Source organism: Muscardinus avellanarius (genome assembly GCF_963383645.1).
Source record: "Muscardinus avellanarius genome assembly, chromosome: 1".
Taxonomy (NCBI): Eukaryota; Metazoa; Chordata; class Mammalia; order Rodentia; family Gliridae; genus Muscardinus; species Muscardinus avellanarius.
In genome coordinates this window covers 125,288,082-125,359,624 of record NC_137786.1, presented here as the reverse complement: position 1 = coordinate 125,359,624, position 71,543 = coordinate 125,288,082, and the positions used below count along the sequence as shown (strand labels likewise).

Below are 71,543 nucleotides of genomic sequence, written 5' to 3'. Positions count from 1 at the left end.
TAAGTTGCTGAGGCTGGCCTTGAACCTGGGACCCTCCAGTCTCAGCCTCCCAAGTACTGGGGTTGTAGGTGTGCACCTCCATGCTTGACTATTGTTATGTTTAGGTGTAGAATGGCCCCCTGAAGAGCTCATAAATTGGTGTTTGAAGTTGATATAATCTAGTCATGAGGGTTGTCATCCCAGATGTGGATCAATTCATTGTAATGGATTCACCTGTGTGGTACCTGGTAGGTCCATAGGGTGTGGCTGGAGGAGGTGGCCCCTGGAGGTGTGGCCTTGGAGATTATATATATGGTTTCTCCCCCTGATGTCATTCTTGCTTCCAGCCTCCATGATGTCAAGAGCACAGCCCATGTGCTCTCCCTTTCCTTCCCACCACCATGCCCTGAGATCCACGGTCCTCAGCCTCACATGGACTGAATCCGAAACTAAATAAGAAATAAAATAAAATATTCTTTCCTCTAAGTTACATGGTCAATCTTGAGATTATAGCTGTGAGAATGCTGACAGATATAGCTACCCTCATTCTTATAGTTTAACTAAAGTAAGTTTGATCATTAGAAGTATAAGGAGCTTAACTCTCAATCTCAAGCCTTTGATCCTTTCCCCAAAACATGAAGGGCTCAGAACTGGTTCTGACCAATTGGGCTACATATTATTTTCCGCCATTTGTCTCCATGTTATTGTACAAATATTCAGTGCTCATTCTTAACCTCTTTGTTTAAACTACTTTCTCTTCCTGGATCATCTTCCCATAACTCCCCATATGCTAGAGCCCAGCATAGCATCTTTCTTGCTCCACCATGAAGACATCTACATTCCCACCAACCAAAACAAAATGTTTTTGACACAATACAAGGATAATAATACAATAATACAAAATTGCAAACTGCTCTGAAATTTTAGTACCGTTTGGAGCAATTAACCATTAAGTTAGGTTTGACTCATTGGTATATCTTGCTTTAAAGTGTTTCCTAGTGTTTTCCTGTGTTGTTTATCTAACACTATAAAGCCATCCAAAGTTCATTAACACAAGAGTAACTCATATTTCTTGTGTATCTTCACAGTCTGTAGCAGTGCATAGCTACGGTTAACACTCAATTCCAATGAATTAATCAAAATAACGTTTTCTTAACCACAGCTCCTTGATGGGCCAAGTAAGGATAAGTTTATATTTTTATTTTTATTTATTTATCTTCTTTTGTGGGTCTGGGGATGGAACCCAGGGGCATTCTACCACCGAGCTACAACACCTGCCCTATTTTTTATTCTTTATTTTGAAACCAGGTCTCACTGAGTTGCAGAGGGCCTCACTAAGTAGTTGAGGCTGTCGGCGAACCGCAATCCTTCAGGTCTCAGCCTCCCAAATGCTGGGATTACAAGCGTGCGCCACCACGCCTGGCTAGGATAAGTTTTTAAACACATAAGAAATCACTTATTAATTTGTGGGACCACAAATGAAGTCTTGACAGTAGAATGAACTTGATATTTGTAATAAGTGAAATTCAATCATATTCTTTCATTTCATTCATAATGTTATAATTCAGAAATCAGAAATTCACATTGACTAGTTTGCTTCATGATGTTTCCATATTATCTGAACCCACTAGAGACAAGGGTTCAGATAATACAGCCCCCAAATTTGATGTTGTTTTGGTTGTTGTCTGTTTTTCCTTTCCCATTCCGTAGTGGAGCACAAAGCCTTTGTCCTGCTTCCTTTGGTTGGCTTGATGGATGGGTCTTTCACAAAATCTTGGCAAATTTTGGTTAGCAGTTAGGTAACAGCAGTTTCCGGAAGTGTGGCCTTGTGTGGGTTCCAGCTGCCTGGAGGTGTGGCTGCAGAGGCTATTCTTCATTGAACCTGGGCGTCTTCCCCAGTCTGTCCCTTGGGTAAAATGATGCTTGCCTCAGTCTACTTTGAAGAAAAAGGGAATAATAAGGCGAGGTAAGGATAAATGGAACATGATTTTATTACAACTGGTGCTTTGGATTCAGTTCCCTCCAAGAGGGTTATTAGGGATCCTTCATGACTGAGTCTGGACTGACTTGTCCCCCCACACCCTCGCCCCACTCGAGCCAGTTTGTGGAAGACTGAGATGTTTATCAGACCACAGGACTGGCACTGATGTCTAGATCGCTGTACAGGTCTCGGGACTTCGAGATGGAGACTGGACAAGCTGCTTCTCCCGGGCGCTGGGTCGTCTCCATGGTGACAGCGAGAGACGCAAGCAGAGGCCACACTCTTGTCCAACACCCGCCCTCAGGCTACAGACAGAGAAAAACATTGTGTGATTGACAGTGAGACGGGGCGTGGGGAGGCGCCACTATCCAATCGAAATTGAAGCCAGTCCCAAGAACGACCAGTGATAACCAATCGGAACGTAGAACGGGTCTCGATGCGCCCGCCCACCACACTCCGCGTCGCGGCCAGCGCAAGCTAATAAGAGAGAAGCTGGACGTTGAAAGAGTGGCGCTGATTAGTGAATCCGAAATCGTCTAAATAAAAGCCCACTTGTGATTCGCTCTAAGTAGACCAAAGCCACGGCGGCTGGAAATGGTCGGAGGGCGAAGTGCGGGTCTGGACCCGAGGAAGGGGTAGCAGGGGAGTCAGGTGAGGGGGCGGAGGTGAGGAAAGCGGGTGGCTGCAGACTAGGGAGGAAGGTGGTGGCTCCGGCAGCCGAAGCTGACAAAGGTATGAACAGGGGGTGAGCAGACCCCAAAGACCACGCTACCGCGGGTCTGGACCCAAGGCCCGGCTGGGAAAGAAGGGCTGTTTTGTTTTCTGCTCTTAAGAAAGTAAACTGTCAGCGCCTGATCCAAACACCTTTTGTCTGGGACCCTAATCTCCCTCCAACTAGTGGGGGGCAGCCGGGTGACCATTCTCATGATGAGACCTGGGCGCGGTGTTTTCCTCCCTCCAGTTTGAACCTGCCACCGCGCTGGGGCGGGAAGCCGAAGGCCTGTTGCCTGGTCGCCTGGTTGCCGGCGCTGCCGGGCTGGCGGAGTGGCCGACCTGAGCGCTGCCACTGTCTGATCGCAACCTTGGCCAGGAAACGTCAGCATCCACGGAGCCTCCTTTTCTGTCAGCGAGTTCAAGTTCCGTAGCTTGGCAACTGATTTTCTCCCAGATCTGCCTGTGACTTAAATAACAAAGGTGGAGAAGTTATTTCAATATTTTAAAATTCAAATGATAGTGAAGTATTTAAAGTTGAAAAACAGAAGTGTGGAAATCTCTCCCCAATTATTTTCGAAGGGTTGCAACAGGCTATAAAGCAATTTGAGACGGATTCCTTCAGACAGGTCATTCACTCTTGTAATCCGTTGTTTTCTTCCGTTGCTTTCAAGGGCTTGAGTCCAAGTGAAAACCAGCGCTTAAGGCACGTATCCTCCACGGAGTACACATTTGCCTTGGAGAGTAAGTCGACTTAGAGTGGCTCTAGTATTCTCACTCACGAGCATCAGCGCGGGGGTGAGCATTGTATTTTTAGTAGGCTCCAGGTGCAGGGGTCACTTGCCTATCATTTTTCCGAGAGCTGGATGAAAGGCGTGGAGAACCGACCTTAGATGAAGAATGCGATACTCATATCCAAAAGGATTTGAAGAAAGTCTTTCCAAAAAAAGACCTTGCAGCTTTGAACATGGAGGGAAAAAAATTAGCCCGTAGCTGGTCTTGTTGCCACCTGCTAAAGAGAGTGTTCAAATTTAGACAGATTGTTTTTTCTTTTTCCTACTCTAGTCTGTGCTTTAAAAGCTACCACATATTGCCAGCCATGGTGGTAAGTGCCTGTAATTCCAGTTATTAAGGAGGCTAAGGCAGGAAGACTGTAAGTTCAAGACCAACTTGGTCAACTTAGCAAGACCCTAACTCAAAAATAGATAAATAAGGGCTGGGGATGTTGCTCAGAGGTAGACCACTTATCAAGTACGTACATGGCCTTGGGGTCAGTACACAGTATTGCGAAATAAATGCCACAGATATTAAGTAAATGGATTTATTCTTGAAATCAGGTTAGCTAAACCATCAGTTCACAGTAGGTTTGAGCCAGATGCAGTAGCGCACACCTGTAATTCCAGTACTTGGGAAGCTGAGACAAGAAGATTGCAGGTTCAAGGCAACTTAGGGAGACTTTATTTCAAAATAAAAAAGGGCCGGAGGTGTAGATCAGAGGTAGAATGCCCTGGGTTCAGTCCTAGTACAAAAAAAAAAAAGGTTTGAAAAAGTCCTGAACATTCAATAAAAATAGTTTTTATTTTTATCACATGTAACTAAAAATGATAGCTTTTCAAATAGGATGAATAGTCACAAGTTTTATTCTCACACCGACCGATTTAACAAAACAAAGTGACTGGATGTTCTTTCCTCTAGAGCAGCACTTTTTCTTAGCCTTTCCTTTCTACACATAGTAAGAAAATGTATGGTTTGGTTATAAAGTTATGAGCCTCATTCTTAGAAGAGCATGGGGCTATTTATCTCATCACTTTGAAGCCATATCCAGTGTCTCTGAAATTTTAAGTTTCTATAGGAGCTCAAAGGGCAATGTTTCTACTGGTATCAGCTTCAACTACCACAAGTATCCTGTATTCAAGGTGTCAGAGTTGGTCCAGGTCTTACAGGTTATTTTGTAACATAAAAAAACTTTAAATAGTTATTAACCTTAAATAATTATTTTCTTAAGGGTAGTACCATCGGCTCAGTCAGTCAAACTACGAACCTGAGTTGTGTCTAACACCTTCCCTTGACTCCTTTCCACTTCCACCTCTAAGACTGTTTCAGATCCTCATCATCTATCTGGAGGATTGTAATAGTCTACTAATTGGTTTTCCATCTCTGGTCTCTGATCCCAATTCATGTGTACCCTGTCACCAGATAACTTTTGTAAAACTAAGAGTTGTCTCAAATATTTAAGAACTAGAGAACGTTACATCTGGTAGTATGACAATTACCTCTGTCCCTCCAACCAGGTTCATAAATATTAGCATTCTAGCACATTTACTTATGCTGTGAATTTTTGAGAAAGAAAACCTCACAGATTTAGTCCAGATCCCCTCTGTTCTGTTTTTTGGCCCCATCTTTCTTCCTTCTCCTTCCCCAGAGGTAAACACTGATCCGAATTTGTTGCGGATCATTCTTGTCTATGTTGTTATATTTTTGTTGTACATAATCATGAGCAATATATATTATTTAGGGTTTCTTTTCCTTTTAAAATATAACAAGTACCATACTATGAGTTTTATTTTGCAACTCGTCTTTATCACTCAACATTGCTTTTGAGATATATTCACATCAATACATATAGATCAAGCTTACTCATTTAAAGTGTTCATTATGATATCTGATCTTGTATCCATCCCCTTGATGAACCTTTTAGCTTTTTTCTGCTTTATGAACAAAGCCACAAAGATGATCCTTCTACATGTGACTTTATACGAGAACAATGGTTCTTCCAGGCGGTGGAACTACGGGCCTTGGGAGGCATTTTGGAATTCGTGAGGACATATGTAGTTACTGTGATTGGAAGGCACCGGGGGTATTTACCACACAGGGCTGAGGACATTAGGTGTTCTGTAATCCATGGACAGTCCTCAGGTGAGGAATTGTCCTGCATCCTGTATCACTTTTGACTATTCCACAAAGATAATCACTTCTAATTCTCTGGACTGGAACTTAACTCCATTTTTCATATTAACATAATGTATTTTTTGGCATGGTTTAATATAGTAAAATTTCCAGGAATGCAACTCTAATGTAAATCAAGGGGAAATTATACTAATTTGTGGTTTGGAACTTTAACAAGAGTTGTTCCTCACTCTAGAAAAATCACATAACTGAAGGCAGCACAGCTCGTGGTATTTGAGTTGCCAGCACAACACACCTGCAGAGTCTGCATTTGTAGCTTTTGCGTTCGTGGTGATTCTAAGTTTAGGTGCAAGCATCTGACTACTGTACTTCATTATGTATTCTAGTGTAGTCAGCCTGAACGTTTGTATATTTAAACATATGCTATTTCATTATGAATTAATTCCATTTAAAATTGGCTTTGGTACCTGATACAACGTAGAGGTCTCGTTTTATTATTTTCCGGTTGGGTAATCACTTGTCCCACCACTAGCTATGAAATCCTCTACTCACTAATCACACAGCCAGCTCCTTCCTGTATGAAGTTCTCACAAATGCACCGATCTGTTTCTGGGTTCTCAGTTTCATGCCACTGGTCCATGTGTCTTTGTGCCACTATCACACTGTTTTAATTACCTTGGTTTTATAATGTGTCTTGTGGCAGTTGGTAACAAGAAAGGCAAGTTGCCATCCTACTTCTCAAAATTGGTCCGGCTATTCTTGGATTTTTACTTTTCCGTATGAATTTTGGATTCGTTTGCAAGTTTCACAAAAAAATTATTTTTAGATTTTGGTTAGAATTGCCTTGAATTTATAGATTAAGGAAGATTGAGATCTAGCAACATTTTTCTATTCAGAGCTTCTTTATTTCACTATCTAGGTATTTGTTTTTTTTTTTTAAATGTCTTTGAATAAAGTTTTATAATTTGAGCTATAAAATCCTACAAACCTTTTGTTACATTTATTCATATATATATATATATATATATATATACACACATATCTTTTTACTATGACAGTTTCAAATATATTCAAAAGCATAGAATATAGTATAGCGAACATACACACACCTGTCACCCAGGCTCAGCAACTATCTCGTGACCAGTCTTGTTAGCTCCCTTCACTTCTTCAGATACTATAGAATCCCTAGGAACCATTTTCTGTTATCTGTAATGTTACATGTGGATATGATTGTGTACACACACACACACACACACACACACACACACACACACACACACACCATAGAGTCTTCAGTACCTCTTTTTTTTTTTTTTTTTGCTGTACTGAGGATTGAACCCAGTGGCATTCTGCCTCCAAGCTACACCCCCCAGTCCTATCTTTTATTCTTTATTTTGAAACAGGGTCTCACCAAGTTGTGAAGGGCCTCACTAAGTAGCTGAGGCTGCCCACGAACCACAATCCTTCTGTCTCAGCCTCCAGAATGCTGGGATTACAAGCATGTGCTACCACACCTGGCTTCAGTACCTCTTTTTTAAAATTTTGTTTTCACTTAAAAAAATTTACTTTAGTAATTACAGAATAACACCAAATATCCAGATACTATTAAAAAATGTTCAGTTCTCTCATAAAACAATTTTTACAGTTGTGTTAGATGAATGAACCCAAACAGGGTCTGCACATTGCATTTAGCTGATAATGTCTGTTTTCACTAAATGTTAGTAAAGTGTCACACAAATTCAGAAAAGTATATAAATCCTAAATATATAGCTAGGTAGAGTTAACAAAAGAAACTAACACCCAGGTAAAGAAATCGAATTTTAGCAGTTGTAGAGGTACACACCTGTAATCCCAGTATCTGGAAGGCTGAGGCGGGAGGATCACAGATTTGATCCAGCCTCAGCAATTTGGTGAGACTCTCAGTGACCTATCAAGACCCTGTTTTATTTATTTTTATTATTATTATTATTTATTATTATTATTATTATTATTATTATTATTATTTTTACGGTACTGGAAGGGAACCCAGGGGCATTCTACCTCTGAGTGATACCCCCAGCCCTGTTCGTTCTTTCTTTCTTTCTTTCTTTCTTTCTTTCTTTCTTTCTTTCTTTTGATGGTACTGGGGTTCCTGGAAGCCCTTCTACCTCCGGGCTACACTCCCACACCTATTTTTTATATATTTTTATCTGGAAACAGGGTCTCTTAAGCCAGCGTGGTTGGCTTCGAACCTGCGTGATCCTCCTGTCTCCGCCTCCCAAGCGCGGGGATTACAAGCCACCACGCCCGGCGTTTTATTCTTTATTTTGAAACAGGGTCTCAATGAGTTGCAAAAGGCCCTCATTAAGTAGTAGCTGAGACTGGCCACAAACCACGATCCTCCTATCTCAGCATCCAAATGCTGGGATTACAAGTGTGCGCCACCATGCCTGGTTAAGACCCTGTTTTAAAATTAAAAAAATAAAACATTTTAGTTCTTCTTTATTTTTAACCCTACCAAAAATTAGTCATCATTATCATCGCAGAAATCTTTACAGCCAATAGTTGCCAGTATTTTTCTCACCATTCTTAGAGCGCACTCCTTTCTTGGTTCATCTTCCTTCTTGCTGAAGTATATCTCTAAGTATATCTTTCCATATGGATCTGTATGAGGTGAACTCTGTTTCAGTCTTTGTATGTCTGAAACCATGTTTATTTTATGTCTGATCGTGAAGGAGTCTCGTGTGCCTACCTGTGATGGCATCCCAACAGAGGTTTTAGTTTTGTCTCTGCTGGGATCCTGGAGATTTCTCACTTGGACTTTATTTTGTTTTGTTTTGTTTTGTTTTGTTTTGTTTTGTTTTGTTTTGTTTGCAGTACCGGGGATTGAACCCAGGGGCAGTCTACCTCCAAGCTATACCCCTAGCCCGATTTTTTTTTCTTTATTTTGAAACAGGGTCGCACTAAGTTGCAGAGGGCCTCACTAAGTGGCTGAGGCTGGCCGTGACCCAGATCCTCCTGTCTCAGCCCCCCAAGTACTGGGATAACAATCGTGAGCCACCATGACCGGCTTTGATTCTGATTTTTATGTTAATCTTTCTACCGGGATTCCCATCCTACTCTGATATCCTGATTTGAACCCTATTCTTTTTTTTTTTTTTTTTTTTTGTGGTACTGGGGTTCCTGGAAGCCCTTCTATCTTCAGGCTACACTCTCAGACCTATTTTATATTATTTGGAAACAGGGTCTCTTAAGGCAGCGAGGCTGACTACGAACCTGCGCGATCCTCCTGTCTCCGCCTCCCAAGCTCGGGGATTACAAGCGTGCGCCACCACGCCCGGCATTGAACCCTATTAAGTGTGTGATGGAAGGTTAGGATTCAGATTTCTCTGGGGTTAGTCTCTTTTCACCTGTGGCCTCAGGCACTTGGTCAGCTTTCTTCTAGGTGCTGAGCAAATATTTCAAAACATATTTCAAAAACAGATCAGGCCTTTGAGGGCTCAGCAAGATACTACTCTCTGCATCGTGATCCAGACCTCATCTGGCCAGGAGAGGGCCACTGTGAAGGGTATATCTAGTACCATCACCCCTGTAGGCCTTTTCAGTCAGCTCCTGTTTACCACTCGGGCTTTCAGTTAGATTTCTGTTTAGAGCACTTAAGGATTTTCCCTTATTGCTTTTTACATATTAAATTCTTAATCTGGGCACAGTGGCATAGGCCTGTAATTCCAGTCTTTGGATGGCTGAGACAGGAGGATTGAAGGTTTGAGGCCAGTGTACAGAAACATAGCGAGACTTTCCATGCTTGTAATCCCAGTATTTGGGAGGCTGAGACAGGAGGATTGCAGGTTCGAGGCCAGCCTCAGCTACTTAGTGTGGGCTTCTGCAACTTAGTGAGACCTTGTTTCAAAATAAAGAATAACAAATCAGGCTGGAGGTGTAGCTCAGAGGTAGAATGCCCCTGGGTTCTATCCCCAGTACCGATAATAATAATAACAATAATAATAGTAAAATAGCATAGGGCTGGGGTGGTAGCTCAGAGGCAAAGTACCCCTAGATTTAATCCCCATAATTACACACCCTTGCAAAAATGTTATTATTTTATTTTATTGAGCATTTCCATGTATTCACCATTGTGTGAGGTCTTTCACCATATTAGCCCTGTTCAGCATGTTGACCAGAAGTTATAGTTTTTATAAACCTTGCTATGACTCTCACTTGATTTCTTTTTTTTTTTTTTTTTTTAATGGGGATTGAACTCAGGGACAGTCTCCTTCTGGGCAACACTCCTGGCCATATCTTATTTTTATTCTGAAACAGGGTCTTTTTATATTGATGAGAGTCTCACTACTTGCTGAGGCTGTCCTCAAACCTATGATCCTCTTGCCTCAGCCTCTCAAGTACTAGAATTACAGGCGTGACTACACCTGGTTGATTTTTTTTTTAATGGGATTGGTGGTTGAGCCCAGAGAGGCTCTACTACTGAGCTACCCTCCTGCCCCTCTTTTTTTTTTTTTTTTTTTTTTTTTTTTTTTTTTTTTTTTAATCTAGAAACAGGGTTTTACTAACTTGTTGAGGCTGGCTTCATACATGCAATCCCTCTAGCTCAGCCTCAAAGGTACTGGGGTTTCAGGTATGCAACACCATGCCTGGCTTAAATGTATTTTTTAAAGTAGTTCATGTTTAAAAGCCTTTTTTCCAATAACTTTATAACAGAATGTCTTATAGATGTTTTCATGGTATTTACATCATCAGATAAAGAAAACCAGCAATCAAAGGAAGAATCTATTTGCTCAGCACTTGTCTCTGATACCAAAGAAGAAAATCAGGGAGGCACCATAGTATGGTGTCACCCTGTCGTGGGTTGAATAGTGGCCCCTCCAAAAGATACATCCACTCTCTTAACTCCCAGAATCTGCGAATATGACTCTATTTGGCTAAAGGGTCTTTGTCAGTGTAATTAACTCTCTCTCTCTCTCTCTCTCTCTCTCTCTCTTTTTTTGGTGGTTCTGGGGTTTCTAGAAACCTTCTACCTCTGGGTTACACTCCCAGACCCATTTTTATATTTTTTATTTGGAAACAGGGTCTCGTAAGCCAGCGAGGCTGGCTTCGAACCTGCTCCATCCTCCTGTCTCCCCCTCCCAAGCACGAGGATTACAAACGTGGGCCACCACGCCCAGCTTTTTCTTAAGACTCTCTTGATGAGATCAAACCAGATTAGAATTTGAGTTCAGTGAACGTGCCCTTACAACAGATAGACAAAAACAAGACAGAGACGGCCAGGGGATGACAGAGGCGAAGTTGGGGTTGTGAGTTCTGGTGCTAAAGAACACCTGGAGCATCAGAAGCTGGGAAGGGCAGGGAAGTCTCCCTAGACCCGTGAGCGCAGCGTGGCCCTCCTGACTCTAACTGTGGACTTCTCAGGAGTGGTGGGAGAACGCAGCTCTGTTGTTGTGAGCCACTGATTAGCGAGCTACACCCCCCTTGTGGTCACACTCCACTTGGCCTCTGTAAATAGGATATGAAAGTACTTCCTCAAAAGCTTATTGCCACAGCCGGGCATGGTGGCATAAGCTTGTAATCCCAGCGTTTGGGAGGCTGAGACAGGAGGATCATGGTTCACAGACAGCCTCAGCTACTTAGTGAGGCCCTTTGCAACTCATTGAGACCCTGTTTCAAAACAAAGAATAAAAAATAGGGATGGGGGTATAGCACAGAGGTGGAATGCTCCTGGGTTCAATCCCCAGACCCACGAGAAAAAAAAAAGAAAAAAAAGAAGAAAAAAAAAGCTTATTGCCATGCATAGGTGAGATGTGCTCGGAAAGTAACATGCAATAAACGTTCAAACACTGATGGCTATTCTTCTTTAAGCACTAGAAAGTTTTCCTCCTTTTGTACATAAGAGCTCAACAGTAGCAGTGGAAATTTCTGTCTTGCAATTGCCTGGTGATTCAAAGTTCATACCACGGATTTAACCCGAGGGCTTCACCTCGTGCGCTGGCCTAGAGCTGCCAGGCCTTGCTGCCTCCTAATGGTACTTAGATTTTTGTAGTGAGGGAACGCTGAGCTTTCTATGTGGGCTGTGAACTCAGAGACTGAATTTGAATTGATACACAGAGCAGAAAACAATCTCCCATTCCCCACCACAAAGAAAGGCTTTGGGTTCCAAATGTCTAGTTCTCATTAAAGGAGACCAGGACTGGACATTCCTGAAAATTAAAGACCTGTAGCAAATGATCCTTACAACACACTAGTCACCCACCCCTCCCCGTCCCCCCATAGCGAGGCCAGGCTTTGTGGATCTCTCTGAGGCAGGGAGTGGGCGCAGGCGGCCCCAGAGGGTGCAGGCTAACGGCGGCTTCCTCTCCAGGATGGCTGGCACGGTGCTCGGAGTGGGTGCTGGCGTGTTCCTTTTAGCCCTGCTCTGGGTGTTGGTGCTGCTGCTGTGTGTGCTGTTATCCAGAGCCTCCGGGATAGCAAGGTAAGGCGTTCTTTCCAGCTGGGAGTCCTAGGTAAAAGCAATTAGAGGCAAAAATCGCTGATGCTCATTAAACATTTAGAATTCAGAAGATCATTTTTGTAATTACTGGCGGTTTGAATGAGTTGCATTTTAACCTCTGATCATAAGCACTAACTGTGTTATTTATGCTCTGAGGCAAAGAGGGGAGGGGAGGGAGGTGCATCTTGCAGCTCTCACTATAGAGGAGATGGGGGGAGACGAGATGACAAGAAAATCCGCTTTCGCTGCCTATTGAATCTCTTGGGGTTGGATGTGGGAGTTTTCTTTAATTGTTCAGATTTATGGCTCATGCTCAGTCCAGTCCCTTAATGCTGTAGGCCTGAGCCCAGGGAAACTAAAGCATTCGGTGAGTTGGGCTGGGCCTTTGCATCAGAACAGAGTTGGGCCATTAACAGACTCTGAAAATAGAGTTGCATGTCAGTAGGAAACAGAGAATGTTTGAAATGTTCTGGTGTCAAATCAACCAAAGTGGATGTCGGCAGGACTGCTCGGGTTTGTCTTGGTCATGACTTCATGCGGAAGCACGAATAACACTGAATTCCTACTGCTGGGAATTTGTAATCACCCAGAATAAATAGGAAAGCACCCTGCTGCTAACCTGTCCAGGAAGGAAGGCTGTGGGGTGGTGCAGGGTTGTGGCAGCAGGTTTCTGGCCACTGTTAAGGACTGAAACAGAATTTTGGCCCCAGGGAAGGGCCAGTCTGGGCTGATTAGAGAAGAAACTGTAAACAGTGCTTTTAATGCTTTGTCTTTTCTGTCCCAGGTTCTCTGTCATTTTTGTATTCTTTGGTGCTCTGATCATCACATCAGTTCTGCTGCTTTTCCCCCGAGCCAGTGAGTCCCCAGCCCCAGAGGTGGAAACGAAGGTAAAGCTGTCGGTTCCACTTTGCCTACTGCTCCAAACTCCCGTCCTGCCCCGCACCCAAGATCTGTCACATTTGCAGTGTGCAGACGATGACTGGAGCTCTGAGGGAATTTTAAGTCCCCTGCCCCTTCACCCAGGAAAAGAATCTTCTGAGTTCCACCTGCAGCACCACCAGGCAGAGATTGGCCCGATTTGGTCTCATCTCTTGTGTCAAGTAGAGCAACTATATGTTGAAAGGCCACCTCCTCCCTGAGCACAGAGGGCGAGGAAGTGAGTTAGCAGTGGGAACAGGCTCTGAGTGAACCATTCCCATCCCTGGTGGTCTTGGCTCAGAACCTCAGGTCTTGGGCCAGAACTGATGTGGTACCCTCGGGGTGCCGAGCACCCTGACCTCCCGTCTCCACCCGTGATGTGGAAAGAAGCCTTTCCTTAGAGGAGAGCCTTAGGGAAAGATAAGGATGTCTGTGGGAAGTGGAAGGGGGGACACAGATGAACTCCACACTGACAGTTCCTTTAGCTCACATTGCAATGATGTTACCTGCCAGCCCCACCTCTATACGTGGATTTCCATGACTCGCTCATAGTCCTTTTCTGGAGATCCATCCATTCTGGCTGGGGACTCCACCCGTCCAGATTTGGGGCTCTGTCTTTACTATATTTGGGTGGCCTCAGATCCATAGGACCTTTTTTTTATGTGTACTAAGGATTGAACCTAGGAGCATTCTACCTCTGAGCTACATACACGGCCATTTTCTTTTTTAATAGAGTCTCACTAAGTTGCTGAAGGTCTTTCTAAGTTGCCTGGGCTGGTCTCAATCTTGCAATCCTCCTGTCTCAGCTTCTCATGTACTGTGGTTACAGGCATGCACCACGTGCCTGGCCTCCTAGGGTCTAGAATGACTTCTTTTCTCCCTTCCTCCTTCTCATAGCCTTTTTCCTCTCAACTTCCATTTTAATTTTTAAGTACTAATGACAACAATAGCTAACATTTATTAAAGGATTTCTGCGTACCAGGTCCTGTGCTAATTGAGCATGTTGTTTGTTTTATCTCACTTAAACCTCAGAGCAATCCTAACTAACATGAAATAGTGACTATCAATATCCCCCCTTTATAGGTAAAGTCACTTTATAGGTAAAGTAAGAGGTTAAGGGAATTTGCCCACAACCAGACATAGACAGAAAGAGGCAGAGCAAGGATTCGAGCTGTCTGCCTTCAAAATCTTCACTGTTGGGAATCCATCAGAGCATCAGGGAGCATCCCAAAGGACTCACAGCTCACCAATTTGATACCAGATAGCAGTGCACAACATTATATAACTTACATAACATTATATATCACACTGCAACGTCCACACATTTCCAGCTCTACCTAGGACCAAACCATGGCAAAAGGGACATTCATTCTGAAAACTCCAAGGGAATTAGTGCCACACAAATTCAGAGCGTTATTTTCATTGGTGCCAAGTGCAGAGGTACCATGTGAACGAAGGGTAAATTCCCTCTGTGTCCTTATCTTTTTAGGAGAGAGGGAGTACGTAGGACAGCGTATTTCTATGTTGCTGTGACTACTGGAAGAAGGCGTGCAGCAACTACTGTTATGAACTCAGTCCCTCTGTTCTCCGGTATAGGAGTTTCAGACTCTGGAGAGAACAGGCTTTGAGCAAAATATGTCTGTCAGCATGGCCAGAAGAATTGGAGTTCTCATTTTCAGGTCTTGAGAGCTGGCCCCTGTAGCAACCTGGCTCAATACTGTATCAATAATACATGGCCTGAGCCTTCTGCACCCAACGCCTGCTAATTGGCTAATTAAAAAGTGAAACAGTTGAAGGAGCAAACATGTAGCCCGCCAGAGACTTGTTCAGCAACAGAGCCAAGGTCAAAGTTATGTTAAAGCTGTTTTATCAAACTGACCTTCATTGTAAGTTGACTGTTGGGGTAATCTCTGGAGCAGCTGGGGTGTCTTGGGTCTTCTTCCCAGTGTCTTTGGATCTCAGCAGTCATACCAGAGCTTGGATTTGAGTATCAGCATTATATTAGTTTTCTATTGCTGCTGTAACAAATTACTGCAAATATAGTGCCTCACAACACATATTTATTTATTTATTTATTTATTCATTCATTCATTCATTCATTCATTCATTCATTCATTCAGTTTTGGTACTGAAGATTAAACTCAAGGCCATTCTACTTCTGAACTACACTCCCAGTTCATCCTTTTTTTTATTTTGAAACAAGGTCTCACTGAATTGCTATGGTTCTTGCTGAGTTGGTGAGGCTGGCCTTAAACCTGCATTCCTCCTGTCTCAGCCTTTCGAGTACTGGGATTATAGGTATGCACCACCATGCCCAGCCTCACAACACAAAGTTTTTTTTTTACAGTTCTGGAGACATCCAAAATCAGCTTCACCGTTCTAAAATCCAGGGTCAGGCAGGGCTGCGTTTTTTTCTGAGGTCCTAGGAGAGAATCTACTTTCTCACCTTTTTCAGCTTCTAGAGGCTGCCTCTAATCCTTGGTTCACTGCCCCTTTCTCCATCTTTAAACCAACAATGTAACATCTCTCTGACACTGCTTCCATCCTCCTCTTTCTAGGATTCTCTTTCCTGTCTCCTTTAAGTGTTAGGTACTCAGTGGTGACATTGGACCCTCTTAGACTGGAGAATCCATGCTACCTCCCTGTTTTAAGATTAGACACCTTAAGTCCTCAACTGGGCACGGTGACGTGCACTTTTAATCACAGTACTTGGGAGACTGAGAAGGAGGATCACAGGTTGAGGCTAGCCTCATCAATTTAGCAAGACCCTCAGCAACTTAGTGATACCTTGTGTCAAAATGATAAAAAAGCCAGGCATGGTGGTCCACACTTGGAATTCCCCGCGATTGGGAGGTGGAGACAGCAGGATTGGACAGGTTCAAAGCCAGCCTTGCTGGCTTACGAGACCCTGTTTCCAAATAAAAATATAAAATAGGTCTGGGAGTATAGCCCAGAGGTAGAAGGGATCCATCCCCAGTACACACACACACACACACACACACACACACACACACACACACACAAAAAAAAAAAGGAAGGAAGGAAGGAAAAGAAAAAGAAAGGGCTAGGGGTATATTTCAGAAATAGAATGCCCCTGGGTTCAATTCCAGTACCCCCCTCCAAAAAAAAGAAAAAACTATTAAGTCCTCTTGCCACGTAATCTAACATATTCATGGCTTCTGGGGATTAGTATGTGGGCATCTTTGGGCCAGATTTTGGATCTGCCTCCTCCTTCACCTCCTTCTTCTCCTCCTTCTCCTTCTTCTTCTTCCTTTTTTGGTAGTACTAGACTAGGGATTGAACCCAGGGGCATCCTACCTCCAAGATAAACCCCAGCCCTATTTTTTTTTTTTTTTTTTTTTTTTTTGTGATACTAAGGATGGAACCCAGGGGCATTTTACCTCTGAGCTACACCCCAGTCCTATGTTTTATTCTTTATTTTGAAACAGTCTCACTGAGTTGCAAAGGGCTTCACTAAGTAGCTGAGGCTGGCTGTGAACTGCAATCCTCCTGTCTCAGACTCCCAAATGCTGGGATTAAAAGTGTGCACCACCACACCCAGTGTGGATTCTTTTCTTGATGTGGGTTTTCAAAGCTTCTGTGAAGCCAGGTGTGGTGGCACACGCTTGTAATCTCAGCATTTGGGAGGCTGAGACCGTAGGATTGCGGTTCACAGCCAGCCTCAGCTACTTAGTGAGGCCTTCTGCAATTTAATTAGACCCTGTTTCAAAATAAAGAATAAAAAATAGGGCAGGGGGTGTAGCTCGGAGGTAGAATGCCCCTGGGTTCCATCCCCAGACCTGCAAATAAAAAAATAAAAATAGAAAAATAAAAACAAAGCTTCTATGAAGTCAGTCATTCACTTGGTTTATGTTGCTGCTCCATTAAGTCTGTATATTAAATTGCTTTTTTCTGCCCAAATTTCAGCACCACCATCTGGCTCTGGGAAGAATGGAGCTCTAGCAGTACACAGCAGACAAGTGGTAGAGCCAACACCAGTTATAGTTTGGGTGGTGTGCGTGTGCGTGTGCGTGTGTGTGTGTGTGTGTGTGTGTGTGTTTTTTTTTCTTGCACTACTAGGGACTGAACCCAGGGCTTTGCAAATGCTCGTTCTGTCACTGAGCTATATCCCCCCCCTAAAATATTTAACACTAAGTTGCCCGGGCTGTCCTCAGACTTTTGATCCTCCTGCCTTAGACTCCCAAGTAGCTGGAATTATAGGTGTACAACACCACACCCAGGAGTTATAGGTTTTTGGCAGCAAAGACCAATAGAAATGGCCTACAGGGACTCAGTGGTAGCTCAGTAGTAGAACACTTGCCTTGCATACACGAGGCCCTGAGTTTGATCCCTAGTACCATACGCAAATAAAAATTTAAAAAATAGTTACCTGGCAGCAAACTGTGTGCTGGAGCAAATTATCTTCTTAGTGTCTTAGTATCTCAGGCAAATGACATTTTCCCTCTCCCTTGGGATGCTGGGCAATGAATGTGAGGGTTCAGCACTACTCTGATCAAAGCTCTAAAGTCACCTTTTCATTTTGAAAATGGACCCTTCCAAACAGCAGTGGGTTGATGGTTTTTAGGGCTGGATCCTATGTACATGGGAGTTTGTTATACTATTCTATTTTAACGCATATCCGAAATTCTTCATAACAAAAGTGTTTTAACAACAACAAAAACGAGACTTCCTAGGATCAAGCCAGCTTCTCATTAACTCTTCCAGATTACAGATTTCAGAACATAAAAGAACTCGGCCAGGGACTTGAAAGGATTTATGAATCACCTAAGTTGAGCCATTCGTTCCCTGCACCTTATTAATCCTTTATTTACCTCCTATCTCCTATGCAGGGAGCTGAGAAAGAAAGTCTTCTTTATCTATTTACAGAGGGGACTCCGGGCAGGAGGTTATGGAAGTTACAAATATGGATGAACAGAGTCTTGGTGAATTCGTCACAGATTTTGATGAGCACAGCCAGGATGCCGAGTAATTTCTTTTCATGTTTTCTTCCTCCAGATCGTGGATGCCTTTTTCATTGGGCGCTATGTCCTGCTGGCTTTCCTCAGCGCTATCTTCCTTGGAGGCCTCTTCTTGGTTCTAACTCATCATGTCCTGGAGCCAATCTATGCCAAACCATTGCAGTCCTACTGAATGCTGTTGGGGAAAGCTGGGACCCTTCCCTCTCTGCATTTTTATGCCACTGATGAGCAGAAAGGTACTCTTCAGAACCTTGTTTGGACATCCTTCATATCTTAAGATCATAGGAATAGCCACTCATCACTAAGACAAATCTCTTGAGCACCAGCTTCCAGAAACAGGGTTGCAAAATTATCCCCATTGGCACAGATTCTCACCATCTTAAGAGGGATATTACTGTCTGTTGAGTACCCACACTTCTGGAATTCCATCTGTTGTGAAAGGGAAATAGTAATGGTGTCTGCTTAGAGTGGATTTCAATCACGTCATTCAGAAATGGGTTTAGGGTGAGAGGAACATTTTGGCTTCTGCTGTCTAATAGAAGAACCTGTTCCTTTTTGATAATATGTAAAATTCTTAGTTCTAAGGTTGGAATTACTTGAAAGGAAATGCACTCAAATGCAAAAGATTTTTTGTTTTTTAGTATGGTACTGAGAGTGGAACCCAGAGGCATTCTACCTCCAAGCAACAACTCTAGCCCTATTTTTTCTTTATTTTTGAAATGGTCTCACTAAATTGTGGAGGGCCTCACTAAGTAGCTGAGGCTGGCCGTGAACCGGAATCCTCCTGTCTCAGCCTCCCAAGAGCTGGGATTACAAGTGTGTGTCACCATGCCCAGCTGCAAAAGGTTATATTATTTTATTTTATTATTTTTGTGGTACTGTGGGTGGAACCCAGGGGCTTTTCTACCTCCAGGCTATACTCCCAGACCCATTTTATACTTTATTTGGAAACAGGGTCTCACTAAGTTTTTGAGAGCCTCACTAAGTAGCTGTGGCTGGCTTCGAACTGTGTGATTCTCCTGTCTCAGCCTCCTGAACACTGGGATTACAAGTGTGCACCACTGTGCCCAGCACAGAAGGTTATTTTATTGTGCTAATTTAGAAGACTGGTTTAGATGTTGATTATTAGCCACTCTATGTGTATAATTCTAGAGTGCTCTCAAAGCAACGGATCTCACTTTCCTCAGCTCTAATAAAACAATAAATAAACAACCACCAGAGGACTGACTTTCACTTCAAACTCCTGGTCACACTTTCCTGAAGGGAGTATTTTTCTATGTCAAATTCGCGAAGAAAGAAAGGGAGAGGTATGGAACTGTTGGTTGTCTGTCTTCCTGCCATGGATCTTTGAGCTCTTTTTCTTCCAGGGTCCGGTGGCCTCTGCAGGCCTTACTTAATGACTATAACAGTCCACTTGGGGTCATGCTCCTTCCATTTCATCTCTGTAGCCTTTTGTCCAAACCTAGTAAGTAATGTGTGTTCTAAGCATTTGATTTTAACTTCACATCTGTCTGGTTTCCCAGACCAAGTGAAATTTGTCACTAAGTGGAGAGGCTCGGGCTGTTTCTACTTTGGAAGTGTCCTGGCTCCTAAGAGTGTCGGAAGCAGGGTCTTCTGGCTTAAAATGAAGGACCCAGAAAACAAGTTGAAAAACTTGATTAGGTATGTGCTATCTGCCAATAGTGAGCTAATTCCTTTGATGTTTAATTTGTTTAATCTTAAAACAATCTATTAATAGATAAAAACTAAAAATAGGCCGGGCGTGGTGGCGCACGCTTGTAATCCCTGCGCTTGGGAGGCAGAGACAGGAGGATCGCGCAGGTTCGAAGCCAGCCGCGCGCGCTGGCTTAGGAGACCCTGTTTCCAAATAAAAATGTAAAAATAGGTCTGGGAGTGTAGCCGAGGTAGAAGGGCTTCCAGGAACCTCAGTACCACCAAAAGAAAAAAAAAAAAAAACTAAAAATAAAACAAGATAAAACAATCTAGCTGGGCGTGGTGGCTCACACTTGTAATCCCTGCACTTGGGAGGCTGAGAAAGGAGGATCGCACAGGTTTAGAGCCAGCCTCAGCTACTTAGTGAGGCTTTCAGCAACTTAATGAGACCCTGTACCAAATAAAATATAAAATAGGTCTGGGAGTATAGCCCGGAAGTAGAAAGCCTCTGGGATCCACCCCAATACCACCAAAAAAAAAAAAAAAAAAAAAAAAATCTACAATCATCCTCATTTTAAAGTAGAAAAAACTGAGACTTAAAGAGATTAACTGACTCTCCCAAGTTCTAAACTATAGCCAGGGTGCAAACCCAGGTGTGCTAGACTTCAGGGCCTGTCGGGCTAGAAGACCCACCAAGCTCTGTGGAACTTTGAGGGAGCTTAGGGCCACTTGTCCTTTGCTTTCTGCCTGTATCCTCTTGCCAGGGTAAAAAAGTACCCAGTCCTGCCACCCCAGAAAGGTGTCAGCCCTAAATGACGAGAGGCGAGGGGCTGGACAGGGCCAGCTGTGGCCCCTCCCCTTGAGCTCTCTGCTGTATCTTCTTTGGTTTGGGAACCTTTTGGAGATAAGCCTTTATTTAGAAGATTTTAAACGAAATTATGTCTTCATCTGGCCTAGGGCCTGTAAGTAAGAAAAGAAGAAACACCCCTCCAAGCAGACTGGAGGAGAGACTAGAGAGGACAAGATGCTGAAGGCAGAGGGTGGGCTGGGCTCACGCGGTCTTGCTCCTGTCTGGACACACTTGGAAGCGTGCAGGTGCCTGTGAGCCTCCGTGCAGGAAGCTGAGCCTGTGCCAATGCAACATCGGCTCCCAGCAAGCACAGGCTGCCATTTGCCACCTTGAGACTTGCTGAGAAAGCAACTCTGGGAAAATCCTACAGGTTCCTATCGCTCCAGCATTTTTTTTTTTTGCGGGGGGGGGTGTCTAGGGATGTAACCCAGGGGCATTCAACCTCAGAGCTACGCTCCCTGCCCTCTTTTTTAATTCTTTATTTTGAAACAGGGTCTCACTAAGTTGCAGAGGGCCTCGCTAAGCAGCTGAGGCTGTCTGCAAACCGCAATCCTCCTGTCTCAGCCTCCCGCATGCTGGGATTACAAGCGTGCACCACCATGCCCGGCTAAAATGCTCCATTTTTTTTTTTTTTTTTTGGTACCGAGGATGAAGCCAGGGGCATTCTCCCTCCAAGCTACACCTGCAGTCCCTGTTTATTCTTTATTTTGAAACAGGGTCTTACTGAGTTGCAAAAGGCCTCATTAAGTAGCTGAGGCTGGCTGCAAACCTGGATCCTCCTGTCTCACTCTCCCAAATTACAAGCTGGGATTACAAGTGTGTGCCACCACACCTGGCTTAGATCCATCTTTTTTATTTCTCCAAAAGGGTGTGTGATTAATCAATAGATAGATAGTATTTGTAATTAGCCAGCTATAATTCCAAATATTCAGGAGGCTGAGGCAGAAGGATCGCAAGTTTGAGGTCAGACTGGGTAACTTAGCAAGACCGTGTCTCCCAGTAAAATATAAAACGGGCCAGGGATGAGGAGCTGTGTGGTAAAATGCCCTGCATTCAATCCCCAGCACTGCCAGAAGAAGGAAGAGGAGGAAGAAAAGGAGGAGGAGAAGAAAATAGCTGTGAGGTTTTGGATATGTGAAGGAAAATGTGTTATGTAAGAAAAACTAAATTCCTTCTCAAACACTGTATTTAATGTATATTTTAAAAGTATAATGTAAATGATAGGCTCGTGTGTTAAGGATTGGCTTTCAGCAAATCTATACTTTGCGCAAAGTTTATTTCAACTTGGCCCCCTTCTGTAGTTCTGGAGTCTGTAATTACCAGCTGTGGTGGAAAAAGTGTTGGAGTTCTTTCTTCCTGCATAGCCAAGGTAGTCGTGTCCAACCCCAGAAAGAACCCACAGGGTTGGCCCCAGGGAGGGCTGAGTGAGCTCACAGTGACCTTGAGATACTTCAGCAGGCGGCACCCCTAATCAGTGTCTGATAGGACGCCCCTTGTGTTCATGACCTTCCAGAGACAGCACTCAGGGGTCATCCCTAAATGCCAACAGAAATCATCTTAGTGTCTTGTTAACCATTCTCTGATCAGTGGCCTTAGGGCAAGTTGTGCTAATGTGTTTTCTGTCCAGAGCCTGCCCTGATCCCCACTGCTTAGAAGGTAGAGAAGGAAAGTAAATCCAGGCTCCATATGTGAAAGCAGGTTATTCCATAGCCTTCCAGAACTGTATCCTGACTATTTAAATTAGCAGGATGCCTACAGCAGAGACGTTTGGTCTGTTAGGTGGCACTGTGTGTGATGTCTTAGACGTTTTGTAAGCCCACAAAACACTGGAGAGTGATCCCAAGGACACCCTACCACTGAGCTACATCCTCTGCCCTTTTTATTTGAGGGACAGGGTCTCCTTAAATTGCCAAGGCTGGCCCCAAACTTTCAGCCTCAGCCTCCCAAGTAGCTAGAATTACAGGCACACACCATTGTGTCCAGCACTTACTAGGTAATTTCTTGCTAAGTTCCTTAAATTCTTCACTTACAAAAATGGAAGTAGCCAGGCGTGGTGGTGCACACTTGTAACTCCCGGGCTTGGGAGGTGGAAACAGGAGGATCGCGCAGCTTCAAAGCCAGCTGCACTGGCTTAAGAGACCCTGTTTCCAAATTTTAAAAAAAAGTATAAAATAGGTCTGGGAGTATAGCCCAAGGTAGAAGGGTTTCCAGGAACCCCAGTACCACACACACACACACACACACACACACACACACACACACACACACACAAAGGAAGTAAAGCTAACATTCTTTTTTTATGCAAGGTATCTGAAATTTAACCTAAGATGGCATCAGAAATATGTATGAATGCTTGGGCAGTAGAGAACACAGCCATTCATTCATGCACCTGACACATCCGCTGTTTTATTATTATTATTATTTTTTGCTTTGATTGCATGTCTGTTGGGAATGAGGCACTTTGGGGTGTCTCAGCTGTCTTCCTAATTCCATTTGGAGATGAAGGCATCCCAGTTGCTTTTAAATATTTTTGTACTAACAGAAGGTAGTCCAGCTTTTCCCCCCAGTTCCTTAAGACACAAACTTTTCTACCAACTCTATTTCATTGCTGCTGCAGCTGAAGCATTTCTGTTTTGTTCACAATGCATAAAGATACCTACTGCCATTATCCTACAGATGAGAAACAGTCAGAGAGGAGAATGGATTTAAAAGTTCCACAGCTAGTTCGTTAGAGCACTCAAACCTGACACGCTTGCTCAGCCTCCCGCTAGATTCCTAACATCTCACTTCTCAGTTTAAAGATCATTTTTGGCTTTCAAACGACTCCTTGTTTTTATATTGTTTAGCACTATATTTGATCTATTTGAATCCACCATCTCCCTAACTCATATCCCAAAAGGTAAAAGCTTAATTAATGAATTCTAATTAACATTGAGAGCAAAAATAACAAACATTTTAGGTCCTTGGCTTAAATCTTTAAGTATTTGGCTGTTGTTACACAGAAACCAATTTCCAGATGTGAGAATCAGAACCGTATGGAAACAAATCTGGAAATGTGTTGATTATCCTCAGAGGAACACAAAACCTAAGCTGAAAGGGATTTTATAGTTCAGAGAGTTCAACCTTTAATCTCTAGGTCCATCCCCAAAACTCTGAAATAAGTACACTTGACAGGCTAAAATCAGTTTTATTACACTTAGCACACACACACGCCAGGTATTTTTCTAAGTATATTGTAAGTACCAAATTACGTTGTCACCTATCAGCCCTACAAAGTAGGGCCTCTTACTGACCCCCTGCCCAGGTGGAGAACAGGCACGAGCTGGCCCCTGATCACTCGGGGTGGGGTTGGCAGGAGGCAGGACTGGAAGGCGGGCAGTGGGACTCAGCGTTAAGCTCTTAGCTCCCTTCCATTATGCTATGTTGCTTCATAAGATGAGAGCCGGAAATGGGACTAGGGAAAGGCAGTGCAAATCCGCTTGATAGAAACACCAAAGAAAAGCAGTTAAGCCTGGTGGGAAGTCCAGAATCTTAGGAACTGGGCAGGAGTCCGGGGCAAAGCAGTCAAAAGGCTTGTGAGACCTTGGAAACAACTTCACTGATCAGCCCTGGGTTCGGGGCACACCTCTGCTCTCTTAGATTTGGCTTCCCCTTACTTAGAAATACTAGATAATTGAGAAGCTAGAAGACCAGGTCCTCAAGAAGGGCCTACAGAGTACTCTGCTTCAGCGCTGCATGGCCATTCCCCCCACTTGTGTCCAAGTTCAGGGGATTTCTTCTGTTCCCTTGTCTTTAAATTCATCGTGCCGCAGTTTTACACTGAGTATATATATATATATATATTAGTTTCCTACTGTTGCTGTAGCAGATGACCACAAACTTAGTGGTTTCGAACAATACAATTTCTTTTCTTACAGTTCTTGAGGCCTGAAGTCAGAAATGGGTTTTACGGGGCTAAAGACAAAACTCTGGGGACTCTAGGCGACAGTCTGCTTCCTCGCTTTCTCTAACGTCTGGAAGTCGCCCACATTCCCCTGGCTAATGAATTCCAAGGCCGCAGGGCAGCCTCCTCCAACCTTGAACACCCCCCCCTCCCGCATTATGATCTATGAGGAGCATTGTGGTTACTCGGGGCCCACCTGACAAGCCAGGCTGGACTCATCTTGGATCCTTAATCACGTCTGTCACTTAAGGTAGCCCATGTCCAGGCTCTGGGAATTAGGATGTGGGCATCCTTTGGATGGGGGCATTCTACCCACCACAGAATCCAGGGCCTCACAGCTGGAAGGATTGCTTCTTCCACCATTTCCCTCTCCCACACAACTTTACCTGCAAGGACTGTTGCTTTATCTACTTCTGGGGTTCTTGGCAGCAATTCTCCTGCCCCGCCTGGCCCCCCATGGCGTGTTGAGTCCCTTCCTCCCAACCGTGGTCTTGGCTGTAGCTTCATAAGCCGAGCTATGTGGGGAGCTTTTTTCCCTTTCTTTTTTCTTTTCTTTTTTTTTTGCGATACTGGGGATGGAACCCAGGGGCATTCTACCTCCGAGCTATTTTTTATTCTTTATTTTTTATTCTTTATTTTGAAACTGGGTCTCACTGAGTTGCAGAGGGCCTCACTAAGTAGCTGAGGCTGGCCATGAACTGCGATCCTCCGGGTCTCAGTCTCCCGAATGCTGGGATTACAAGCGTGCGCCACCACGCCCGGCTTTTATTCTTTATTTTGAAACAGGGTCTCATTGAGTTGTAGAGGGACACACTAAGTAGCTGAGGCTGTCCTCGAACCCGGATCCTCCTGTCCCAGCCTCCCGAATGCGCGGGCTCCTTTCCTTTTCCTTTCCTTGCTTCTTACCTCCTCCTCCTCCCCCAAAGCTAGCCCCACACACACTTGCCCGACCTCCCAGTGGATCTCTAAAGGAGAAGTGCAAAGAGTTATTGCTTTTTAATTACAAGTGCTATTGTAGCATCTATAAGGAAGAACATTTTAAGCTTAATTGAGACCAAATGTGAAGTTAAATTAAATGAATAACTAATTAACGTAATGCTCCTGCATTAGCCCCATGTGAGTGCAGAGGCCCAGAGAGGAGGTAGGTAGGGGCCTCTGGTGAACAGTCAGTGCCCAGAGCTGAGGGGCACAGGGAACCTGGCACGGGGAGGCCAGGGCAGAGGGCAGGCCTCAGGGTTAGGGACCCACCGCCCCAGCCCAACCCTCCTTCCTGAGGCCAGGCTCTGCGCTCCCACCTCTCTTGTGTGAGCTTATTTGCTTATAGGAGCTGATCCTGTCCCCAGTGCTTAACAGAGCAGGACTCCACAAGTCTGCCTGCTTAATTCCTCCCCCTTCCACTCCCCTCAGTCCCTTATCAGACTAGTCTTGTGAATTCTTCCTTCATAAGCCTTCAGTTGCAGTGATTCCTCCTGTGGCCACCCGACCCCCTGCCAGCCCTATCCCTCTGTGGTGGGGTAATGAATGGTGAGCTCTCAACCTGAATGGCTGTCTCCATGCACCTTTTCGTATATTATTTATAGACATTTTTATATTCCCTATCTTGTCCCCTGCTGAGACAAGTTGCTCAAGGGCAGGGAGTGTGTTAAATACTTATCCCCTTCGTACCACTCCTACCAACTAGGGAATGTTATTGCCATCTTTTTTCTTGTTTTGTTCTGGGGATTGTACTCAGGATCTTCTACCTCTGAGCTACACCACTAGCCCTTTTTTATTTTTTTACTTTGTAACAATCTCATTACATTGCTAAGGATCTCGTTGAGTTGCTAAGACTGACCTTGAATTTTCCATCCTCCTGTCTCAGCCTCCCAAATACTGGGATTCCAGGTGTGCACCATCTTGCCATTTTCTAGTGAGAAAACAGGTGTAAAGGTAGGAAGTGGTAACGCTGGGGAAAAGGAGACCTCAGAAGAGCCCTGGTTGTAACCTGACCTTCGTCCACAGCAGAGTCATCCAGGAAGGAAATTCTCATTCTCATTCATTTTCATTCTCTCTCCTCTCCCATTCTCTCCTCTCCCCTCCCTTCCTCCCTCCCTCCCTCTCCCTCTTTGGGGGATGCCGCACAGCAACTTGAGCCGGCGCTAGGCTCTACCACAGGGTTGTGTCACCATCTAGTGGCCTTTGGAAGTAACACAGCTTTTCCTTAAGCCGGCCCCTCCTAAGCAATGACGTCAGGTACATTTTTCTGGTCGTGAAAGAAGCAATCCTGAATGCCGAGCATAAAGCCATGTGCCATAGTTCCTGCCCCCCATGGGCTCTGAGGACTTCAGAGTCACTGACTGGCTCCTCTCAGGACCAAAGTGAGATTCAGGCCTACTTGTTCCATTTCAGTCTGCATATCCAGTTACCGCACTGCCCCGTAAGGTATCCCAGGGAATGGACTGCTTTTGTCTTTCCCTGGGGCTCTAGGCTCCCATCTTGCTCCATGAGTCATCAATGTCATGAGCATGCCCTCTGGCAATGCCGGCTGTCACCATCCCCAGCACCCCAGCCCTGGGACACTGCTTCAACAAGCCACCAAAGCCCCACTTGCTGCTGCTGTACCAAGCCCTGCCAAGGATGAGCACAGGCACCGCTGGCAAAGGAAATCTGTATTGGTGCTTCTGGGCAGTGGCAGAAGTCAGGCATGAGTCAGCCTGGCCTTTGTGGAGTGGAAGGAGCATGTGTGGGCTAGACGGAGCACAGCAGATCAGAGCACAGGGTAGAGGGGGCTGCAGCCGGCTTCCAGCCACTGCACTCGAGCCGGGAGCACCTCAGGTCTTGCTCATCTTCTCACCCTGGCACTTGTGCTCTGGGCGCTGAGTCCTCTTTCGGTGTCCATTGCCTATTTCATCCCATAGTAGAGCTGGCATCTAGCAGGCACATGTTGGCATTTCAGTCTCAAAATACTTTGTACTCAGGCTGGGATTTCCAGGCATGCCTTGCCCCCGTCAGTCCCTACAGCACTGACATGGATGTCATCGTCTACGGAGGCAGCATCGCCTGGGGTCAGGGATCAGGGGGAGGCAAGGGAGGCACTCCGCTCTCTGGGTAGGCACACGCACAAGCCTGAGAGAGTGCCCCCCTTTCATTCTAGACCCGAGGTAGCATCCTTGCCCCACCCTAGTCTTGGCCCTGGAAGAAGAGCCATATGCTAGGGGAGTCATCAACAGGAGCAAATGGAGGGTGGAAGAAGAGGATCCAACTTGGAAAAATACACAGAGAAGGTTCATGGACAAAGGGACAAAGAAAGGCCAGGCACCTTTGGAACCGGGAGAGATGCTCCCTATAGGTACTGGCCGATTGCAGAAATGAAAACTGAACACGGAAAGGAAAGATATGCCTTTTCTAGGCCTTGGCCCTACGGGGCCTCTGCCTTCTGTCTTGGAATCTGAGCAGGCAATAGTGTGCAAGTCCTTCCCTTGGGCTCTGATCCCTCGCTCCTGCTTGCAGCTTCCAGAGCTCAGGCCCTTGATCTTGCGTTTCCTCATGCTTGGCAGTCCCTTCCCATGCGGAGTCTTCTGCACCCTTGGCAGCAGCATGGGCTGGGCTGGGATGGCCGGTGTTGGATTGGAGACGTCACCTCACCCATCAGTGGACATTTCCATTGTCTTGCCCATGGGGAGCACGTTGGGGCCCAGCAGGGGCTCTCCACATTTCTCGCCCAGTTGTGGCCTCATATTTCTTTATACCTGTATGAAGAGGACAGAGGAGTTGGAAGATAAAGTGAGATACAACTTAATAAGCTCCTGCTTTTTATCTCTGCTCCCCTTAATTAGGGCTCACTTTGGCCTCTTGGGTAGAAACCAGTAAGACAGAATGACATGAAAAATCTCAGAATGTTTATGCCACACTTGACAGCTTTGTAAAGCAACATTTCATATACCATTTGCCTCAGCCGTGGGTATTTAGGGATAGAATCCCCATTTATGTATAAGGATGCAGAGACTTGAGGAGTGTGCCCAAGCTCTTAGAGATGAGTGGAAATAGAAGCCAAGATTGCCCAGGGATTTTAGATTCCCAGCCCAGCACACTCTCTGATCCAGTAAATCGGTACACAGGCCCCACTGGCCTTTCCCAGAGACAGGCCAGCTTGGGACTACAGCAGTACCCAACCAAGCAAACCCCCACAGTCCGGGACCCCCTTGGGGTCTTCCAGGACTAGGTCCTCACCTCTAAATAAGAGTATCTGCCTCTCAAGTGGTTAAGAGGTGGACTATGATATCTAAGGCCCAACTCCAATCCAGGTGGGGAAATGCTCATTAAATATTTCTTCTTTTCCCTTTCTGTTTCTTTTCTTTCCCAACTAGTCTCCTACCAGGCCCAGCACAGAGAAGCAGAAGTGGAAGGTGCTAACTGAAGTGGTCAGTCTCCTGACCCCCTCACAGGGCACGGCAGGCAGGGATGGGCAGGAGACACTGAACGTTTTCTGCTTACAGTTTAGCTTCCTGCTTTTAATCTTCTTGCATGGTACCTGTCTAAAATAGAAGTGCTTCCCCAGAATTGCTTCCCTGATACCACGCAGGTTACCATGACCCCAAGGGGCTCCTCTTCATATCCACCATCCAACCCAGGTCCAGGCTCTGGTCAGCTCATTAGCAAGGGGCTCCCACACAGGACAGCCAAAAAGGCCACAGAGAGTCGCCCAGCCACCTGCACCAGCAGGAGCCCCAGCCTCTGGACAGCCCCACCTCCACCACTGAGCCATCCCTGCCTCCTCCACAGCCACCACCACTGGACACCAGGCAGAAAGCACACCAGGCCAGCCACCAACGTGATTCAAATCTTGTCTCAGAGGCACTGATTGGCAGTTGTTTTGTCTGCACACCAGGGAAGAGGGGTCAGAGGACCTTGGTTTCAGAACGCCAGAAGGTGCTTCCAGCTCTGCCTGAGTGACTTCCAGTCTCTGCCCCCTCTTCCCTAGGGAGTGTGTCCAAAGCCCTAATGCTCTCCCTCAGGGACAGACCCCTTGGGAAATGCTTTCCAAGCACAATGTGCCACCCAGGTTGAGCCTCTGGAACTAGCTCCCAAGAAAAGAGAGAGTTGGAACAAATCACACGGGAGGGCAGAGGATTGGCATGCAGCCCATGTTCTAGTGACATGTTCACCAGAGACTTGAAGAAAATACTCACAAAAGTTGTGGGACTTGAGGAAAATACTATTTCGGGTGGGTTAGGGCCAGACTAGAGCTACAGAGACACATGGGGACAACAGAGGACAGGTTAGTGGGGCTGGGGCGGGCTGGGGCCCACGCAGAACATCAGGGAGGGGCCAAGGTCTGGGCTAGACTGGCCTTAGGAAGAGCATAGAGTCACTGGGCTCAGGTGATTCCCAAGAAAGGTGCAGTGCCGGGGCGTGGGGACTCCAGCTCTCTGGGGACTCACCCTCTGCCTTTGCTCAGGGACTCCTTCCAGGCCAGGATCTCCTTGTACACCAACCGGCAGAGGAGCTGTGAAAGTCCAGGGTGCAGAGGGAAGGGGCACCATGAGCATTGGCACATAGCTCCCAGGTCAGTTGACCAACAGCAGACTGACAGCAGAAAAAGAGGCTGACACATTATCGCTGGGCAGGGGTCGCCCCTGGGGGCAAAGAGGTTCTGAGCAAAGGACAGTTACCTCCCTGCCCCAGGACCCCCAGTGCTATGGACCTCCAGGGTTCCAGGCTGGTATAGCAGAGCATCCTCCCAAAACCCATTCATGTATCCCAAGAACTCTCACCAAGCAGGCCAGGACGTCAGCAGAGATGAGCATGTAGAAGACGTTGTTCCAGCCCGTGGGGGAGATGAGTCCAGCCAGCAGGGGCCCCAGAGCCGCGCCTACAGGGAGAAGCCTTGTGAGACGGGATCTGCACCTTCCCTGAGGGCTGTACACCAAAGGGCCTTTCCAGACACAGCTGGAGTTCAGCTGCCTGGAGCCCAAACTAGAGTCACAGACCTATGGAGCCAGTGCCGTCGATGATGGCCGTGACGGTGGACAGGGCCTTGGCATTGCCCTTCAGGCTCTGGTGAGTGCCCTGGGGAGAGAGTGGAGTGGGAGCCAGAGCTGAGTGGTGGCTCTGAGCAGGACCAGGCCTGGGGAAGGGCTCACTTGGGGGATGGCAACTGGGGCCTATGGTGGGTTCTGAGGGACTTTGAGGGTCTTGCCCCTGCAGGACAGGACAGAGGGAAAAGGAATATGGGGAAGTAGACCTGGACAGAAGCCCTGGCCAGCCCCCAGAACAGCCCCGGGCACCCAGGGGCAGGCTGTTTACCAGGTCCGCAGAGACTGCTGTGGTGATGAGCGAGTAAGGGCCGTTGACCAGGGCCCCACAGATAATCAGCATCACTGGGCCAGCAGCAGAAGGTACAGTGAGAGGTGAGGGGGTGTCACCAGCCCAGAGCAGGTGACACCCCAGGTCCAGCCCCCAGCCCTCTGCACCCTAGTGTGGCGGGCCTGCACGCCTCCTTACCTATGGAGCTGGTGATACCATTCTGGCCAATGTAATTGTACAGGTACATCTGCAGGAGGGGAAAGAGGGGCCGTCACCTGCTTACCCCAGTCTACAATAGCCCTCTCCTGTTCTGGAAGCCCAGTCGCATCCTCTCCCTCCTCCCACTCACACCCACACTCCTCAGGTCTGTAGTATCCAGAGGATGGAAGATCTAAAACATGATAATCCGGCACATGCCTGTGATCCCACCAACTCAGGAGACTGAGGCATGAGGATCTCAAGGACCAGGCCAGTGTGGGCAACCTAGCAAAACCCTGTCAACAAAGTAGCTGAGGATGTAGCTCAGTGGTAGAGTGCCCCTGAGTTCAATCCTAGTCTGTCTGTCTGTCTGTCTGTCTGTCTGTCTCTCTCTCACACATACACACACACACACACACACACACACACACACACACACACACACAGGATAATCTATTATACACACACATGATAATTATACACACACGATAATCTATTATACACACACACAATAATCTATTACACACACACACACACACACACACACATATACACACACGATAATCTATTATTCTCCCTTTCCAAAAGTCTTCTCTCATATCTGACCTCAAACTCTTTCCTTTTTCTCAGTCAAGTTCAGCAGCTAGTCTCCCTCTTCTCCACCCAGGACAAATAATCCCTTCCCTAAATCCTCAGCCCCTAGTCTCTTTCCAGGGGGTTTGCTCCTCTGTCAATCCTTGTTTCCCCTCTACCCCGAGAGGTGTGCACAGGGCTGCACAGACAAGGAGAAAGCCACAGGGCAAATGCAGACACACCCAGGTGAGAGCCCCAGGCCACGCTCACAGGCGCAGCCTTGCACGGGAGGCCATACGCACCATGGGGGCGGCCAGGATCAGCATGATGCAACATGTAGTGGCCCTGCCGTTGATGTAGTCAGAGATGAGCCCTGCCATGATCCCACCTGGAACACACACCCTCTCACACGCTGCCCCAGCAGGACCGCGCCACCCCCTTGCCTGTGCCCAGCTTGCGTCATCCTACCCAGCACTGGCCTAGGCCTAGCAGGGAGAACCCACAGAGCTTCTCCCTCCACAGCCCTCCTCTCTACCATTGCTACAAAAAAACAAACATGAAGGCCGTCTTTCTTGGGCCTGCCAGCCAGGCAGGAGTGGAAATGAGAACATGCCCTGTGGCCACCTGCCCAGGACGAGGTCCATTGGGCCTATTCCTCCTTTCTGCACCCCTAAAGAGAAGCGGAGAAAGTGCCTCCTGGCAGAGCAGAGCGGGGCAGGGCAGTGCAGGGTCTCACCTATGATGCCACCAACATCGAACAGTGTAGATAGGTTCCCAGCCTCCTTGGCACTAAAGTGAGCTGTGGGAAATATGAATATAAGGGCAGATGCCCAGGGGCCCGGGGCAAGGTCTCAAGCACCACCACCAGCAGCTTCCCTGGGGCCCCACCAGCCCCACCATGTCCTTGGAGGACGGTGCTGGGGGCCTGTGGCACACTTGATTGGCCAGGGCCAGAGTGAGTTTGCAGCAGTTTGGGACATGCTCATTCGGCCTCCTGTCCCTCTTCCCCTGCAGGATGACCTTGACCTCTTGGAAAAGCCCCTCTCCAGGGAGTCTGGGATCTGGCCCTAGAGAGAGAGACCCAGCACAAAGCCATCTTTCCCCCAGAGCCTCAGCCCAACCAGCCATTTGCCCTGCCCTGCTCCAGACCTAGTAGCAGGCCCCACTGGGAGCTCTTCCCTGCCTCCTAGGTCTCCGCTGATACACAGAGCCCGGAGACTGGCAGGGAAAAGAGACCTTGGGTCACAGGCCTTGGCTCTAGGTTTATAAAAGCCTTGGCTTGCAGCTCCACTCCCAAGGTTGACTCATACTCTGAAGTCAACATCAAGGCCACAAGACAAAGAGTCACAGAGTCACAGTGTCCTCCACGCAGCCCCAGAATGTTACCACTGTCATCCAGAGGGGCCCTCGTGTATTGCTGGGGCAAGCTATGGCTGCAGATCCGGCAGTGACTAAGCCTGTGTAGCCAGGCAGAGCTGGCCCTCCCTGCAGAGTGGAGCAGCCCTGGGTGTGGGTCCTGGCGGGCAGGTGGAGCTCTGAGGCTCCTAGGGGCCGCGAGGGTGGAGCATGCTAGGCAGAGTCTCCTCCCTCTAAGGAAAACGAGCAGAACCTGCCCCAAGTGGACATCAATGCCCCTTTTTAATTACTGCATTTATGCATCTTTGGTAGGGGCAGGGGGCGGCAGCACCACCACAGCCCCCCAGACCCCAACACAGAGGCCTCAGGCCCAGGAAGCACCCAGATGAAGAGCAGGCAGAGCCAGATTCCAGGGAGCAGGGCGGTGCCCCGCGTCTCTTCCTGGGCTGTGGGAGGTACACATGCCAAAACTTTTCTAGCGCCCCAGTCCCACCCACCCAGAAGCCAAGCAGCCAGAAGGCAGGATTCTCCTACTCAGGCTGGAGAAGAAGATGGGAGGGATACAGAACAGAGCCTTGCTTCCCAAATGCCCCACTCAACTCCAAGGGCAGAAGGTGGCTGGACTCAGGGTCTGGGGGTACTGCAAAGGCTGAGCTTCCCACTTAAATAACTAAACAAGTCCCCCCCACCCCCACCCCACCCCCATGCCCCAGCCGAGGCTCAGCGGGAACCCTGCTGTGTACTGGAACCACATGAAGAGCCACCATGATGGCCCTTTTCCCACCAGCAGTGGCCCCGGCCTCCTCAGCCCCTGTCCCGGGCCTTACCCACATTGAAGATGTACAGGGGCAGCCAGTACAGGAAGGTGTAGCTGACCAGCTTGGCAAAGAGCAGACACAGCGAGAACTCCACCACACCCTGGGGAGTGGGACAGAGGGCACAGTGGGGAGGGCCCAGGAGGTCCCTGGCCGGCCCCACTGGGACTGTCCATCACCCCCATGCAACACAACCCCCAATCCAGTGGCAGCAACCTGTCTGGGCCCTGAGCCATGCCAGGTCCATCTCCCATACCACCCCCAATATCTCCTGTGAAGAAATCCTGGACATCATTGACATCCCCAGCATCCATCTCCCAGTAGCCAAGGGAAAACTCTTGTGAGCCTTTTTCACCCTTCTGGGCCCACCGGGCAAAGTTTCTTACCGGGATCCTCAGCGCCCCCAGGAAGCTGATGGCTGCAGGCTCAGGACCCGGCTCCTTGGAACAGCTGGCTGCAGCCTCTATGCTGCTCTCCCTGCTACTGTGGGGGCTGGTCTCAGGATCTTCCAGGTTGTCCTGGTCCTTGTCGGGTCCACTCTGAGCAGAGGAGAGAAGCCCTCTCTGTGGGGGTGTCCCTGTGCCCCCCCTGCTGGAAGCTGGCCCTGGTGAGCCTGGGGGAGGTGTGCGTCTCTCTCTCTTGGGCAAGACTGGCCTTCTGCCAGGCCGACAGGGTGTTGAGGAGCCGCCCAGTGACGAGCACTGAGTCTGAGAAGACACTGGGGGCACACTCCCTGTCCTCCCCACATCCAGCCTTGCAATGGAAAGGAGGGCAGGGACGGCACCGGAGCGGCCACACTCACATGGTGTTGTGGAGGGCTGCAGTCCACGTCTTCTGGGTCTGAGAAAAAAAAAAGTCTGCTAAGAAATTTTCCAACAGGCCAGCCTAAGCTGGTGTGGGGAGCCAGCCTCACCGCCTCCAAGGTGGCCTCTCAAGTGGGGAGTGGACATCAGGGCTCAGGAGACCAGAGTTCTAGGCCTGGCCCTAACAGCTTTGTCACAACTCCCTCTTGGACTACAAAGTGGCCGTAAACCCAGCCTTGCCAACCCATGAGTGCTGGGGGATGGAGAAGAGAGTCGCCATTTGTACCTAAGAGATTAGGTCCCGTGAGTATGGCCCTTCAACTCCACCTGTCCTTCCCATACCTCTCCAACCCAACTGTTGCTGGCCCAGCGGGACCTGGGAGGGACCAAGCATTTTAACTAGACCCTCTCACTTAAACCTTTAGAAACCCTAGGAGCGCAGCTGATGAGAAAACAGAAGCTAAAACACACACAGCTGGTCCTCTAACCCCATGACCAGCGATCTTGCCAGTACATCTGGCTGCTTCTGGACAGAGACCTGAAAGCCTTCCTCGTGGGGCCCATGGGGAGGGGAAGGGGGTCTGCTCACACTCGATGAGGAAGAGGAAAGTGACCGTGCCCATGACAGCAGTGATGATGCCCGGCACCACAAACGACAGGCCCCACTGTTGGTTCACCCAGACGCCGGCAATCAGGGAGCCCAGGATGTTGCCCACGGACGTATGGGAATTCCAGATGCCCATGATGAACCCGCGTCTGGTGGGGGGGGGTGGAGAAGAATAGAAACAGTGTCTATCATAGGTCTTGAGCCTTACTAACAAGTCCCGGCCTCCAGCCTCCAGGAGGTACCGTAGACCGAGACTCTTAAAGGCTCAAAGACGCAGGGGTTTGGCTGATGTCAAGCAGGTGACAGCAAAGTCTGGGTGCCCCACGCTTGGCCTGTGTCTGAGGAGGCTCTCATCACACAGAGAATGCAGAGTTCCTGCTCTCTCTTTTCTTTTGCCCCACAGTTTCCCTCTAAAGCAGTGGGCTTCAACTGGGGGGCAAAATGGAACGCCTGGGAACATTTTTGGTTGTCTTAACTCAGGGTTTGCTGCTGGCAACTAATGGTAAGATGCCAAGGGAGGCATTAAGCCCCCTAAGGTGTGTGGTGCAGTCCCCAGGATCAAGAATTTAACAGCTCAAAAGGTCCATAGCCATGAGTGTAAGAAATCTTGCTCAGAGGCAACTTTTATTTTCTTCTTCACAAAAGCCGGTTCAAGAAAGCAAATCCAGTTCTTTGTTTATTTGTTTGTTTGTTTGTTTGTTTTGGTGCTGGGGAATGGACCCAGGAGCATTTGCCTCTGAGCTATACTCCAGGACTTATTATATTTTATTTTGAAAGTGGGTCTTAATAAGTTGCAGAGGGCCTCACTAAGTAGCTGAGGCTGGCCTCAAACCTGCAATCCACATGTCTCAGCCTCCCGAGTATGCCACCACACCCTGCACAAATCCAACTTTATAGGCCACTTTCTGTCTTCCTTCAAATGCGAGCTCATCTACTATGAGAAAAAATATAACTATGGCTGCCTGTTCTTTGGGTTGAATCCTCATCAATGAGAACACCAGCTCTGCTCTTTAACCAGGAAAACATTTCCATCCAAGCAGGTGAAAATCAGCTAATGGCGGGAGGCGCTTTCTAGTCTCAGGTGGCCCGACCTGCTCCTCCTCCCTTGGCATGCACACTTACTTCCCCTTCCCGAACCAGTTGCCCACACAGGCCACCACGGAGGGCCAGCCTGTGGTTTGCACGAGTCCATTGCAGATCTGCAGAGAGAAGAGACAGCGGTGAGACCATGTCCTGGCTGAGCTCCCTGTCCCACTGCCCTGGGTGGAGGAGGCCCGATGTCACGGCCGAGGGGCCCTCCACACCCCACACTGCAAACCTTGTCCTCCCCTCCCATGCATGTTCACACACACCCATGTCACGAGCTGGCTTTTGCTCTAGCTCAGGATTGTTTGGGCTGAGACAAGCCTCTTTGCCTCTAAGTGACCTCAGTGTAGTGCTCCAGGCGGATTCACTGAGCCCAAAATGCCAGGCTGTTGGGGATAGGCTGTCTTGGGAGCAAGGATCCAGGCCCCCATCTGCTGGGACCTGGTGGGCAGGACTCGCGGCCTCCAGGGTCCTTTCTGTGATGGGGACAAAGGCCCAAGTGCAAGATGGAGGCTCATACCTGGATGAGCAGAAAGTACCAGAGCACATGGATGTTCCAGAAATAGGCCAGGCCAAAGAGGGCGGTGAAAAGGCCGCTGAGCAACATTCCAGCCGAAAGGTAGTAGCGCAGAGGGAGCCGCTCCCCAAAAATCCCACTGGAAAAGAAGCAGTGGATGCTCGGTTAATGCCCTGCGTCCACTCTGCCACCTTGCTTCCCTCCCAACCCCATGCTGCTGAAGCCACTCTGGCCAAGGTGACCCTTGATGGCTTGAACTCGAAATCCTTTTGTTGGTGTGCGCTGCAGCTCCTCTGGTTTTTATTTATTTTTTTATTTTTGTGTGTACTGAGGATTGAACCCAGGGTGTTCTACTTCCAAGCTACACCCCCCGGCTCTTTTTACTTTTTGTATCAAAACCTAGTTTTGCTAAATTGCCACACACTGGCTGGTTTCAAACCTATGATGGTCTTGTCTCAGCCTCCCAAAGCACTGGAATTACAGGCGTGTGCCACTGTGCCCAGCTTCCTCTACGCTGCTGGCCGTACCGTTGCCCAGCTCCCTCTCTCATGGCTGACCATTTCTTGTCACTTATTTTCCTCCCAGAGCAACTCTTTTGCCGCACTTTTACGATTTTAACTACCACCTCTATGCTGTGCCAAGTAGCCCCAACAGCTTACCTCATTGGTTTCCCCCAGAGCTTCAAGATTCTTTCAGGATCCTTCTGGACATCTTTCCTTGGATTTCCCCAGAGCATTTGCAAGGCCACACTCTAAAACTTAACTCCTCGTCCACCTTCTACCACTCAGCCCCCAGCCTGGAGCTTGAAGGCAGCTGCCTGCAACTCAAGCCAGACCAGGCAGCCCCTCCGACTCTACCTGCCTCTACCCCTGAGCCTTCTTGTTTTTTGGTTTTGAAACAGTGTCTCAACTAGGTTACTAGGAGTCTTGCTGTGTTGCTGAGGCCATACCCAAACCGGCAATCCTCCTGCCTCAGCCTCCCAAGTACTAGGAATGCAGGCAGGTGCCCCCACGCCCAGCTCTGCATTCTATTTTTTAGAAGGTTCTCAGTGTGCCGACTCTTCCTTCCCTGTCACCACTGTGGAAACTGCTGGAGCCCAGCAGCGTGGGCATTTTGTCAAATGTCTCCCTGGTGTTACCTGTCTCTCTCACAATCTGAGTGACCTGTCTGAACCGTCAATCAAGGGGGCAGTCCTTCAGGGCTCTCCCTTCCCACAGCCGGATACATGGGCCTCTGCAAATGCCCCCCTCCTGTGCCCTCACATGTCCCCTCCAGGAAGCCGTCCCTAAGCCCCTCTCTTCCAGTCCCACTGAGACTCTGACTACTCTGAGCTCCCAGGGTACCCGAAGGTCCTGGAGCCTCTTCATCACTTTGTAATTAGCCGATGGTGACTGCGCGACCCTGCAGTACACATGCACTTTTATTTTATTTTATTTTGTTTGTTGGTTGGTGCTGCAGATTAAGCCCAGGGGCATTCTACCTCTGAGCTACACCCCCAAGCTTTTTTATTTTTTATTTTGAAACAGGATCTCTCTAAGTTGCTGAGGGTCCTGCTAAATTGCTGAGGCTGTCCTCGAACCTGTGATCCTCCTGTCTCAACCCCCTAAATACTGGGATCATAGGCATGCGTCACCATGCCCGGCAGCATCCGGCCTTCTTTGTTTCTGAGTCGTCAGTGAGCTCTAAGCTCGCTACTCAGATTCATACTTGTTGTGCTAACTTTAGACAGAACACCGGACAGGGTCGTCCTGGGGATCCCCATGTCCAGGGCTATCTCCAGGACCCCAGTCTACACCCATCACCGCTGCTATCTGAGGTTTCCTGGCAACCATCCCGGCAAAGGGGCCGCCAACAGCAGGAGTCGGCTAGGTCGAAGCAATGGACCAGGTGCCCTCAAGGAAGGCTGTGGTGGTCTCTGCAGAGGTCCTGACCTCCTGCCCACCTGGGGAGCTCTTGGCTTTCTCACCTCGGCCTGCCCCCGGCCAGTCCAGGGCAGGCCGCAGCTCTGAACCTTTCCCCCTCTGGATGGCCACAGGCCCCCTCTTTACCTGATAAACATGCCGATGGCATAGGCCACAAGGAAGGCGTTGTCCACGGCCCCCAGCAATTCCTTGTAGTCATCTTTGTCTGAAAGCAGACAGGAGAGATAGAGAGCTAGCTGCTTGGCTGCCCCCACCAGCAGCCCTCTCTGGCTCTCAGCAGCCCCTCCTGGAGGAAGAGGGAGTGGGGAGTGGAGGAGAGTGACAAGCTCTCTTTTTACCAAATGGCTTCCAGCTGCACGATGTGGTGTCATTGAAACTATGGGTGTCATTGGCAGGTGTGACCAGCTCCGAGCAGTTCTGGTGCAGACGGCTCTGGGGAGGCAATGGCCTGCATAGGTCAGGGGTCATGCAGCGCAAGCAGCATCTTCCTGGACTGCACCAGCACTGCTGCCCGCCACTGGACCCTTCTCCCTTCTGCCAGCACCTCCTCCAGTACAGACTGACCACAGGGCAAGGTGGCCACATTACACCCAGGGGCCCAGGGGCCCTGGCCTCCCAACCCATCCACACCCACAATGCTGCTTTCTTGAATAAACTCAAAAGGAGAACCCAAGGAAACATTTTCTGGAGAAATTCTCAGTGAGGCAGGGCAAAGAACCTGAAAACAGAAGAGATTTTTAAAAGGCCATCCGGCCAGGCGTGGTGGTGCACACTTGTAATCCCAATACTTGGGAGGCTGAGACAGGAGCATCACAGGTTTGCTGCCAGCCTACGCTACTTAGTGAGGCTCTCCACAATGGAGTGAGAACTTATTTCCAAATAAGTAGGGCTGGGGGTATAGCTCGGAGGTAGAATGCCCCTGGGTTCCATCCCCAGTGCCACCTATCCACACACAGGCCATCTGCATGACCTTCTGTGAGGTGGGGGAGGTGAGAGATCAGGCGGGGCCGCAGGGGAAGGAGTGCCACCAGCCCACAAGATAACAACTCAAATTAAGGACTGAAATTGCTAAAAACAAATTGGTTCCCCCAAACCCAATTCTGACCAATGACGGGGAAGCTGAGTAAGATTTAAAAGTCTACCTTCCAGGTGTTTGGTGGCCACTCTCTTCTAGGAACCCCTCTACCCCACAAGATGGGGAGCTGCTTCTGTCTTCTTTCTTTCCTTGACTTAAAATAAACTTCCATATTTCTATACCCTTCGTTGGTCTTTGGACTCCATTCATCAGAATCCCCTGGGCAAGAATGCTAGTAGAGACACCCGTTTCCCTAACACTGGGTGCCTAATCGGCCACCGGGGCCGGGGAAGGAGTTGTGAGGGCTGGAGACACAGGGCGTCTGCTGGCCGGGCCGATGCGTCCTCCTCCCCCCCCACCCCCACCTCACCTTCACAATGCTGATGGGCTTCCTGGACATGTGATAACAGGCATAAATGAGGAAGGTGAGCAGCAGGGTGAAGCCGCGGAACCTGCAGGAGAAGACAGGCGGCCGAGTCAGCAGGAAGCAGCGTGGGCCTGTGTCCACCCTGGCAGCCTGAGGCCTCAGCATCACCAGCTCTTTGCCTCCAGGGTCGCTTGGCAGGGGGAGCGCTGAACAAAGGCCCAGAGGCCAGGCTGAGGGTGCACAGGGCTATTTTCCTAGTTCCAACCCCTGAGACTTCTAGCAGAACCGGCCAGGCACTGCATCCTGCGGGGACACACCTGCCCAGCTCTTGCTACCGTCCATCCCCTCTGCTGCTCTACGGCCTCACCAAGGAAAGCTGCCCCGGTGTCTGTGTATACCCCAGGAGTGAGCAGGCTTCCTTAAATGTCAGAAATGACAGGAGTGGGAGGGAACTGTTGGGGGAGAAGGGTCTGTTTTCCAAGGGAGGTTGCTGCTCTCCCCTGGAACTTAGCATTGAGCAGAGAGAGGCCAGGCCACAGTTGAAGATGAGTCAGCCAGGGCAGCTGGTTGCAGAGCCAAGTCCCCTCTCTTCCCGTCTTTTCTGGACAGAGTGGTCATTCTTTCCCTCAGTGGCGCACAGGTCCTGTGCGCCCTCGCCCACCCCGTGTTCCGCTGGCCTGCGGTGGAAAGAACGGCCCAGTCAGGCCCTGCCCAGAATTTCCATGGCGTCCCAGCCCTTTCCACTCCCCTCTGCAGAGTCTGGAGGAGGAAGGACCCGCAGAGCCTGCTGAGTCACGGGCTCTGTCCCCAGCCGGGGCATCAGCTGAGCCAAGCCAGCAGCTTCTAGGCGCAGGAAGTAAGTGGAAAAGAGACCTCAGAAAGGGGCTGCGCTGGGGCTCAATGGTACCGTGTGTGCTCAGAGACCCGGATCCAACCCCCAGCACCTCAAATGAACCAAAGGAGTGGCCCCGGCCTGGGAGGAATGGGCAGACGCCAGGAAGCCTGGGTGTCTTGGCTCTTCCGATAAGGATCTCACGAGAAGGGCTGAGGACCTGGAGCCCTGGAACCATTTTTCATCCTTGGCTCCCTGACCCTGCAGGTCGACACTGGATGCTAACCCAGCCCTCTTTGGAATTCTGCCTCCAAACCCTGAACTCGCTTCCCCCAAACATGGCATGGAGCAATGCAGGCTACCATTTGTGAAATAAAGGGCATTTCGGTAAAGCCTGAATTTGGATTGGGCTACCAGAACGCTTCTAGCTTCACCCTGGACTAGGGCTTTCTACCCGGGTCTCTGTCTCCGTTTTCTCCACTGCCCCGCAGTTTATTTTCATTTGTGTTCATGTATGTTCACCCACATACGGTACTGGGGATTAAACCCAGGGGCATTCTACCTCCAAGCTATACCCCCAGCCATGTTTTATTTATTTTCTTAAATTTTAAAACAGGGTCTTGCTAAGTTGCTGAGGGTCTCACTAAATTGCTGAGGCTGGCCTCCAAACTGCAAGTCTCCTATCTCAGTTTTCCAAGGACTGGGATTACAAGCATATGACTCCATGCCCAGATCTATGGTTTTCTTACGAGAATGCAGTCACACATGCTGTTCTCTTAAAATATGCTCTTTTCTTAAAATTTTTCAGTATACTTCCATTCCATCAATAATAAAGTTCCAGAGCTGGGTGTGGTAGTTCATGCCTGCAATCCTAATAATTAGGAGGCTGAGACAGGAAGATGGAGGATTCAAGGCCGGCCTCAGCAACTTAGTGAGGCCCTCATCAACTTAGCCAGACTGTGTTTTAAAATAAAAACATAAAATAGAGCTGGGGGCATAGTTTAGAGATAGAACTCTCCTGGGTCCAATCCCAAAACTACCAAAAAAAAAAAAAATGAAGTTCCAACTATGTAGTTTGAATTTCACATTTCAAGACCCAGCCTTCCAGAGTAGCAGTTCCCAAAGACACCTGGATGTGTCGCAGAGGCCTCCTAGGTCTTGAGTCCCACAAGGAAGCTGGGCTACCCCAAGCGCCTTTCACTGTGACTAACATTAGCCAAGTCAATGGCACCAAAACTCTCTACCAGTTGCCATATGGCTCAAAACTCCTAACTCAAGAACTTCTAGAATCTGCGGAAAATTCTCTGCGAGAATTTGGAGAGAGCAACCAGCTGACCTTTTGCAAAGAGCAAGAGATGATGCAAGCAAAACACAGCACTATGGGTAACGGCCACCCCTGCCCCTGCCCAGGACACCGCCCGGTCCAGGGCAACAGTGGAAAGCTGTACGCAGTGCCGCTCACACATTCGCCGGACGAACCTTTTTTTGCCTCTGATTTCCTTCTCAGCTGATGAGTGAATACATGATCATGCCTACCTTCCTCTCTAGGTCCTGATGGCACCTTTAAGACCCCCGGGGTTCATCTGAGTCTACCTTCATGGCCACATAGAGGTGCCAGGGCCTTTGCCAGGATGTGTGGCCACTGACTGTAGTGACAAATCAGATTCTCTCTGGGTCTGAAAGATCTCTGGGCCCCACTGGGACCCTGGACAAGCCCAGTTATGGAGCCTAGTGCTGACCGAGAATTCAGGCTTCCCCACAGCAGATACACAGGCCCAGAAGCTGGACAGAAACCAAGATGGTCCGGAGGACAGCCTGGCCATGGCAGCCTCTTCCCTCCCCACTCCCAACATAGCTGCCAACCGAGGAGGGCCTCAACCCACCCTTCCCTCTCTCCTGGCTGTGGTCCTGGGTGTTCTTCCATATCTCCTCGATGCCCTTTTATCTCAGTCCTATCCCTTCCAACCTTGGGCTGGAGGAGCTGTGCCAGAGGGCAGACATACTCACGCTCATTTCTAACATCCTGATTCTCTTGGCAGAAGCAAGACTGCTCCTCGCCCGCCATCTGCCTCCTGTGTCCCAGGGATCTGGAGGCAGCAATAGGGATCCTAAGAGGGGTCTCTGCACCCCTGGAGCTCACAGGCAAGGGGGGATAGACAGACTCGGTGCAGCCACGCTATAAAACAGGGAAGCCCTGCTTGACACAGGAGTGCAGAGGAGGGACACCGGCCCCAGCAGGTTGGGAGCCTTGTCAGGAAAGGATGCCAGAGATGAGGCTTCAGTTAAATCTTCAAAAACAAGCTGGAGGTGGCCAGTGACCAGGCTGGGCAGGAAGATGTGCCAGGGAGAGGAAGCAGTGCACGCAAAGGCACGGAGGCGTGAAATAACACTACCTGTTTGGGGAACTCCCAGAAGGTGGGGCTGAGCCAAACGCACAGGCAGAAGTGGCGGGGAAGGAGGCATGGTGGAGTTGGGGCCCGGGCTTCCTAGGTTGGGGTGCTCCGGACACCAATCAGGCCAAGCCACAGGATGATCCGGGGTCCTGCCCTGTTGGTTCTGGGCAGAAGCCCAGGCAGCCTCCCCACTGCATTGCAGGGCCCCTTCCCTGTGCCTTCTCCATCCCACCAGCTGCTCCTGGGCACACAGTGGATCTCAGGGCCCCCTGGCTGATGTGGTTCAAGGAGGTAATTCTATAAGAGAAAAAATCCAAGACTCAGGAGTCAGGCCAAAAGCTGGTTTCATTCCTTAAACCTTTTCACTCCTCTGAAAAGCAGTTTATCACCTTGGCATAGAACTACTGACAGATTAGTGAGATGGTGTCTGTTACTGTTTTCTAGCATTCCTGGCATCTAGCCGGCACTTAGAAGTAGCAGTTAGAATGGTTTCTGAGTTGCAGATAGATGAGGAAGAAGAGCTGGAGGGTGGGAACAGGCTGCTGCTCTGTCCCAGGAGGCCGACACCAGATGCCTCTGGACCATGGGAGTTGCAGGGAGAACCCCAGCTCAGGATGCACCTGGGTCTCCAAGAACACAGGTCTGAGGCTACTAGCACCCTGCCCCTGCCTGGGTGGGTGGGGTGCCTATGGGGGAGCCTTCAACGTTACCCAGAGGCCTGGCTGGAGGGAGCCTCCCCATTCCTCCCTCGGGCACAGGGTCTGCATAGGTCTGTTGACCTGTGCTTTCCCAGCCCTGACTCCTCTAGGTGCCGACTTGACCTACACCCAAGAGAAAACCAGCTCCCCGGGAGAGGGGATGACTCCTGGGATCCAGGAGGTCTCAGCTGTGCTGTGTGGGACCAGGCCTGGCACTGGTTTCCGGCGGGACTCCTGGCCTGGCCTCTGGGTGGACAGAGAGCTGAGGTCAGGGGCATGGTGCACAGGGGCCAGTCTTTGTCCTAGTCCGGTGCTTTCATGCCCCTCTGTGTGTGATCGGGCTCGGGGCTGGGTGAGGCTGAGGCCCTGAGGCCTGGGCTGCCAGCCTCACTCACAGGCCAGGCAGTTGACACCTTCCTGCAGCAGGCAGATGTGGCTTTCACTTCTCTCCTCGGTCAGTCCCTGGAGAATCAAGAGCCCTCAAAAGGAAGCTGGGTGGGAAATGTGCAGGCATAAGGGGAGCCATGTGGCCAACTGCAGGCCAGGGCTCCCAGGCCCGTCCAGGCAAGGCTGGCACTTCTTAGAGTTCTACCACCAGATACTGGTTACTAAATAACCAAGTCAGTGGGGGGGGGGGGACCAGCTATCGCTTAACTATAGCTGACAATCCAACTTATTCTCTCCAAGGAGCAATAGCTTTATCGATCTTGTTAAGACTTTGCACTGAGAATCCTTGTGGGGTAGAACAGGGAACAGTGTGTGAAAACAGCAACAGATAAAAATCCAGCAAACACCCCTCCCCCAGGCCCTGTCACCACTACCACTCGGACAAAAAATAATCATAATAAAACAACGCAGTAAGAACCAGCACAGCGAGGGGCTCCAGCAAGACATCCCTGTTCCCCGAAGCCCCTTCTTTGCCTTGCGACCACTTTGCCAACAGCCCTGATTACCAGAAGGCCAACGGGGACTAAAACTTCCTCAGTGACGGGGCTGCTCCAAGGTGCCCGGGGCTGCCCAGGAGGCCACGGATGACAGCTGGGTCTTCGGTGGCTACAGGTGACCTTGGCACTTGCCCTGAGGAAATGAACTTAGTGGCCTATTCTCGAATGAACTTAGTGGCCTGTTCTCGGGTGTTCCTGTTCTGGGGTCAGCAGATCTGGACGCAATAGGAGGGCTGGGCACACTAAGAACCCAGCCCGGCCAATGGTAGCAGTGCCACCACCCCGGCCCCCTCCCAGCCCTCCACTGACATCGGGAGATAGCCAGCTGGGAACAGATACCACAGGGGCAGAGTCCTGAGCCAGACCTCAGTGTACAAGATGGGAAGGGGGCAAGCCAGGCTGAGAGGGCCTCTGAGGTCCTAGGGGGCAGAGTTCTCTTGGGGATGGTCCAAGAAATCCCATGCTTCTTGACCCCGTCCTCTGGTTGGGACTTGGACACTTGCTCTGAGAGATGGAGCGACAAAGAACTTCCCAAGACCCTTCTCAGAGGAACCATTCATTGTAGCCACAGGAATCCAGAACTTTCTAGGAAAAAAATAGATGATAAGATGATGATTCTTTATTAGCAAAGAGGAAAATATATAATGGATTGTTTTTCTATGAGAAGAAAGCTGAATAGGGGAGCTCAGGAAGCTGAGACAGAAGGATTGCAGGTTCAAGGCTAGCTCCAGCAATTAGCAAGACCTTCAGCAACTTAGGGAGATCCTGTTTCAAAATAAAAAGGGCCAGGGTGAAGCTCAGAGGTAGAATTCCCCTGGGTTCAATCCCTAATAAGCCCCTAAATAAGAAAGCCAAATAGTAAAATCTTGTGCTCAGACAGAAAGAAAAGAATGGCTTTCAGCTACAGCATAAGGTCTCACTTGGGCAATTGGGACAGCAGTGGGAGAGTGTGAGTTTGTGGGGTTCAGAAGGGCCAACGCAGCCAAGCTCCCCGCTTTTCTGGGGAAAGGCTGTGTGATCGGCACAGATGGGTGCAAGGAGACTGCAGCAGCAAGATAAGACGAGGCCTTTCCTCAGGAGTCCCTGGAGGCCCACACTTTGCCCTTGCCTCCTCCCAAGCATGAAGGACGTAGGTGATGGAGCCAGAGCCAGGGGCCATAGGAGAGCAGGAATGGGGCCCTCGCCACAGTCCCCACGCGCACGCCAATGGACGATCCCAAGAGGGCTCTGGCTCTGGCGTCCGGCCTCAATTCTGTTGTTACTTTGAGACTGCCCAACTCTGACCTCGGCACTTAGTTGGTTTAGCTCAATTGAGCCTTGGCCAACAAACTGAGTACTTCAAACCTTTGTTGCTATCTAGACTGGTCCACAGGGCCTGAGTCAGAGAGTGCTGCACCCAAGCCAGTGAGGTGCACACCAGTCTGCCCCTTACAGAGAGAAAGAGGAAACAGTGGGGTGGAAGAGGAAGCGCAGAAACCAGCTTCTGGAAAGAAGGCTGCTGTCACATGGGGGTGAGGAAGAGACTGCAGGGTCACATGCCTGGCCAGGCGGAGGCAGGGCGGAGAATGGTAGAGCCTTCAGGTCCCGCTGGATCCCCCGGTCCTCACAGCAGCAGCAGCTGCCCATCACAGCTCATGTTTGTTTATTTGTTTATTTATTTTGGTACTGAAAGCTGAACTCAGGGTCAGTACACCTCCAGCCCCATTTTATTATTATTATTATTATTAATTATTATTATTATGTGGGGGGGGGGTCTGGGGAAGGAACCCAGGGGCATTCGATCTCCAGGCTACACACCCTGCCGTATGTTTTATTCTTTATTTTGAAACTAGGTCTCACTGAGTTGCAGAGGGCCTCACTAAGTAGCTGAGGCTGTCCACGAACCGTGATCCCCCTGTCTCAGCCTCCTAAATGCTGGGATTACAAGCGTGCGCCACCACACCCAGCTTTTATTTTTTTTATTTTGGAAAAAAGTCTTGCTACGTTGCTAAGAGTCTCATTAAACTGTTGAAGCTGGCCGCGAACCTGAGACCCATCTGTGTCAACCTCTCAAGTACTGGGATTGCAGGGGTGCAGTACTGTGCCTGGCTCACAGATCATTTTAAGCAGCTTTCTGCTGCCCTTGCCAGGCACCATTTTGTAGGAATCAGGACAAAATTTCAAGAGAAAGCTGCATAGGCAAGCATCTGGGGCCCAGACCTGATCCAGGGCCACGGCAGAACTGGGAAAAGGATATCAGACTTAGGCCACAAAAGGCCGCGTCTTCATTTCTGGGTCTGCTTCTCCCTGTGACTTTGGGTACAACTTGTTGAATCTGTTTCAGTCTGACCTTCTTTGGAATCAGAGAATAACACAGGATCGTTAAGAGGATTAAACAAGATGAAGTGGGTGTGAAAGTACCTGGCCCACCCGGTGTTTCTCTTGGTGTGTCCTGTGTCCTCTTGGCTGACACCACAGGGCACAGCCATCTGTCTGAGCTGTGGCCGCCAGCTCGGCCTCAGCCGTACTCAGCTGTTGTGGGAAGATTAGGGCATGGGGAAAGCAGAGGCAGCATGGACCTTCTCAGCTCCTGTTCCCCTCCACACCCATTCCTGCCCATCCAGCTCCTGCATCACCCTGTCCCCTCCCATCCCCACCCATTCTCCCTCACAGGGCCCCAGAAAACGAGCCCAGCCCCGTGGGCAGCCACCACCACACTCATTTCTCTGGAAAGATGCCCAGGGTTCCAGGTGCCCCAGATGTGCCCATGTAGATGCTGACGACGAAGGCAGGAGTGTGACCAGGCCCGGGGCCAGGGAATCTCCAGGTGCTTGGTGGCTCAGCAACGCCATGGGCAAGGTACCACCCCAGCCAGGCAGAAGTTCTGATGAGGAGGAGGAACAGCTGCTGGGCAGAAGCTCTCCAGAGGCTCCGGCTGTGCCTGGGTGTAAGTGTCTCTGTACCCACAATGCTACCTGCCTCCACCTCACCTCCAAGGACTGCCCCCTGCATGTCACATACCTGCCAGCCGGAGCTCCCTCTTACCAGTCCTGGGAAAGACTTCCAAATCTGCTACGTCAAAGGCTACCTTCTCCCCAGCAACCAGGAAATACTGAGCATGTTATGCACTGGGCTGAGTGCTTTCAATAGCTTCTCGTTTAATTTCATTCAGACCCTGAGATATAGGTACATCATTATTTCCCTTTTGTAGTCAAGGGAATGGAGCCTTAGAGCGACTAAGTGATTTGTCTCAGGCCAAATGGCCAGGCTACCTTCTTCCTACAGTGGGAAGACCACGGGGTCAGGCGTCAGACCAACCCTGATTCAAACTCCAGCTCAGTCAAATACCTGCTAACAGGCTACATAACTCTCTGTGCCTCAGTTTACCTATGTGTGCCACAGGAAACTAACACCTTATAGTTCTATAGGAATTACAAATGAACGATGCCTGGCAAAAAATAGTAGAAAAATGAATAGAATAATAGGAATAATTAATGTTTACTTGATGTTGAATATAAGCCGGGCATCAATCTAAGTATTTTATACATAGTACCTTATAGTATAGCTCGGAGGTAGAAAACCTCTGGATTCCACCCCCAGTACCACCAAAAAAAAAAAAAAAAAGAAAAGTCCAAGGCCCATGGCCAATCCTCCAGCTTCTTATGCTGTTTTCAGAACATCTATCTCAATGTTTTCCTTGAGGACATGTGAAAACAGTAAATTTGACAGAGTTTTCATTTTAAAATACACTTTTATTTTTTTTTTAATTAAAATAAATTTATTCCTCCCAGGCATGGTGGCACATGCTTGTAATCCCAGGATTTGGGAGGTGGAGACCGGAGGAATGAGGTTCGCAGACAGCCTCAGCTACTTAGTGAGGTCCTCTGCAACTCAGTGAGACCCTGTATCAAAATAAGGAATAAAAAAATAGGGGTGGGGGTGTGGCTTGAAGGTACAATGCCCCTGGGTTCCATCCCCAGTACCATAAAAAAATTAAATTTATTCCTAACTGATACATAAACATAATAACGTATATTAATGTGGACTAACATGATGTTTTGATAAATATGTACATTGTATAATATTTATATTATATCTATCTCCTCAAACATTTATCATTTCTTTATAGTGAAAATTCTCATATGCTTTCCTCTAGCTTTCTGAAATGTACATTTTACTGTGTGTGTGTGTGTGTGTGTGTGTGTGTGTGTGTGTGTTACTGAGATTTAACCCAGTGGCATTCTACCTCTGAGCTACAACTCCATCCCTATTTTATTTTAATTTTTTGTCGTACTGGGGATGGAACCCAGGAGCATTCTACCTCCAAGCAACACCCCTAGCCCTATTTTTTTATTCTTCTTATTTTGAAACAGGGTCTCACTGAGTTGCAAAGGGCCTCACTAAGTAGTAGCTGAATAGCTGAGGCTGTCCACGAACCGTGATCCTTCCTGTCTCAGCCCCCTGAATGCTGGGATTACAAGCATGTACCATCACGCCCGGCTTGTTTTTTTTTATTTTGAAACAGGGCCTCACTAAGTCACTGAGGTTGGCCTTGAACCTGCTATCCTCCTGTCTTAGCCTCCCAAGTACTCCAATTACAGTATGCGCCACCATGCTTGACTTCGACAGAATTAATTTCTAATTTTATTTCAGACCTTAAGACTTTATCCTGTTTGCTTCCACTCTAAGTTTATATTTTATTTAGCACAAGAACTATGAGCTGGATTAACTTTCATCCATAATAATACCATCAACAGTTAGGAAGGAAGAGCCACCAGTTTTGCATGTTTCCATACTGGAAACAATTGCCAAGCAATTTGCAGTCATATCCTCTAATCATAATCACAATCTCATAACACCCTGGTTGCCAGACATGCTCAGAGAGGCAGATTTCTTCAAAATCAACTCAATTGACTTCTAAAAGACAGAGTACATATGAAGCATCACCTGTTGACACTTAATACACAGCGCAGTGCCTTCTGAAATTGCTAAGTTATGAGCTGGGCGTGGTGGTGCACGCCTGTAATCCTGGTACTTGGGAGGCTGAGATAGGAGGATCTCAGGCTTAAGACCGATATCAGCATTTAGCAAGACTCTCAGGAAGCTAGTGAGACTGTTTCAAAATAAAAAAATAGCCGGGTGTGGTGGCACACACTTATAATTCCAGTACTTGGGAGGCTGAGACAAGAGGATTGCAGGTTCAAAGCCAGCCTCCACAACGTGGCAACGCTCTCAGCAACCTAGTGAGACTCTGTTTCCAAATTAAAAAAAAAAAAATCAGGCTTAGGGCATAGCTTGGAGATAGAATGCCTCTAGGTTCAACTCAGTACGAAAATAAAATAAAATAAGTAGGGTGAGGGTGTAGCTCAGAAATAGAACAGTCTTGGGTTCAATCCTTAATATCAAAAATAAATAAATGAAAAAGGGCTGAAGGTGTGGCTCAGTGGCAGAATGCCCCTGGGTTCAATCCCCAGTACCTCCCCCCAACACACAGCTAATTTGTGTATATGCAGCCCTGTTCCAGCTTAGCGTGGAGAAGATAGGGCCATGACTTAGGTCTCTGCGTTCAGTGCATCAGTGCACCTGCAGCAGAACTGCACCTCACTTGATGCTTGATGGGAGCCCATCCTACACTCATCAAGAAGGAAGCAAAAGCTATCGTGTTCCCTCCACCAGCCGCTCGAGGTCGATCATATTTGAATATACTGTCATATACACCCTCAAGACCACCTGATTTACTGGTGAAGGAAACTGAGGCTCCCCAAAGTTAACTACGCAAGGCACACAGTGGTGGAGATTCTAGCCTGTCTTAAATCTGAGAGACGTTGAAGAACACAGGAGTTGAATCCACACTTTAAAACATGCAAGGGAGCTGGGGTGGTGGCACACACCTGTAACCCCATACTTGAAAGGCTGAGACAGGAGGATCGCAGGTTCGAGGACAGTCTCAGGAAGAAGTGAGACACTCATCAACCTAGTGAGACCCTGTTTTCAAATAAAAAACAAATCAGGCTTGGGGTGTAATGTGAAGGTGAATACCTCTGTGTTCAATCCCAATAACACACACACACACACGCACACACACACACGCACAGCGCGCGCACACACAAAGACATGCAAGGGACTTGTGTGGCTGTAGAAAGCTGTGTTGTATGTATCCTGGGCACTTCTAAAATGCCGATATGTGACAGACTGCTTATAATGATCCAGCCTCCCTGCCTCTATTTTCTTTAAAATATGTTACTTTGGGCCGGGCGTGGTGGCGCACGCTTGTAATCCCCGCGCTTGGGAGGAGGAGACAGGAGGATCACGCAGGTTCGAAGCCAGCCGCGCTGGCGTAAGAGACCCTGTTTCAAAAATATAAAATAGGTCTGGGAGTGTAGCCCGGAGGTAGAAGGGCTTCCAGGAACCCCAGTACCACCAAAAAAAAAAAAAAAAAATGTTACCTTGGATAAAAGATATGAGTAACATAACAAATTATATTCTAGTAGGTACAACAGTGGCAGAGAGGAACAACTTTGTATACATGGTAATGAGATGTGTGTTTATTTATAAGGGAAGGAAAGCAGTTTTTATCCTCAAGTAAAACTACTGGTTGTTCCAGAAAAGATGAAGAACAGTGAAAGATAAAACCCAAATGGATAATTTTGTAGGTTTATAAAAATGGAAATTTGATTTGCCTTGGATTACCGTAGGGGCAAATGATGAGCTGAAAAGAAGCAATTAAATACGTTATAATTCTTCTAAAATTGACTCTGTTTTGATGAATTTATTCATATTATTATTATTTATTATTTTTGTGGTAATGGGGATTGAATCCAAGGGCATTCTACCTCCAAGCTATATCCCCTGTCCGATTTTTAATTCTTTATTTTGAAACAAGGTCTCACTAAGTAGCTGAGGCTGTCCACAAACCATGACCCTCCTATCTCAGCCTCCCAAATGCTGGGATCACCATGCCAGGCTTTAGTTTTTATTTTGACACAGGGTCTTGCTAAGTTGCTGAGGCTGGCCTCGAACCTGAGATCCTCCTGTCTCAGTGTCCCAAGTACTAGGATTACAGGTGTGCCCCACACACCCAGCAGGGTACAGACTTCTGATAGCATTACTTGGACTACTGTAAGAACATAGTGGACAAGTTAGAAGTTCTAGGCCTCTTGTTAAGAAACAGAGCGTGTGTGTGTGTGTGTGTTACTGGGGATTGAACCCAAGAGTATTCTATCACTGAGCTACATCCCCAGCTCTTTTTAATTTTCATTTTGATACAGGGTCTTGCTGACCAGCCCAAGTTGGTCTCAACTTGGGATCCTCCTGCCTCAGCCTGAAACGAATGGGTTTATGACATTGCAAACCCAAGATGTGGTGGAACAGAATCAGTCATGTAGAACTAAATGAACTGATGAGGGACGACTGCCATTTATGTTTAAATATTGTTCTAGTGTTCCATTTTCAGAATGTATGTAAGGAACCTTTGTCTTTCTTCTTAAGTGATCGGCAACCCGCAACAATTTAGGAGATTGCTTTTTTTTGTAAATGAAATAAAACATTAGTAAATATCTTTTTCTCTCTATACAGCTCTTCTGAATTCAGAAACTCTCATTGTATCTTCTTGCTTTTTGTAGCAACAGGGAAATTTGCAAATGTTCAGTTAGAAAATCAACCCCCCCCCCACTCTGTTAGAAATAATGCAGCCACAGCCTTGTCTGGAAAGTTGTACCTGACAAGGATGTCCATTTAATCAGATATAATCAGCCCCTTTCAAGGAACTAAGGTTCACTGTTTGGAGCCAATACTAATAAAACGTTCTCAAGTAAAGTGGCTTACTGGGTTTTTAGCCTTACAGGCAAAAAGAAAGGTCACTTGTTTTTGTCTAGCCTTGGAAACTTAATGTTTTGAGGACTTTGAGAAGAAAGAATTTGCCCAAATTTATATCAGTCCATTTCTTGGTGCAGCTTCCTAATCTCAGGACAAAAAATAAGAAAAGGCTTTAAAAGTCCAATCTAGGATCCCTTATGAAAACTTCCGGCAAAGCAAATTTAACCAGACCTGTTAATTAACACTCTTGCTATACTTAGGTGAATATGAGATAAAATTGAATAAGAACATTATATTTTGTGACCTAGAATAATCTTTCTTGGAGTTTTTAAAATAAAAACAGGATTTGGTGAAGGGGGTGAAGACTACGCATTGCCTAGAGAAAACCTCTCCAAATTATTTGCATCCAGTCTTTCATTTATCTGGTTCTTGCTCTTCAATGACCTTGAGCCTTCTACCCCAGCCCCTCGGTGGTGCTGGTGATTGAACCCAAGGGTGTTCTAGGGTGAGCTACAACTCCAGCCCTTTTTATTTTGAAACAGGGTCTCACTAAGTTGCTGAGGCTGGCTGTGAACCTGTGACCCTTCTGTCCCAAGTATTGGATTTCCACAACCAGGAGCCACAAGCAATATAACAATTCTTTGAAGTGGTAGCTAACTAATCTATCATATCATATGTATATGAATGATAATTTATATAGCCTTCTATCCTATCCTGTGGAAAGATCAGCATTAAGATTCCTGACCTGTGCCATGTTCTTGGGATTTTTTTTTTTTTTTTTTTTGTACTGGGGACTGAACCTAGAGCATTCTACCTGTGAGCTATACCTCCAGCCCTTTTCTTATTTTGGAACGGGGTCTTGCTAAGCTGCTGAGGGTCTTGTTAAGCTGTTGAGGTTGGTCTCAAATCTTCAGTTCTCCTATTTTAGTCTCCCAAATACTGGAATCACAGGCTTGTACCACCATGCCCAGCACCAGCAGGATTTTACTTTAAAAATTATGGTAAAATATACTTAACATAAAATCATAAAATTTACCATTTTAACTCTGTGTGTGTATGTGTGTGTGTGTGTGTGTGTGTGTGTGTGTGTGTGTGTGTGTGTGTTTTACTGGTGATCAAACCCAGGGGCACTCTTCCACTGAGCTACCACCCCAGCCCCATTTACATACATACATACATACATACATACATACATACATACATACAGTCTCCTTTAGCTGCCTAGGCTGGCCTCCTACTTGTAGTCCTCCTGCCTCAGCCTCCCAGGTTTCTGGGATTACAGGCATGCACCAAAACACCTGCCCCCCCCTCTTTTTTGTGGCACTGAGGATTGAACCCAGGGATCTTCTACCTCTAAGCCCTATTTCTATACTCCAAACTTTTATCTTTTAATTTTGAAACAGTCTCATTAAGTTATGGAAAGTTTTATGAAGTTGCTGAGGCTGGCTGTGAACCTGCAATCTTCCTATTTCAGCCTCCCAAGTACTGTGTTTACAAACATGAGCCACCACACCCAGTACCACCTGGCCTTTTTAACCAGCACAGTCATGTTAGTTGTTCTACCATGGCCACCATCGCCACCATCGCTACCATCACCACCACGACTACCATCACCACCATCCAGAAGCAGAAGTTTTTGCATCTCTGCACTCTGGAAATCCCAGTAAATACCAACTTTGGGGATTCTCTTTTGAGAATTTGATTATAACATCTTCTGTCTTCTTTACTATGATAAAATAAAATCTTTAACATGTTCATTTTTATATTCTTAGGACAGTCATAATTTTATCTTTTCCTAAAAAAAAAAAAAATCTTAACAGTCTCAAACTCAAAAGAGCCAGGTAAATAATCATGAGTGAAGAGGTTGTAAGTGACAAGTACTGTCACCAATTCAAAGTGCTTAGGTGACCAAGGATTCTCATTTGCCCAGGACTAAGAGGGCTGAGAAGACTTTCTGGTTTAAAACCAAGACAATAAACCCGGTGTGGTGGCTGTTGCTTGTAATCCTAGTACATGGGAGGCTGAGACAGGATTGTAGGTTCAAGGCCAGTCTCAGCAATTTAGTGATGCTTTCAGCAATTAAGTTAGACCTTGTTTCAAAATAAAAAATAAAATAGGGCTGAAGGTTTAGCTCGGAGATAGAATGCCTCTAGGTTCAATCTTCAGTGCCACAATAAACAAACTAACAAACAAATAAAACCTGGACAAATCTGTCACTCTAAAAGTATAGACTTGCCCAACTTAAAGGGACTTTTAGCTCCTATTAATTTAATTTGGGCATCACTATGTCATCTGTTTTTCAAGAGAAGCCAAGAATCTGGTACTTTTGTTAAGATTTATTTATTTATATTTATTGTGGCACTGGAGATTGGACCCAGGGGCATTCTACCGTCAGCTACATCCCCAGCCATATTTTATCTTTTTTATTTTGAAACAGGTCTCGCTAGGTTGATGAGAGTCTCACTGCTTGCTTGAGGCTGTGTTTGAGCTTGCCATCCTCCTGTCTCAGCTTCCCAAGTACTAGGATTACAGGCGTGCGCCACCAAACCAAGCTTTGTTAAGTTTTAGAGTTTGTAAATAACGGCAACAAAATATTAAAAACACTGCAGATTAATCAAACTGCTCCAAATTGCTGTGATGATGAACCACCCACCACCGACCCAGGTGGCTTCCTTGCGGGAGGACAGCTCGGGGTGACCATCGGCGGTGGCAGTTTCAGCTCTGCTTCCAAACACATGCCCTGGGGTGTCTCTCAAGGCCTGAACCCCGTTCCTGCAAGCCCCCACATCACCACTGAGTTCTGAATTCTGAGTCACCCAATGGCTAAAACAAACTGAACGGAACATGCGGTGCCCAGTTTTCACCTCCACCCCGTGGCCTCGGTCTTCAGCCAGCGAGTCCCTGCGCCCCGGGCGCTCTGGGGTAAGAAAGCGGGGCGCCCTGAGGTGCCCGGGCATGTGTCTGGAGATGAGGATGGCAAAGGGGGTAAGATGGAGATCCCGGGCGGCCTGTCTTCACCGGTGTCACGAGGAGCCAGCCCGGGGAGCACGGAATAGGCTGGGGTCTCTGAAGGATCTCGGAGCCAGACGGGCCGGAGCCCCCGCCCGGCCGCGGGTCGCCGGGAGCCCGCCCTCCCCGCCGCCCACCAGCTCACCAGCTGTCCCTGGAGAAGGAGCGCAGGAGCCAGACGCCCGGAGCCAGCGAGGACCGCATCTCGCCCGGCCTGCGCCCGCAGCTGAGCGGATCGCGGACGGCGCAGGCCCGCGGGTCCCGGGTTTAAATGCCCGCGGGCGGCCCGCCCAGACCCGGCGGGCGCCGGAGACCCGAGCCTCCGCCCCTTTGCCCGCCCCGCGCCCGCGGAGCCGCCGTCCCGGCCGGCCGCGCTCCCCCGCGCCCCTCTCCTCGCGCGCGCCCCCTGCCCGCAGCTCTGGAGTTTCCCGGCTGCTCCTGCGCGGCGCTTTCAGTCTCCGCCCCGGGAACTGAGAGCCGCAATTCCAGATGTCCGCTGAGTGACAGCTCGACCAGCCGCCGCCTGCAGGGGGCTGCCTGGACTGAGAAGTCATGGGCTGACCCAGACGGGGAGCGGGGGCACGCTGCGGGGGACAGCTGGCACCCAGTGTCCCCCACATCTTGCTGGTCTGAGTGTGAGCGCCCCTTTGGGAGCCCAGATGGTTTTTTCAGGGAGAGGAGGCAATATTTGTCCCCAACCTCAACTTCCAGGCCTCAGCTTCCTGCCCTGCTCAGATTGCAGACTATTTCACTAGCCAGAAGCCTTCCCCAACCCCCAGTTCCTACAGTGACCACGTTACAGGCTCCCCTGTTCTCCTTTCTGGAGTTAGGCAGCCAGGCGGCAGTGAAGAGCTACCAGGACAGCCTCCCCGTGTTCAGAGGGACAGCCTCTATCCCGAGATGTCGCCATATTTCTATCTACAAAAAGAAGACATTTCTCTTTTTATTTTTGTGGTACTGGGGGTGGAACCTCATGGCTATAACCGCCAGACCTGTTTTATACTTTATTTGGAAACAGGGTCTCACTAAGTTGCTGAGAGCCTCACTAAGTAGCTGAGGCTGGCTTCGAACCTGTGCGATCCTCCTGACTCAGCCCCAGGTCCCCATCTGGGTCAGCCCACAACTTCCCAGTCCAAACAGCCCCCTGCAGGCAGAGGCAGGTCGAGTTGTTACTCAGCTGACATCTGGCGCTGGGATTACAAGCCTGCGCCACCACGCCTAGCTAAAAAGAAGACATCTTGAGACCCTTTCATAGGAACCCAAGGGTTAACATCAGAGGTATGGAACGGGAAATATTGGCCTGACAAGTAAACTTGTTAATAGAACATAAACTAGGAGTGTGTCTGGGCAAAAGGGTTTCAACACTGACCCCACCCTGCCCCTAACTGGGAGGCGTGGCCAGGCTCCAGAGCAAGGTCAGGAAGTGAAATAAGTGCTTCACTCAGTAAGGTCCCCAGAATAAATGGGCTTGGCTCATACCAGCCCTGGATCCAATCAAAACCAGGGCAAGCAGAGTCATAAAACCCTCGGTCAATGCCAGCAGTCAGGGGCACGGATCTGATGCCAGAAATGAAGAGGGCACGAAGCCAAGGGCAGGTAAAGGAACAGAGGATAGAGGAGAGGTGCAGCTCCCAGGCCACGCAGCGTACAGGGGGCTGAAATATCAGGGGAAGACGGTGGGGAGCAGAGGCTGGCTAATCAAACCCTGGACTGTGGCACACACTGCCCCAAGTGCGCATGCATTCAGTTCTTACAAGTCATATCGATATCATCCAAATGAGAGTGAGTTGATGTCCTGGCTGGCCTGGGGCAACCCCAGGAGACACCTGCTGTCCCCACATGTATGACAGACCAGCTCTGGGGTGAGTAACCCCGACTGCCTCAGGTTAAGGCATCCTTCTTTAAAGGCTTGCAGAGTTGATATTTCCACGATGACAGCTACTTGCTTCTAGGGAACTGAAAGGAAGTTTTGGTTGAAACATAACAAGAAAGGTGCTGAAATTACACTTTGCCACTTGTACATCACCGAAAGGAAGAGACCATCGGCAGAGCTTCCATGGTGCTACCGGGACATCAGTAGCCTAGAACACCTGTCTTCCATTTCAGACAAAGAGGCCAAGGAGTAAGACTCGCTACATGCCTTTCTGGAGAAGCTGAGAGCTAAGCACTAAGAACCTGCCCTCATGGTCGTATGCCTGTCATTCACAGTGTGCCAACAAGTAAGGTGGGAGCAGGCCCGGTCCTGAAACAGTCTTTTTCTGGTCCCAGTTACTTCCTATGGATTCCAGCCACGTATCTCTGTGCAGGGGCCAGGCTGGCAGCTGGACATGCTGACTGACATTGAAACCCTTTCTCACTTGCTCCTGTAGGTGAGCTGGATGGCTGGTTTCCTGCTGTTTGAGAAAGTGACACAGAGGGACATTGTGGCTCAGGTGTCACGTTCACTCGCAGATACCACCCCTGTACATGTGTGTGTCTTTGTGATGGAGCCCAGGACCTCACACACGCCAGGCAAATGCTCTGCCACTAAGCTGCATCCCCAGCCTGCCTTTCTACTGTTAACTTTCTTATCTGGAGAAAAGCTTAAAAGTTCCTGATAAATTCAAAACCAGATCCTTGATTTAAAAAGCAATTGTATTAGGAGTATTAATATTAGTAAATAGCCGGGCGTGGTGGCGCACGCTTGTAATCCCCGTGCTCGGGAGGCTGAGACAGTAGGATCGCACAGGTTCGAAGCCAGCCTCAGCTGACTTAAGAGATCCTGTTTCCAAATAAAATATAAAATAGGTCTGGGAGTGTAGCCTGGAGGTAGAAGGCCCCTGGGTTCCATCCCCAGTACCACCAAAAAAAAAAAAATTAGTAAATATTTGAATCATTCAATCTTTTTCTTTTTGCAGTACTGGAAATTGAAAGTTCCTTGGATGGTCTCAAAATTGTGATCCTCCTTGGCATTGATACGTTTATCTATGCACAGGAAAGTAGGGAGGAGGAGGGAGTGGAGTGGGACCGGGTTGGGGGCTCACCGAGTGCTGTGTGCATGTATGCCTCCATCACTCTGAACTTTATCATGATGTGTAATTACAATGCACCAATAAAATAAAAAATCTATACTAGTAGAAAAAAAATTGGGATCCTCCTACTTCAGTCTCTCAAGGAACTAGGATTACAGGTGTGCCACTGCGCCTGGCTCATGCAATCTTAAAGATTCAATTTCATATTAGGTCTTTTTATTGAGAATCAGAGTAATATACTGAGAACATGTGCTTAGAGTCAGAGCTGATTCTGGCTTAGATACTTACTATTTAAGTCTCTGAAACTCAGTTCTCTCCTCTGTAAAATCCAGAAAATAATATCTACCTTGCAATAATAATTAAAATTATGCATATTGGGGAGTATAAAGTATAACTATGCCTGGTCCTATTAAGTGTGGTAAGTGAAGCAATTATTATGTATGCATGAGCTTTTATCTAGTACTAGAATGAAATATTGACTACAACTAAGAAAAAACAATGACCATAAATACTAAAAACAAAATATAGGGGTCAAGTGGTTGGAGTTTCTGAGTCAATATGTAAACAGAATAGGGTTGACCTGCAAAATTCTTAATAGTGTGTGTATTTGTGTGTGTGTGTGTGTGTGTGTGTGTGTGTGTGTGTGTATACAACTTAACTCTCTGATTGCTATAAGGACTGTAATAACACATGTTGAATAATTTGGTGTTGGCAAAGATGTGTGTATGGCTGGAGTAAAGTATCAGAAAAATGAAAGACACTATTATTGTCTTAAATATTAGATGCTGAAATCTCACTAAGAAGAGTTACTGTTAAATTCCTCTCAGCCAACACAATCAAAAGATAAGCAAGGTAACCATGTAGCCAAAATATTTTTTTTTCTCAATAAAAACTAAAGTTCTGGAATGCTGAGCAAAGAAGGTCCCAGGCTTGATATAGTAAAACAAACAAACAAACAAACAACAATTAAAAAAAAAAACCCAGAGGCTTCAGTCTATTGAACATTGGATGATGGCCAATTATGGCCTGAAGAATGGGCTTTGGAGACCTCCTCAGCCAACAAACAGGACAGCCTTGCTCTCAGATGGTCAGCTGTGCAGGATACCAGCAGTAGCAGCAGGCAGCATATGAGGAAAAGCTGAAAGTAGGTGGTCCTTAAAGAAGGGGAGAACAGTGAAATTATGAAACAGAAAAATTATTATAATTTCCCAAAGTCACTTTATTTAGAAGAAAAACAAAAAGAAATACCTGGTAGTGATCAAAGTGAGCATCAAGGAGTCTAGTCACACAAGCTGGGGACAATTTCTGATTGCCTAGTACCTAAGAGTACTATTTCATTAATTTATCCAGTGTGTGTATGGCAGGAGGAAGAGAACTGAGGATTGAACCCAGGAGCATTCTACCTCAAAGCTATACCCCATTTTTTTTTTCAGTACTGGGGATGGAACCCAGGGGCGTTCTACCTCTGAGCTACACCCCCAAGCTCTATTTTTTTCTTTATTTTGAAACAAGGTCTCACTGAGTTGCAGAGGGCCTCACTAAGTAGCTGAGGCTGCCTGCAAATTGGTGATCCTCCTGTCTCAGCCTCCCAAGTACTGAGATTACAAGCGTGCACCACTATGCCTGGCTTTTTTTTTTTTTAAACAGGGTTTTGCTGAGAGTTTCACTAAGTTGCTGAGGCTGATCTTGAACCTGTGATCCTCCAATCTCAGCCTCTAGATTACAGTGTGCACCACCACACCCAGCTTCATTTACTCACTTAATAAACATTTATTGTGTATTACCTATGTCCCAGGTACAGCCATGTGCTGAGGATACATTGATGAATAAGACAGTCACAGTGCCTAACCTCAAAGAACTTACAGTTGAATGGGACGGAGATGTACAGAGACAATCCCAGCTCAAAGAGAATGTTGGATGAGATCAGCACAAACAAGTAGGTTAGTGTTACAGTTAAATATAGAATGGCCCCTTGAAGAGCTCATAAATTGGTGTTTGCAGTTGGCATAATTGAGTCATGAGAGTTGTAATCCCAGCAGTGGACAAATCCATCCTAATGGATTTATCTGGGTGGTACCCTGGCCTGGTAGGGTGTGGCTGGAGGTGGGTCCCTGGGGTGCAGCCTTGGGGATTATGCATGGTTCTTTCTCCCCTCCAGGATGTGAGAGGGAAGCCTCGCACTCTCTCTTCCCTGCTTCCCACTGCCATGCCCTGAGAGCCACAGTCCTGTGGTAACACCCCCCCCCCCATCCCTGAGGTGATTTCAGAGAACTCTAAGTGGGAAGCCAGGACTTCCAGTGCTAATAAGCACACCACTCCCACCACCACAGCATATTGGAAGCCACATGGGGAACAGCAGGGCACATTCTCCCTCCCACACAGACGTCAACAAAGGCCTGGCTGGAACTCCCACCTATCCAAACAGTTCGAAAGTCTCCTTGCCTCCATCCCAAGAATGTCCATGAAGGTCAACTGGGAAACCTACTTTGCCCCCCCACACACACACACACCTGGCACAGTGGGTAAAAAGCATGACCCTAATACATGTCACTTTCCTAAAAAAATTAAAATACACTTAACCATTTACTTAGTTGCTCTTGGGCACTTATCCTAGGTAAGTGAACATTTTATCCATGCAAAAATCTGTACACAAATGTCCATAGCAGGCTTATCTAAATAGTGAAAAATTAGAAAATCCTCTTAATAAATAAATGGCTACCTCAAAAGGCTACATGCTACATGATTTTATTGATATGACATTTTTGAAATGACAAAACCATAAAGACAGAAAAGAGATAAATGATGGATGTGTTGGGGACGGCAGCAGTAGGGAAGAAGCAGGTGTAACTTTATGGGGCACACAAGAGAGGTCTTTGTGGTGATGGGAAAGCTCTGTTTCTGGATTTGGGAGTTGGTTATATGAATCAATCTTGATAAACTGGCACACACAGAACTATACATATAAAATGTATCAAAGTTAACTTTCTGGTTTTGATATTCTGCTATCCTTATGTCAGAAGAAACTGGGGGAAAAAGGGGCCTAGGACCTCTATGAGCTATTTTTGAAACTTGCTATGATTATATTGTTTTGTTAAATGCTTTTATAAAATTGGAAAAATCTCAGCCGGGCGTGGTGGCGCACGCTTGTAATCCCTGTGCTTGGGAGGCTGAGACAGGAGGATCGCATGGGTTTGAAGCCAGCCTCAGCTACTTAGTGAGGCTTTCAGCAACTTAGTGAGACCCTGTTTCCAAATTAAAAAAAAAAAAAAAAAAAAATATATATATATATATATATATATATATATATATATATATATATGTCTGGGAGTATAGCCTGGAGGTAGAAAGCCTCTGGGTTCTACCTCTAGTACCACCAAAAAAAAAAAAAAAAAAAAAAAAAAAATTGGAAAAAATCTCTTTGCAAAATGTTACTATCCTTCTAGTAAATCCTAGTTTGCTAATTCTAGAAAGAGCATGGCAGAAAATTACCCTGTACATATAAGTCTCCTTTTTGAGAATCTGCTATGGAAAAGCATGGTCATGTGGCCATGCTAACTCAGATTAACACGTGATTCACCCTCACCGACAGAGCACTCAGTACTGTGCCTCAGAGTCCACGTTATTACAGCTATTCTTTTTAAAATTGTACTTACTGGTGCATGTTATATAGAATGTTGGGTTTCATTGCAACATATTTGTACATGCATATAACATAATTTGGTCAGTTATTACTCCCCAGTGCCTCCTCTTATCTCTCTCCCCACTCCCCTTCCTCTAATGCTTTCCCTTCTACTTTCATGACATCCTTTTTTCTTTTCCTCTGTTTTCCACAAATGAGAGAAAACATAATACTTTTCTTTCTGTGTCTGGCTTATTTTGCTTAACCTGGTGCTCTCCAGCTCCATCCATTTCCCTGCAAATGGAATTTCATTCTTACGACTGCGCAAAACTCCACTGTGTATATATACATTTTTCTTTATCCATTCATCTGTAGATGGACAACTCCATTCTTACTAAACACCTTCTTCTGCTCCTCCTAATGAGTAAGAGAGAATACTCCTCCTCATTCCTCAGATAAGAAAATCAACTTGCCAGAGAAACAGGCTTGCCTGAACCACACATCTTTGGCTATAGGAAGATATCAGCTTTCCCCAGAGGCCAATCCATTTGTACAATCAGATTGCCTGTCACTAATAACCCATTAAGCCTGGACACTGGGCATGCCCCCTACCTTCCACTGCCCCATTCCTGTCTGTGTCCACAACGGGGAATACATTCCTTTTGTAATGATGTGAAGCAAAAGGAACAAAACAGGGAGAACAGGTCGAACAGATGAAAATTGGGCTAAGAAGCCAAAAGCAAGAGACTTCAAAGAACCAGAATGCTCTTCACAAGCAAGGAATGGGAGGTCTTTAAAGGAAGGAAGAGTTTTAGTAGCTAAAGGTCTGAATAAACAAAACAGCCCTTTACAATAAAGACTGAAGGTATATGTCGACTGCCCCTAGCCATTTGTGGCAGCAGTCAGCCTCCAGATCGCGAAATGTCTGACCCTTTCATTTTGTTTGACCCAGAAAAACCTTCATCCTGGAATTTCTCCACCAAACTCTTTAGCACTGGCCCTGGTACACTACTGGCACAAAGGGCAGGCTGCAAGGCTCAGGAATTGAGTGCAGAAGTGAAATTCCTGGGACCAAGATTCCTGATCCTAGACCTATTTTCTTTTCTTTTTTTTCCTGTACTGGGAGTTGAAGCCATGTCCATTCTACCTCCCGGCTACACTCTCAGCCTCTTTAAAACCTTTATTTTGAAACAGGGTCTAAATTGCTGAGAGTCTTCCTGAGTTGCTGGGGCTGGCCTCAGACCCCAAATCCTCCTGTCTCAGCCTCCCAAATATAAGAATTATGGGCATGCACTACCATGCCCAGCTAAATATTTCTTATTTAGAATTAAATTTCATCTCAATGTTTGTTGTATGACAAAGTGTGTCCTGGTCATTTCTCTCTATTTTCTGAGCACTATCTTTTCTCACCTTCGTAGTAATGAACTGGAACGGGTTCATCTCTGTTTAAAACAGAGCTTTGGTCAGAGAGAGAGAGAGAGACAGGCCCAAGGTATATCTAGAAAAGCCATAAAACACATCAGTTCCTTTCAAGTCTTATCAAGTCCTTTTCTGTTGCATAAAATAAGATTTAAGAGACACAAAACTTAAAAATTCTATCAGGCTGAAAAGAGATGAACTACTAATGAATGGTCAACAAGAATTTTTTATATGCTTTTATTGGTGCATTGTAATCATACATAACTGTGAGATTCAAAGTGATACATTCATACACACATTTATTTAATGAGTATTTTTTTATTAATTTATTTTTTAAATTGGTGCATTGTAGTCATATATCAATCACATTGGAGTACAAGACTTGAGAGGATATACAAGCACACATCATCCAATTAGCCCTCCTCCAGCCCCCATCCCATTCCCTCCCCCTCCCTCCATCCCACGCTTCTTTGGTGATTTACTTTGATACATTTGTTTATGTACCTCCTGCGTTTTAAAGAGGCTCCATCCTCCAGTATTACATACCCTCTGATTGGTCACATTAGTTGCTTCACTATAGGGCCCTTTCTATAGCTCAACCTCTTCCTGTTGCCCTTTTCTTCCTAGTTATTGCTGATTAAGAGAAGCGTCTGATTTATATTTTCTGCGATATTTCTCTGTGCATGCTGCGTTGCAAGTACTGATCCCACTCTTGATGGTCCCAGTAGTGGCCTGGCTACTCAGTGGACTGATCCAGACCTCGCTGGCTCAAGCAGCGGCCTTGCCTCATGGGAGGCCCCAGTTCTGGTCTCGCTGGCCCCTGCACCGGTCTAACCCCTAAGCTGGCTTTGGTCCCGGCCTTGGAGGCCGCAGGAGTGAACTTGCCTCACGCCAGGCTCCGATGCTGGCCATTGGCCCCTGCACCGGTCTAACCCCTTGGCAGGATTCCAATCCCGGCCTCGGAGGCCCCAGAACCGGCCTAGCCTCACGGCAGGCTCCAATGCCGGCCTCGTTGGCCCCAGCACCGGCCTAACCCCTCGGCAGGTTCCGTTCCCGGGTTAGGAGGCCCCAGCACTGGCCATGTCTCACGGCAGGCTCCGATGCTGGCCTCGCCTCACGGCAGGCTCCGATGCCAACCTTGCTGGCCCCAGCACCGGTCTAGCCCTTCGGCAGGTTGTTAGCCTGGCCTCGGAAGCCCCAGTACCAGCCTTGCCTCACGGCAGGCTCCGATGCCGGCCTCGCTGGCCCCAGCACCGGCCTAACCCCTCGACAGGCTCTTATCCCGGCCTCGGATGTCCCAGTACTGGCCTTGCCTCACGGCAGGCTCCAATCCCGGCCTCGGAGGCCTCAGCACTGGCCTTGCCTCACGGCAGGCTCCAATGCCGGCCTTGCTGGCCCCAGCATCGGCCTCACCCCTTGGCAGGCTCCAATCCCGGGCTCGGAGGCCCCAGTACCGGCCTTGCCTCATGGCAGGCTCCGGTGCCGGCCTCGCTGGCCCCAGCACTGGCCTAACCCCTCGGCCGGCTCCGATACTGGCCTCGGAGGTCCCAGCACTGGCCATGCCTCACGGCAGGCTGCGATGCCGGCCTCACTGGCTCCAGCACTGGCCTAACCCCTCAGCAGGCTCTTATCCTGGCCTAGGAGGCCCCAGTATCGGCCTTACTTCACGGCAGGTTCCGATGCCGGCCTCGCTGGCCCCAGCACCTTCCTAACCCCTCGGCAGGCTCTTATCCTGGCCTCGAGGCCTCAGTATCGGCCTTGCCTCAAGGCAGGCTCCGATGCCGGCCTCGTTGGCCCCAGCACCGGCCTAACCCCTCGGCAGGCTCTTATCCTGGCCTCGGAGGCCCCAGTACTGGCCTTGCCTCGAGGCAGTCTCCGATGCCGGCCTCGCTGGCCCCAACACTGGCCTAACCCCTCGGCAGGCTCCGATCCTGGCCTTGGAGGCCCCAGCACTGGTCATGCCTCATGGCAGGCGCTGATGCCGGCCTCGCTGGCCCCAGCACCGGCCTAACCCCTCGGCAGGCTCTGATCCTGGCATCGGAGGCCCCAGTACTGGCCTTGCCTCACGGCAGGCTCAGATGCCGGCCTCGCTGGCCCCAGCACCGGCCTAACCCCTCGGCAGGCTCTTATCCTGGCCTCGGAGGCCCCAGCACCGGCCTTGCCTCACGGCAGGCTCCGATGCCAGCCTCGCTGGCCCCAGCACCGGCCTAACCCCTCAGCAGGCTCTTATCCTGGCCTCGGAGGCCCCAGTACCGGCCTTGCCTCGAGGCAGTCTCCGATGCCGGCCTCGCTGGCCCCAACACCGGCCTAACCCCTCGGCAGGCTCCGATCCCGGCCTTGGAGGCCCCAGCACTGGTCATGCCTCATGGCAGGCTCCGATGCCGGCCTCGCTGGCCCCAGCACCGGCCTAACCCCTCGGCAGGCTCTTATCCTGGCCTCGGAGGCCCCAGTACCGGCCTTGCCTCACGGCAGGCTCCGATGCCGGCCTCGCTGGCCCCAACACTGGCCTAACCCCTCGGCAGGCTCCGATCCCGGCCTTGGAGGCCCCAGCACTGGTCATGCTTCATGGCAGGCTCCGATGCCGGCCTCGCTGGCCCCAGCACCGGCCTAACCCCTCGGCAGGCTCTTATCCTGGCCTCGGAGGCCCCAGTACTGGCCTTGCCTCAGGGCAGGCTCCAATCCCGGCCTCGGAGGCCCCAGCACAGGCCTTGCCTCACAGCAGGCTCCGATGCCGGCCTCGCTGGCCCCAGCACCGGCCTAACCCTTCGGCAGGCTCTTATCCTGGCATCAGAGGCCCCAGTACCGGCCTTGCCTCACGGCAGGCTCCGATGCCGGCCTCGCTGGCCCCAGCACCGGCCTAACCCCTCGGCAGGCTCTTATTCTGGCCTCGGAGGCCCCAGTACCGGCCTTGCCTCTATTTAATGAGTATTTTAAAAGTCAAAGCTGAAGCCCGGGACGGCGGTGCATAGTTGTAATTCTAGCTACTTGGGAGGCTGAGGAAGGAGGGTTGTGAATTCAATATTGCACACAGGCAGCAGAGTAAGAATCTGGCTCAGAAAAAAAAAAAAAGTCAAAGCTGAGAGTCCTTTTGAAAACTTGAAGCAAATTGACACTCTTGCCATACCTATAATCAGATGCAATCTAACGAGACCATCTTTACTTTGTGATCCAAAACAGTTTAGTTTCAATTGATTTACTTTCTCAGGTTTTTGTGTGCGCACGCACGTGCACATTATTGGAGAGTGAATCCAGGGCCTTGCACATGCTAGGCAAGTGCTCTACTACTGAGCCACACCCCAGACCACACTTCTCTTTTTTTGTTGAAAAACAATTTTTTTTCTGGCACTTGGGATTGAACCCAGGGGCATTCTACGTCTGAGCTGCACCTCCAGCCCTATTTGTTATTCTTTATTTTGAAACAAGGTCTTGCTAAGTTGCGGAGGGCCTAAGAAGCTGAGGCTGGCCATGAGCCTACAATCCTCCTGTCTCAGCCTCCCAAGTACTGGGATTACAAGCATGCGGCACCATGCCCAGCTCCTCATTTTTTAAAAATTAAGATGGAATCTTGCTATGTTGCTCAGGCTGGTCTCGAACTCAAGTGGTTCTCCTACCTCAGCCTCCCAAGGAGCTACGACTACAAGTGCACACCACCATGCCTAGCTGTAAAAATAGTCTTTCTTTGAGACCAGTTTTGATCAGAAAAGAAGAAGCAGTAGAAAAAGTTTTATGCTGAACAAAACATTATGCCTTTAGACATGACTTTAACCTGTATTCTTTGAACTATTCTAAAAATCTGAAAATTATAGAAAACGTGGAAAAGTTCAGTTTTGCTTCCATTTGCACATTCAACATCCCTTTACCCATATACACTTATGATTGTTTTCTTGAAATCGGTTGTAATAGCTATTTCCCTCATGAATAAAATCTTGAACATATGTTCATTTTTACTGAGTCATGATTTTACCTTTTTCTGAAAATTATCTTTTAACATTTTTTTTTCTTGGTGGTGGTACTGGGGTTCCTGGAAACCCTTCCTCCTCCAGGCTACACTTCCAGACCTATTTTATATTTTTATTTGGAAACAGAGTCTCTTAAGCCAGCGTGGCTGGCTTCAAACCTGTGCGATCCTCCTGTCTCTGCCTCCCAAGCACGGGGATTACAAGCCTGCGCCACCACGCCTGGCTAGCTTTTAACATTTATGAAAAATTATTATGTAGGGAAGAAAATTTATGTGCTAAATAGTTACAAGTAGAATACTATGGTTGGGCAGAGGTAATTTCTTCTGAATAAGGAAAATCAGGTTAAGTTTACATAAACCTGTCAGTAGTAGTGCTTTGCCATAAGGGTGGATAGGCTTTTAAGAGTGAGAATTCAAAGGACATTTAAGGCAAGCAAAATGCCCATTAATCCTAAGTGACACTCCTGCCAATTGACCTACATGCTTAGTAGCCATCACCCAGTTCCCTAGAGTCCCAAGGAGAGGCGGAGGCTTATGCAGAGGCAATACCCAAGTTGGAGCCGACTGCAGTGAATATCCCCATGTACCTTCCTGCCTAGCAAGGCGTACAGTCCCAACTGCTTGGTTTGGTAAGGTCTCCTGGCAAATAGGAAGCACGAGGTGTGATAGTGAGATAAGTGGCTCATCAACTCAAAGCAGCGTGTCCTGAAATGACCATCACATTCTACTTCCTGGATGTCACCTAGCAGAACTATACCACCAACCACACCACAACTTAAACAAATTCTCCGCCTCCACTGGCTCAGTAGGCAAGATATGTAGTGATATGGATTCAGTAGCATTTTACTCTTGAGTCAAACTAAGCTTCACTAATAGCTATTCATCTATATATTCCCATTTTGCCAAAGATCATGTGTTCTGTTCAGCATTCTTACAGCCATAATCTAAAGACCTTGACTAAGTAACTAAAAAGAAAAGATTTATTTTCTACAGTTCCAGGTTCAGTCCATGTGAGGCCAGGGACCAAGGATTTCAGGGAATGGTGGTGGGAGGCAGAGAGGAGAGCATATGGGCTGTGCTCTTCACATCATGGAGGCCAGAAGATGGAAAGCGATAGAGGAGGATCCACATGTAACCCCCAAGGCCACACCCCCAGGGACCCACCTGCAGCCACACCCTACCAGCCTACCAAGTACCATCCAGGTAACCCATTACAATGGATTTATCGACTGCTGGGATTACAATTCTCGATTATATCAACTCTAAACACCAATTTATGAGTTCATCAAGGGGTCATTCTATATCTAACCAGGGCATCATAAAGAAGTACGTAAGGGGTTTAGAAAATAGAAAACACAGAAAAATACATAGTTACAGAACACAATAAACTCTCCAGCTATAATTGCTTACCTGTGTTAGAACACATCCTTGATGGATCTTCTGGCCTGAGTCTCTGTATGTAAATCTACATACTTGTAACAAACACCACCAACAGCTTTGAGAGATACAGTCTAGCAAAACTTCTGATTCCTATTGTGTTGGTTCAAGTTCCAGGCCTGCTCTACTTCAAACTCTCTCTTCTTTTGACCTTCCATTGATATTCTGTCTTGGCCCTGTGCCTTGCCTTGGATCTCTGTAATTCCCTTTCACTGTTTCCCCCTTCATCTGCCATTCCTAATTGAAGTTAGGAACAGGGTAACAACTACATCAATAAAATAAAACAAACAGATAACAAAACAAAACAAAACAAAAAACCCAAGCCAGGCTTGGTGGAGCACACTTGTAATCCCAGTACTAGGGAGGCTGAGACAGGAGGATTGCAGGTTCACAGCCAGCCTCAGCAAATTGGTGAGGAGGATTACAGGTTCACTGCCAGCCTCAGCAACTTGGTGAAGCCCTCTGCAATTTAGATCCTGTTTCAAAATAAAAGAATAAAATTGGGCTGGAGATTTAGCTCAGAGGTAAAATGCCCTAGATTGCAGGTTCACAGCCAGCCTCAGCAACTTAGTGAGGCCCTCTGCAATTTAGATCCTGTTTCAAAATAAAAAAATGAAATCAGGCTGGAGATATAGCTCAGAGGTAAAATATCCCTGGGTTCCATCCCTAGTACCACAAAAGCAAAACAAAACCAAAACAACAACAAAAAACCCTAAAAATATAAGGTAAGAATAAGGAATTGCACCTGAGTGGAAAAAGACTGTCTGATCCCAACTACTGTATGACAGAGCTATGTCACAGTCAAATTTTATGTGTAGGATACAAAGTCCTAATGAGTGACAGAAAAAGTGTATTGGTTATCTTTATGATAAATGCTTTGAACTCCTTAGAGAAAACAGCATCCCACCTGGGAAAACAGGGTAGACATGTCCTCCTCTGGCCGAACCAGAACTTGGTCCTGGTGGGTGGATCTTGTCAGATGAGGGTATCTACAGCTTTGAACCAGGAAGGATTTAAACATAGGCATCATCTAACCCTCAGATTGAGCAAGAGAGAAGGCGTGCTCATTTGCAATTTAAAAGGCACACCCATCTATTTTTCTTCCCTTGATCTTTCACCTTCAAAAAATAAAAATCTGCTCTTAGTGGTAGATGGGTTCAGTGTAGGATGGAGCAATGAATGAAAGCAACTAACCAAATGCAAATTTAATGCAATGTCATCATAACCTAGAGAGACAAAAATCTTCTCTTAGGCAGTAATACAAAAGGCCAGACTGTGTTCCTATGCTTAATTAGCTCAGCCTCAGCTAAAATATCTAAAACATCAAGGATTTCATACACAGCCAATGTAAGGGAAGAAGACCTTGCCTCTTAAACTCTTAACTACTACAACAAATGAATATTCAGATATGTATGACAGAGGGCATACGGTGGTGATGAGGAGGATAACAGAGACAGTTTTTCTACTTTTTTTTTTTTTGCGGGTCTGGGGTGGAACCAAGGGGAATTTGACCTCTGAGCTACAGTCCCTGCCCTATTTTTATTCTTTATTTTTTGAAACAGGGTCTCACTAAGTCTCACTGTTACGGAGTGTCTAAGTTGTTGAGGCTGTCCTTGAACTGCGATCCTCTGGTCTCAGCCTCCTGAATGCCGGGATTATAAGCATGAGCCACCACGCCTGGCTAGTTTTTCTACTATTAACATCCAATATTTACTGTACTTATCAGGTTCCAGGCACTAGGCAAATACTCTATCTGTACCCTCTCAGTGAATTCTCACAGCCAAGTGCTGCAGATGATGCAGCAGAAGCTCAGAGTGTCAGTAACACGGCTGACGTGTGGTGGATGAACTAGGATGCCAGGATGAACTGGACCCCATGTTAACCACTGTTAACAAACTATTCCACAGCCATAGAGCCTTTGAAAACACAGCAAGAAAGGGCTTTGACTTTCAAGAGCAATTTCCCAATCTCTAGAGATTCTATTCAAAGGAAAGAGAGCTAGGCATGGTGGCATACACTTGTAATCCCAGCATTTGGGAGGCTGAGACAGGAGGATCCGGACAGCCTCAGCTACTTAGTGAGGCCCTTTGCAACTCAGTGAGACCCGGTTTCAAAATAAAGAATAAAAAATAGGGCTGGGGGTGTAGCTTGGAGGTAGAATGCCCCTGGGTTCCATCCTAGTACTGAAAAAGAAAAAAAGGAAAAGATAGAAATGATTTTACCATTTTTAATTGAACCACATCTATATTCTCTTACTCCCATCTTACCCAAAGACTCCAAAGCTGCTTTTACCAATTTGTCACTTTGTCCTTTGTTGTGTATACCTTAATATTCTCCATGGTCTCCTATTTCTAATTTCTTAACTTTTACAGGCCTGAGAATTTGCCTTCATAAAAGTGGTGATGAGGTTCCTGTCTGCTTACTCA

The 71,543-nt window shown here is 47.8% G+C and overlaps 2 protein-coding genes across 2 annotated transcripts; one reads left to right on the top strand and one right to left on the bottom strand.

The window, feature by feature from the left end:
• Nucleotides 1-11,928: 11,928 nt before the first annotated feature.
• Nucleotides 11,929-18,125, top strand: TMEM218 (transmembrane protein 218; the record flags this gene model as incomplete). The annotated part of the gene is made up of 3 exons (XM_080701558.1): nt 11,929-12,038; nt 12,841-12,943; nt 17,991-18,125. The coding sequence occupies 3 exons, from the start codon at nt 11,929-11,931 to the stop codon at nt 18,123-18,125; spliced, it is 348 nt and encodes a 115-aa protein (XP_080557684.1).
• An 11,468-nt stretch (nt 18,126-29,593) lies between these two features.
• SLC37A2 (solute carrier family 37 member 2) lies at nt 29,594-55,877 on the bottom strand (the record flags this gene model as incomplete). Its single annotated transcript, XM_080719589.1, has 18 exons — nt 29,594-29,624; nt 29,820-29,884; nt 30,153-30,250; nt 30,369-30,447; nt 30,685-30,758; nt 30,883-30,931; nt 31,758-31,843; nt 32,192-32,254; nt 33,639-33,729; nt 34,013-34,165; nt 34,429-34,466; nt 35,019-35,185; nt 36,159-36,235; nt 36,643-36,778; nt 38,688-38,766; nt 38,900-38,993; nt 40,007-40,088; nt 55,819-55,877. The coding sequence occupies 18 exons, from the start codon at nt 55,875-55,877 to the stop codon at nt 29,594-29,596; spliced, it is 1,521 nt and encodes a 506-aa protein (XP_080575715.1).
• Between the last annotated feature and the right edge of the window lie 15,666 nt (nt 55,878-71,543).